This window comes from Triticum aestivum, chromosome 2A (genome assembly GCF_018294505.1).
Source record: "Triticum aestivum cultivar Chinese Spring chromosome 2A, IWGSC CS RefSeq v2.1, whole genome shotgun sequence".
Taxonomy (NCBI): Eukaryota; Viridiplantae; Streptophyta; class Magnoliopsida; order Poales; family Poaceae; genus Triticum; species Triticum aestivum.
The window spans coordinates 273,242,196-273,314,284 of NC_057797.1; positions in this window are offsets into that span (position 1 = coordinate 273,242,196).

Consider the following 72,089-nt stretch of genomic DNA (forward strand, 5'->3'; position numbering starts at 1 on the left):
ATTGCTTAATAAGGCACTCTTCCCCAATATTCTGTCAGGATTCTAAAAGAAGAAACAAGCAGACACATAATAGGTTTAGCATGTACTAGTATATGAAACTCATTTCGGTGAACCGGTTCATTAGTAAGGTGGACACGATTAAACTACCAATTCTTCTATTGCCAAGTAGTACATTATAAAAGCCTCAAAAAACATATATCTATGTCTGATGGTCACTGCATTGTCTTGCCAAATAAAAATAGAGACACGGTTCAAATCATATCAGTTCAACACAAAGCAGCACCAAAAGAATACAAAGCGTGGGAAACTACATGGCACAAAAAGATTTCAGATGGGTACCACGGGTCTACATGTACAACAACACTATTAGCTCTCTTGTGATGCTAGTAATGTGCATGATATGAGAAGTCAATTGTATACATCGTTCAAAATGAAATCAATAGAGCTATTTGTAAGAGCAAACCTGTTAAAGAAACATGCGTAAACATACCTGTTGTGCCATTGGAGTTTCGACTGGATCCTTCAATTTAAAATTAAGTTTGTATGCGTAAATACAATGATACAAGTGCAAAGCAGTTTGCACGATAGTAGTGGAATGTTAAATGAGAACAGTTGTTGTTGAGGTTTAAGCACTTGTTCTACATGAAAAGAGTACAGTAAGACGCACACATATAGTACTTAGAAAATAAAAAATGAGTGATACGCCTCCGTTGTATATATAATTTTTGATTGTTCCATGCCAATATTCTACAACTTTCATATACTTCTGGCAACTTTTATACTATATTTGGGACTAACATATTGATCCAGAGTCCAGTGCCAGCTCCTCTTTGTTGCATGTTTCTTGTTTCGCAGAAAATCCATAACAAACGGAGTCCAAACGGGAGAAAAATTGACGGAGATTTTTTTTGGAATATATGTGATTTTTTGGAAGAAGAATCAACGCGAGACGATGCTCGAGGGGGGCACGAGGTAGGGGGCGTGCCCCAGGGGGCCGGGTGCGCCCTGGGCCCTCGTGGCCACCCCGTAAGGCGGTTGGTGCCCTTCTTTCGCCGCAAGAAATCTAATATCTAGATAAAAATTGTGTTCAAATTTCAATCCAATCGGAGTTACGGATGTTCGGGAATATAAGAAACGATGATAGGGCAGAATCTAGAATGTAGAAACAGGGAGAGACAGAGAGACAGATCCAATCTCGGAGGGGCTCTCGCTCCTCGGCCGCCAAGGAGGCCATGGACCAGAGGGGAAACCCTTCTCCCATCTAGGGAGAAGGTCATGGAATTAGAAGAAGAAGGGGGGCTCTCTCCCCCTCTCTCCTGGGGGCGCCGGAACGCCGCAGGAGCCATCATCGTGTGACAAGGATGTACGACAACACCTCCATCATATTCACCAACATCTTCATCACCTTCCCCCATCTGTCAGGACCCCAACTCAATGCCACATAGATCTAGCATGTAACACCTCATATCACTTTGCGGCCTCACGCACGGTATTCCCACGGGTGTCGCCTTACCTTTGCCCGGGACCATTTGCGCCTTTTGGCACACGTATATGACAGTGTCGCTAGCATCCATATGATAAGGAGCCCGGGCTGACATGGCTAGTCGTAAACCCAAAGTGGCACAGACTTACAGGGACAGGCATCCATGACCCAGCATCGAACGTGTCGGTCATCAGCGAGTGAATCCAGGCTGTAGCACTGGGCTAGCAGGACTCCGGTGAACCGGGCTGTAGCGGGCTAACAGGACTCCGGTATTCATCGCGTGACATTTCCCCGAAGGGACAGACACAGGAACGAAGAAGGACACATGCCGGCCAGCCTAAGTGTTCCGGAGCAGTAGCAAGCTACCATGGCTCGGTGGAAACACTAGGAGACATTTCCCGGTAAGAGAGGCTACCAAGGATAAACAACTAGGTTGTCAGATCCCACACATACCAAGCATTTCAATAACATACACACAATATGCTCGATATGTGCAAATACAACATGGCATCACAACATGACTCTACAACTCAAGTATTTTAATCAATAGGCTCCGAGGAGCGAGATATTACAAACATGGGTCTCATGACCCAACAATCAGAGCATACAAGTCAAAGCACAAGCGGAAGCTATCATGTCTGAGTACAGACATCTATAAATGAAAAGGGCTGAGAAGCCTGACTATCTACCAAATCCTGCCGAGGGCACAAGATCGTAGCTGAGGTAACAAGCTAAACGTCGAAGTCCACGCGAAACTACTAGTGAGACCGAAGTCTCTCTGCAAAAACATAAATAGGCAAACGTGAGTACAAATGTACCCAGCAAGACTTACATCAGAACTATCCACATATGCATCATTATCAACAAAGGGGATGGTGGGGTTTAACTGCAGCAAGCCAGCTTTGACTCGGTGGCTATCCTAAACTACGACTGCAAGCAACTCTTTTGAGGTGGCGCACACGAGTCCACATATTCACCATATCAATACACCACTATGGATCCGCTCCCGTCTCCCTACGAGAACGCCATCCATAGCACTCACGCTTATCTTGCGTATTTTAGAGTATCCACTTTCACTTGTCTATGAACTGATATAAGCAACCCAGAAGTCCTTTACCGTGGACACGGCTATTCGAATAGATGATGTTAACCCTGCAGGGGTGTACTTCTTCACACACGCTCTCACCACTTACCGCCGTTTACACGACATGTACTCGGCAACCTTCAAGCGGAAGCCCAACGTGGGTGTCGGCCACGGCCTACCTAAACACTCAAGTCTCTAGTCCAGGTTTATCGCCTATTCGGGTTCCATCCATGAGGAGATCCGGCCGGAGTTTCGCTCACAGCCCCAAACGATGTGAACAGGGTTCCCGAGACACCAAACGGGCGCCCGGTACACCGTGCCACGTGCCTACCGCATCACAGCCCACCCCTACGGTCAGCGCTGCGCACGGCCTCCAGCATACTACAAACACCAGAAACTACTTGCAACTCCTGGACAGAGGACAAGGGTGATCAAGAAGCCGAGAGGGTCCATTGGTTTCGGGCCCAATGCGTGGTAGTAGCTGAATCATGGATCACAAACACAGAACTCAGTTCCTGAGGACGGCTGCAATGAGACAACCCACCATGTACTCCTACATGGCCTCTCACCGCTACCTTTACCAAAACGTGTTCACACACTTAGCTCACACATAGTAGGACATGTTCACACACCTCTGATTCATCCCGATGAATCAGACCTGACTCAACTCTAAGCAGTAGCAGGCATGACAAACAAACATGAATGAGTAGGCACAACAGGGCTCAAACAACTCCTACTCATGCTAGTGGGTTTCATCTATTTACTGTGGCAATGACAGGTCATGCAGAGGATAAAGGGGTTCAACTACCGTAGCATGTAACAGTTGAATCGGTGTTGTCCTAATGCAGTAAAAGAGAGCAGGAGCGAGAGAGTGGGATTGTATCGGAATGAACAAGGGGGTTTTGCTTGCCTGGCACTTCTGAAGATAACATTGAGTCTTCATCAGTGTCAACGATCACATCATCGGTATCACGTCTATCGAGAGGGGACAAATACCGGCAACACAGAAGGGAACACAATCAATGCAATGCACAATATGATGCATGATCATGACATGGCAAAATGAATGTGTTTTGGGCTAATGCAACTAGCAACAGATTAAATGAAGTTGGTTTGAATACAAGATTCAAATTCAAACTCCATATGTGATTATTCAAATGCCATTTAAATGATTTGTGCTAAACAGCAGTTATAAGTTGTTCTAACATGCATGAAAATGGTACAGATGGATTCCTTGAATTTTTCTGATAATTTTTCATATATAATTTATTTAATTTGGAGTTACGGTTAATTTTCTATGATTTATTGAAGTTTATACAATTTTCTGGAATTATTAAATCATTTAGGATTTATTTAAATTCCAGAAAGGAATTATTGCGTCAGCACTAGGTCATGCTGACCTCAGCAGAGTCAACAGGGGCTGGTCCGGGTCAAACCTGACAGTGGGTCCCGCATGTCAGTGAAATTAGTTTAGTTAGAATTTAATTAAACTGAACTGGGTTAATTAACAGGGCTGGGCCCCACCTGTCAGTGAGTCAGTGGTTAGCTAAAATTTAATTAGCATCTAAACTAAAATAGCAGGGCCCCGGGCCCACATGTAAATGACCCAGGGGAGGTCAAACCCCTGGTCAACAGGGCCTAACACGCCGGCGGTTCGTCGCCGGTGGCAACAGGCGCGACGGAGGGCTCGGGTTTGCTCCTCCGGCGTCCAAATGGACGGAGGAGACCGGCTACGGAGAGCTGGAGCTCACCCGCGCCCGTTTCAGCAAGCAGCAGCAGCTAGGGCGGCCGGAGACGATGGCCTCGAGCTCGGCAGCGGCGGCCGGAGCTCGGGCGTGCTCGGTTTCGGCGTTACACGGCACGGCGGGCGCGGCCGATGGGCTCTACGGGATGCTGGGGTCACCAGGAACACCCGGAGGCAACGAGCGCAGGCGGAGGAGCTCGGGAGCACGGAGCTCACCGGCCATGGCGGACGGCGGCTTCGGGTGCTCGTGGGGCGGCGGCTACAGGGTGCGCGCGAGAGAGAGAGGTGAGGGGAAACGACGGCAAGCTCACAGGGGGCAGCAGGGTGGCTCAGTGGGCTCGGGGACGCTTCTGCGACGGAGAATTGACGGCGGCGATCTCCGGTGGCCGACGAGGGGAACGGCGATGGTGGCGGCGTTGCAGCGCGTCCGGGGCCTCGTGGCTCGGTGGAGAGGAAGAGGGGGTCGAGGCGGAGCCTCTGGGCTAGTCGGGGGAGCGAGGGAGGCCCGGTGGCCGTGGTTATGGCGAGCGGCGGCGACGGCGACTCTCGGTCATGGGGGGGGAGAAGCAGAGGAGCGAGGGGGAGGGAGGTCCAGAGAGCGAGGGAGAAGTGAGAGGGGGTCGGGGCTGCGTGGCGTCGCGGGAGGGACCAGGGAAGGAGGAGGCAGCCAGGCAGGGAGGAGGTGGCCTCCTCGGCCGCGCGCGTGCGAGCACGCAGCTGCTCCCACTGGCAAGAGGAAGACGACAGGGGGGGAGTAGCGGTGGCGGGCTGGGCCGGCTGGGCCGGTTGGTGGCGCCAGGTAGGCTGCGGGTAAGTGGCCCAGGTAGGTTTTCTGCTCTGTTTTATTTTTTTCTTCTGTTTTGTTTTATTTAATTTATTTTGCCACTGTTTTGAATTTAAAATAATTCAAACAATGCCAAAAACCCCTCTGAATATTTTATATTGCTAGATGGACTTTTCCAAAAGCTTATAAAATATTTCAGGGGTATTTGAAATTATATTCTAATTATATGAATATAATTCAAATTCAAATAGCTAATGAATTAAATCCAAAGTCCCAAAAATAAATCCTTAAAAATGTTCAATATTTTGGTTGGGACCAGAACCCTTACCAAAAATTATCAAACATTTAAGAAGAGCATTTTGGAGCAATGAATGAGATTTCTAGGGTTTTTGCCCCTCTTTTATTTAAGTTTTTGAGGCTTCCAAAATTCCTCAGTTCAAGTTTCGAAAATATAGACATGATGCACACATGAAGCTAGCCTAGAGCACTACCAGAAGCTAGGGATGTGACAACTCACCCCCACTAAACAAGAATCTCGTCTCGAGATTCAAGCGTAGGGTAAGGTGAAGGGTAAACGCAACTAGTATAATCTTCACGATCCAGGGTGCACTTCAGTTGAACGTTGATTCATTCACCATCTTTGACTCGAGGTCTTGCTCTGAGAAATCCTGTCACATGACATGGAGGGAAGAAGGAGACTCTAGAAGGGTCGATCTTCTCGAAGATCGAACAACTCACGGAATGAGACATAGGACCATCTCTCGGGTTGAGACACGAGATTCACATCAAGAGGGGTGGAAAGAAACGGATGACGAAGGTTCACTAGGTAGACAACAATTCCACACTTAAGAAGGTGGTAAACGATTGTCAACGTAGCGAGGAGTTGAGTTGCCATGATACCATAACGATACACCTTAGGGAAGGTGACTCGAAGATATATCCCCTTAAGTGGCAAAAAGAATTACTTTTGATACCGAGATCATTGAAACTCTTTATACCAGCCTAAGGCAATTCTTGAGTGATCGTTTGGAGGGGGTCGGTAGAATGGCATACTCGGACTTGGATGATGTGGATTACCTTGTTGAAGACAACGTAATGGATGAATTTGCTTATCACCAGAAATGGAAGAGACCCATGGTAGAATGGCACATTGGCGGTGCAAGCTGGGAACAAAATGCAAATGCTGGGAATGATTCTGGTAACTGGGGAAGAACCCAACAATAGAGGGTGAATCCACTGTTTGAGAAGTTATAGTATAACCGAGGAAGGTGAGAGCAAACCCAGTTAGTGCCGATGATAACACCTAGCGCTTGTGCGTGCTCTCAAGAACTTGAGCATTTCCATAATCATCAAGATTTTACCAACATCCGTGTCAAGGATGCTGACAACACAACATACTACCATGATGAATAGCGATGGACGATGCAGATGCAAAGGAGGATAACACTTTCTCAGATTTCACCTTAGCGAGCCAAGGAACAAAATCTGGACGATCGACCGAGAGACATTTAGCACTCCGCTTCTAATGTTCTCCTTGATGTGCTAGCGTAATCCACCCATAGATATGGTTTATATCTAGAACATCAAGTAAAAGGTCGGACTTCGGGAACACAAAAATCCATAGGGGCAACTAGGGAGTAAAACCCTACGAAATCCTTATGGGGAGGTGGCCAACTTCTTCAATCAAGATACTGCAATAATAGGTCTTCCGGTGGGGTGTGTTGACCACGACATCCACTTTACCGGTTTCCGAGGGACCGATATTATAGTTCTTGGGAAATGTTCCAACCCATCATATCTGCCTGAGATTCAGATCTGGTTGGTGTCAGGATATTCCAGACTCATCGAGTCAAGGAAGAAAAACAAAAGTTTGCAACACAAATCGACGAGATGACGTTGCGAGATTCTCGGGGAATGAACTACGATAGTAAGCTCCAAGACATGAGCTGGTTCTGCTACAAACATGTGAGCACGTTGTCCCAGACAAGCATGGCCATGTAGTAGTCTTATAATTAAACACTACCGAGTTCAGGTGGGGAACCATCATCGGGGATATCAGAGTCCTGTGCATTACCATGGATTAACACTTAACTCCTTTTCCTGAACAAATCAGTCAGTGGCTTGGTGTGCTAGGGACACATATAGAATGAAGGTTGCAAGCCTCCAGACTACAGAATACTTCGCACGTGTGCATAACTGATTTGGGATGATTCCAAAGGAAACAAAACAATCTTTCTCAAATTCACGGCGGCAACTTTCACCAAATGCACGTGTATAAGAGGAAGTCACTCCTTTCATCAAACAAATACTTCATGAGTTAGCATGAAGAAATGCTTTCAAAAGTTTCCAACACTAGCTTAATGTTCAACAAAATCATGGAGGAGATAAGGATGTTGTCAATGGCCTCAACAATAATTCATCCAGATTCCCATGAAGATGGAATTCCCTAATTATGTGAACAGGTGATAGCATTGGTCAGACCCAAAGATGTAATGGTGTATGCTCGAGGGATCAACCACGAGTAAGACAACATTACGAGCATCGTTGGTACTGATTTGATTTGACGATAGCCCACACTCAAATCAAAGGATTGATAAGACAATAGGTCCAGCAACTGATCATAGGGACCAATCGATGAAGATATCATCTTTCTTCGACACACACTACACAAGAATATCCCTTTGGAACAAACTAAGTTAGGCAAGCTTTTATCTTCCAATTCTCCAAGTTGTTGTCTAGCTTAACCAACTAGCTCAGGGATATCCAACACAGATTCTTGGAGAAAGGGTGGTTTACAATAAACCATCTTGATCACGAGCTCAACATAACGGTCAGGTGACGACCTGGTGATACTTCCGAGAAGACATTCAGAAAATCACGAACCACCGGTATGTTACTAAGCTCGAGAACAATCTCGCTTTTGAGGGCAAGACGACATGATCAAATGAGTGAGGACTTGAAATAATTCCTAACTCCTTGGTCGAGGAGTGCACCAGAAAGATGGACAAGGTAGCACGATCAATCTTAGAATGATGATTTACTAACCAACATGCTAAGAATGAAATTATTATCCTTTAACTACCAAGCAACAAGGTTGCTAGGAGTATTGATTTCACACGCCATGATTCATTTGTCGGCATTCCGGTTACAATAACACAGGAACCGAGGAATGAACAATGATGGCAAGAAGTATCACTGTACCAAGAGTTCATAGGATGGTGTGCAATTCCTATAACAATCTCGATATAAAATATGTAATACTCCAAGGTAGAGCAGAACAAAAGCTGGATTAGCAATTTGATCTGCGGAGCACAACTTCTTTGACCCAATCCTGGATAGGGAAGAGGTACTGGAGTTTGTTTCTCCTAGTCATTCCGCGATAGAATGGCTTGACGGACCACAAGAGTAATAGGTATCGATGAACGATTGCACGCATACTCTTGACTATCAATTGATAGGCGAGGGTCGGAAACAACTAAGATGGGACAACTCAAAAGAACATATGATTTTCTGAGTTGTGGATGCATGGTTTAGCATGTCGAACGGAGTTCAACATATTTCTTCCGGATAACCCATGCAGAGAGGGAGAACTGGCAGAGCCACAATATATAATGGAGAACTCATCAAGAGCACTCTGGTTGTGATCGTTCAGTTCAACGAGGAACTTCTGCCATAGGTAGTTCATGGTATTTGGAAGAAGAAGATACCACGGACTTCAAGGACTATCGCAAAGGTTACTAATATCCTAAAGGCACTAGCAATTACTATCAACATGAAGTAGGTAGAGTGAATCTCGGGTTCAAGAACCCAGGAACAGAATACCTATTACTAAGTAGCATCACGGGATGCTTTCGAGAATGATGGCCAGAATCATCACACTGGGAACACAAATCATGGCTAAATTACTAGATGATCCCCTAAGACACCTAGGGTCATAATAATATCTCCAACATATATGTCAAGGTAACGGAGTACCTCAACTCACTGATTAGTGTGGTTAATCTGGCCCATGGGAACATTGAAACGGGAAGAAAGGATTTGCAATTGCATCAGACTACTTAGAAACCTGGGATGACTCGGACAGCATAACGGCTGTAAATGCTCAGAAAAGATTTGAGACATTCACAAAAATGGTGGCATAACCACTCAGAAGCACAATATCAAGGTCTCGAGATCAATAATTAACATACAGAAGTAGTAGGAACTGAAACGAGGCTTAAGTCCAACAATCTATAAGTCTACGGATTAGTAACACGTGATCCTGATAGAAAGAAGAGATAGCCTAGTTCTTAATCCCCGCAGGAAAGATAAGATGACTCAGATCAGAAGGCATAAGGTATAAGGAGTAAAAAGAGCCTTACGTTCCATCCCACAATCAATTCCCTTACATAACTAAAGAATTTCTAGACTCAACTTCGACCAGTTTGGCTTGGTAATCCTACAGGCAGTCAAGCTCTGATACCAACGCTGTCAGGACCCCGACTCAATGCCACATCGATCTAGCATGTAACACCTCATATCACTTTGCGGCCTCACGCACGGTATTCCCACGGGTGTCGCCTTACCTTTGCCCGGGACCGTTTGCGCCTTTTGGCACACGTATATGACAGTGTCGCTAGCATCCATATGATAAGGAGCCCGGGCTGACATGGCTAGTCGTAAACCCAAAGTGGCACAGACTTACAGGGACAGGCATCCATGACCCAGCATCGAACGTGTCGGTCATCAGCGAGTGAATCCAGGCTGTAGCACTGGGCTAGCAGGACTCCGGTGAACCGGGCTGTAGCGGGCTAACAGGACTCCGGTATTCATCGCGTGACATTTCCCCGAAGGGACAGACACAGGAACGAAGAAGGACACATGCCGGCCAGCCTAAGTGTTCCGGAGCAGTAGCAAGCTACCATGGCTCGGTGGAAACACTAGGAGACATTTCCCGGTAAGAGAGGCTACCAAGGATAAACAACTAGGTTGTCAGATCCCACACATACCAAGCATTTCAATAACATACACACAATATGCTCGATATGTGCAAATACAACATGGCATCACAACATGACTCTACAACTCAAGTATTTTAATCAATAGGCTCCGAGGAGCGAGATATTACAAACATGGGTCTCATGACCCAACAATCAGAGCATACAAGTCAAAGCACAAGCGGAAGCTATCATGTCTGAGTACAGACATCTATAAATGAAAAGGGCTGAGAAGCCTGACTATCTACCAAATCCTGCCGAGGGCACAAGATCGTAGCTGAGGTAACAAGCTAAACGTCGAAGTCCACGCGAAACTACTAGTGAGACCGAAGTCTCTCTGCAAAAACATAAATAGGCAAACGTGAGTACAAATGTACCCAGCAAGACTTACATCAGAACTATCCACATATGCATCATTATCAACAAAGGGGATGGTGGGGTTTAACTGCAGCAAGCCAGCTTTGACTCGGTGGCTATCCTAAACTACGACTGCAAGCAACTCTTTTGAGGTGGCGCACACGAGTCCACATATTCACCATATCAATACACCACTATGGATCCGCTCCCGTCTCCCTACGAGAACGCCATCCATAGCACTCACGCTTATCTTGCGTATTTTAGAGTATCCACTTTCACTTGTCTATGAACTGATATAAGCAACCCAGAAGTCCTTTACCGTGGACACGGCTATTCGAATAGATGATGTTAACCCTGCAGGGGTGTACTTCTTCACACACGCTCTCACCACTTACCGCCGTTTACACGACATGTACTCGGCAACCTTCAAGCGGAAGCCCAACGTGGGTGTCGGCCACGGCCTACCTAAACACTCAAGTCTCTAGTCCAGGTTTATCGCCTATTCGGGTTCCATCCATGAGGAGATCCGGCCGGAGTTTCGCTCACAGCCCCAAACGATGTGAACAGGGTTCCCGAGACACCAAACGGGCGCCCGGTACACCGTGCCACGTGCCTACCGCATCACAGCCCACCCCTACGGTCAGCGCTGCGCACGGCCTCCAGCATACTACAAACACCAGAAACTACTTGCAACTCCTGGACAGAGGACAAGGGTGATCAAGAAGCCGAGAGGGTCCATTGGTTTCGGGCCCAATGCGTGGTAGTAGCTGAATCATGGATCACAAACACAGAACTCAGTTCCTGAGGACGGCTGCAATGAGACAACCCACCATGTACTCCTACATGGCCTCTCACCGCTACCTTTACCAAAACGTGTTCACACACTTAGCTCACACATAGTAGGACATGTTCACACACCTCTGATTCATCCCCGATGAATCAGACCTGACTCAACTCTAAGCAGTAGCAGGCATGACAAACAAACATGAATGAGTAGGCACAACAGGGCTCAAACAACTCCTACTCATGCTAGTGGGTTTCATCTATTTACTGTGGCAATGACAGGTCATGCAGAGGATAAAGGGGTTCAACTACCGCAGCATGTAACAGTTGAATCGGTGTTGTCCTAATGCAGTAAAAGAGAGCAGGAGCGAGAGAGTGGGATTGTATCGGAATGAACAAGGGGGTTTTGCTTGCCTGGCACTTCTGAAGATAACATTGAGTCTTCATCAGTGTCAACGATCACATCATCGGTATCACGTCTATCGAGAGGGGACAAATACCGGCAACACAGAAGGGAACACAATCAATGCAATGCACAATATGATGCATGATCATGACATGGCAAAATGAATGTGTTTTGGGCTAATGCAACTAGCAACAGATTAAATGAAGTTGGTTTGAATACAAGATTCAAATTCAAACTCCATATGTGATTATTCAAATGCCATTTAAATGATTTGTGCTAAACAGCAGTTATAAGTTGTTCTAACATGCATGAAAATGGTACAGATGGATTCCTTGAATTTTTCTGATAATTTTTCATATATAATTTATTTAATTTGGAGTTACGGTTAATTTTCTATGATTTATTGAAGTTTATACAATTTTCTGGAATTATTAAATCATTTAGGATTTATTTAAATTCCAGAAAGGAATTATTGCGTCAGCACTAGGTCATGCTGACCTCAGCAGAGTCAACAGGGGCTGGTCCGGGTCAAACCTGACAGTGGGTCCCGCATGTCAGTGAAATTAGTTTAGTTAGAATTTAATTAAACTGAACTGGGTTAATTAACAGGGCTGGGCCCCACCTGTCAGTGAGTCAGTGGTTAGCTAAAATTTAATTAGCATCTAAACTAAAATAGCAGGGCCCCGGGCCCACATGTAAATGACCCAGGGGAGGTCAAACCCCTGGTCAACAGGGCCTAACACGCCGGCGGTTCGTCGCCGGTGGCAACAGGCGCGGCGGAGGGCTCGGGTTTGCTCCTCCGGCGTCCAAATGGACGGAGGAGAGCGGCTACGGAGAGCTGGAGCTCACCCGCGCCCGTTTCAGCAAGCAGCAGCAGCTAGGGCGGCCGGAGACGATGGCCTCGAGCTCGGCAGCGGCGGCCGGAGCTCGGGCGTGCTCGGTTTCGGCGTTACACGGCACGGCGGGCGCGGCCGATGGGCTCTACGGGATGCTGGGGTCACCAGGAACACCCGGAGGCAACGAGCGCAGGCGGAGGAGCTCGGGAGCACGGAGCTCACCGGCCATGGCGGACGGCGGCTTCGGGTGCTCGTGGGGCGGCGGCTACAGGGTGCGCGCGAGAGAGAGAGGTGAGGGGAAACGACGGCAAGCTCACAGGGGGGCAGCAGGGTGGCTCAGTGGGCTCGGGGACGCTTCTGCGACGGAGAATTGACGGCGGCGATCTCCGGTGGCCGACGAGGGGAACGGCGATGGTGGCGGCGTTGCAGCGCGTCCGGGGCCTCGTGGCTCGGTGGAGAGGAAGAGGGGGTCGAGGCGGAGCCTCTGGGCTAGTCGGGGGAGCGAGGGAGGCCCGGTGGCCGTGGTTATGGCGAGCGGCGGCGACGGCGACTCGCGGTCATGGGGGGGAGAAGCAGAGGAGCGAGGGGGAGGGAGGTCCAGAGAGCGAGGGAGAAGTGAGAGGGGGTCGGGGCTGCGTGGCGTCGCGGGAGGGACCAGGGAAGGAGGAGGCAGCCAGGCAGGGAGGAGGTGGCCTCCTCGGCCGCGCGCGTGCGAGCACGCAGCTGCTCCCACTGGCAAGAGGAAGACGACAGGGGGGGAGTAGCGGTGGCGGGCTGGGCCGGCTGGGCCGGTTGGTGGCGCCAGGTAGGCTGCGGGTAAGTGGCCCAGGTAGGTTTTCTGCTCTGTTTTATTTTTTTCTTCTATTTTGTTTTATTTAATTTATTTTGCCACTGTTTTGAATTTAAAATAATTCAAACAATGCCAAAAACCCCTCTGAATATTTTATATTGCTAGATGGACTTTTCCAAAAGCTTATAAAATATTTCAGGGGTATTTGAAATTATATTCTAATTATATGAATATAATTCAAATTCAAATAGCTAATGAATTAAATCCAAAGTCCCAAAAATAAATTCTTAAAAATGTTCAATATTTTGGTTGGGACCAGAACCCTTACCAAAAATTATCAAACATTTAAGAAGAGCATTTTGGCGCAATGAATGAGATTTCTAGGGTTTTTGCCCCTCTTTTATTTAAGTTTTTGAGGCTTCCAAAATTCCTCAGTTCAAGTTTCGAAAATATAGACATGATGCACACATGAAGCTAGCCTAGGGCACTACCAGAAGCTAGGGATGTGACATTTAGTATCTCCTTTCTTACCACTTCTTTCATTTTAGGATTCAGACGGCGTTGATGATCACGAACTGGTTTAGCATCTTCTTCCAAATTAATTTTATGTTGACATAGAGTGGGACTAATGCCCTTAAGATCATCAAGAGTGTACCCAATAGCAACACAATGCTTCTTCAGAATTTTCAATAATCTCTCTTCTTCATGTTCTGAAAGGTTAGCACTAATAATAATAGGATATATCTTTTTCTCATCAAGATAATCATATTTAAGAGTATCCGGTAATGGTTTAAGCTCAAACACGGGATCACCCTTGGGTGGAGGAGGATCTCCTAGGATTTCAACAGGTAAATTATGTTTCAAAATAGGTTCCTGTTTAAAGAATACTTCATCTAATTCCCTTCTTTCATTCATAAACATATCATTTTCATGGTCTAGTAAATATTGTTCTAAAGGATCACTAGGAGGTACGGCAATAGAGGCAAGACCAATAATTTCATCTTTACTAGGTAATTCTTCTTCACGATGTTGTCTACTAAATTTATAAAAAATAAATTCATGATTCATATCATCTAAACCGACAGTAACAACATCCCTTTTGCAATCTATGGTAGCATTAACAGTATTTAAGAAGGGTCTACCAAATATAATGGGACAGAAGCTATCTTGTGGGGAACCAAGAACAAGAAAATCAGCAGGATATTTAGTTTTCCCACACAAGACTTCAACATCTCTAACAATTCCCATTGGTGAAATAGTATCTCTATTAGCAAATTTAATTGTGACATAAATATCTTCTAACTCAATAGGTGCAATGTCATACATAATTTCGTTGTATAAGTCAATAGGTATTGCACTAGCACTAGCACCCATATCACATAAGCCATGATGAAAATGATCTCCTATTTTAATAGAAATAACATGCATACCTATCACCGGAGCACAGAGATTGGACCGTATGAGGTCTGGTCGCTACAAGATGGTATTAGAGCACACGCTGACTGTAGGACACGACCACTAAGCTAAAGCCCTAGATCACTACTCACTCTTCCCATTCTAACTCCTCATCTTTTCTACTCTTTTATGATGGCGGATGCAAGGAACAAGTTCACACAGCCGGATGAAGATACACCCTTTGGACGTCACCTGAAGGAAGTCACTAAGTACGTGAACATCGGAGTACCAAGCTTCACCGAAACCTACAACGCCACTTTACCCGAAGAGGAGCACTGGATGATTCAAGTTCAAGTTCCAGGAAGGACGTTCATGCCAGTCACCGAGCCCATAGAGTTTTCCTTTGATGCACCAACATGGAGTCTAGGAAGGAGCATGGCAGCTCACATCACCATGGGACGTATTGGAGAAGTCCACCGCAATGATCTCAAGGATACTATCTACCAGATTTGTGGGCGCCGAGATGAGCACTGGGAGATGATCAGCACCAAGAAGGATAGATCAATTGCAGCTTTTATCCAGGAGTTGAACCAGCACATTCGATATCAGGAGAACCATATGTGTGCCGACATGACAGATTTGAAGAAGGCAAGAACAAGAATCAAGGAACTGGAGGAAGAACTCAAGGCTACACATGAAGATTATGAAGAGGAAATCGAAGTACTAGTGGAGAAGAATGACGACCTGATCAAGAAGATCGAAATATTTATCGGAGGCCCTACACCAGTAGAAGAAGACGAAGAACCCAAGGAGATTCGCCCTGAAGACTACATCATCATCGACGACACCGACTCGGATCCAGATGATAGTGATGATGACTATGTTGATGAAGCTGGAGCAGATATCATGGAGTATACAACCGAAGAATATTTCTAGTAGACCACCTCATCAGTAGTAGTAGTCCACCATGTAAATATAGTAGTCCGAGCACCGTTATGATAGTTAGATCGATTGTATGCCCTTGTTTGATTGAATGAAGTGAATTGTTTGTTTTGCCTCATGTGCATATGGGTAGTGTTTTCTATCTAGACCCCCTCTATTCTTACTCTCATCTTTTCTAAACCCTCAGATGCCTCCGAGACGTGACCCCGGATTTACCTTCCCATCGGAGCTCACTCAGTTGATCCAGCAGCAGAACACATTGATGCAGTTGCTAGTCCAGAATCAGAATCAGGGGAACAACAACAACAACCCACCACCACCACCACCACCTATTGACCACTTAGCCCGTTTTCTTAGGCTAAATCCGCCGGTGTTCTCTAGTAGCACCGAGCCGATAGTAGCAGATGATTGGATCCGCAAGACAGCTAGGGAGTTGACCACGGCAGGATGCACAGATGCGGAAAAGGTGAAGTTTGCCGCACATCAGCTTGAAGGACCCGCGGTATCATGGTGGGAGAATTTCACAGCCACTTTCCCTATCAACACTATCACATGGGACCGGTTTCAACAAGCTTTCCGTACTGCCCATGTTTCAGCAGGAGCTATGGCCATGAAGAAGCGTGAGTTTCGCAACTTGCGCCAAGGAGGACGGACAGTTGGCCAGTATGTGGAGGACTTTAGTAAGCTAGCACGTTATGCCCCAGATGACGTTGCTACGGATGTGGCTAAACAGGAGAAGTTTCTGGAAGGACTGAATGATGAGTTGAGCATGCAGTTGATGGTAGCAACCTTCAACAACTAGCAGGAGTTGGTAGATCGTTCTGTTATGATTGAAGGGAAGCAACAGCAGATTGAGAACTACAAGAGGAAGTATGGACAAGGGAAGTACAATTCTGGAGCTCAGTAGAAGCCACGTTTTACCCCTAGACCGGGAGGACATTTTCAGCATACCCATGGAGGAGGTAGCTCGCACAATCATAATGGCCCCAAGAATGGTAATGGGAATGGAGGAAGCAACGGCCAGAACCGTACCGACCCATCAACCCCAGCCAAGAGAGACCTGATCCAAGTCACTTGTTTTAAGTGCCAGAAGACCGGACATTATGCCAATGAATGTCCTGAATCCCAGAATGGAAATGGCAATGGAAGATCTAGGAAGAAGCCGAACCCTTTCAATAGGGGACAGGTGAACCACGTTAACGTGGAGGAGGTTGAAGAGCAGCCGGATGCACTAATCGGTAAGTTTTTGGTTAAGTCATTTACTACACTCATTCTTTTTGATACTGGTGCATCGCATTCATACATCTCAAGGGGATTTGTGGATAAGTATAAATTGCTAACCCAGGCCCTTAGGTCACCCATGTTAGTAACCTCCCCTGGAGCAGAGTATATGGCTAGTCTATGGTGTGATCGGTTACCATTAAGGATTGGTAACTACGTATTTCCCTCAGACCTAATAGTATTGGAATCTTAAGGATTGGATGTGATATTAGGCATGGATTGGTTGTTGAAGTATGAAGGGAATATTTAATGCGCCAGTAAGTCAATTTTTCTTACAACGCTAGAAGGAAGAAGGATCAAGTATGTATCCTGGCATGTGCCAAAGAGGACTCAAGTAAATTCCTTAATAGGAGTTGTGCAGGAGGAAGTACCAGTAGTAAAGGATTACCCTGATGTATTTCCAGAGGAGTTGCCAGGCATGCCACTGGATAGAGATACTGAGTTTTTGATTGAGCTTTTGCCAGGCACAGGGCCAATATCTAAGAGACCATATAGGATGCCTGCAAAGGATTTGGAAGAGATTAAGAAGCAGATTAAAGAGTTATTGGATAAGGGTTATATTCGCCCAATTTCTTCACCTTGGGGATCGCCGGTACTTCTAGTGGAGAAGAAGGATGGATCATTAAGGATGGTTGTTGATTATCGAGGATTGAATGAAGTAACCATCAAGAACAAGTACCCACTACCGATGATCAATGATCTGTTTGATCAATTGCAAGGAGCTAAGATATTTTCCAAGATCGATCTGCGATCAGGATACCACCAGTTGAAGATTCGAGAACAGGATGTACCTAAGACAGCTTTTACCACCAGGTATGGGTTGTACGAGTATATCGTTATGTCATTTGGTCTGACTAACACACCCGCATATTTTATGAACATGATGAACAAAGTATTTATGGAGTTCTTGGACAAGTTCGTCGTAGTGTTCATTGATGATATCCTAGTTTACTAGAAGAATGAAGAGGAGCATAAGGAGCATTTGCGTTTGGTACTTGGAAAGCTCAGAGAACATCAATTATATCCCAAGTTTAGCAAATGTGAGTTTTGGTTGAAGGAAGTTGGATTCCTCGGACACGTTATATCTGGAGAAGGTATAGCAGTAGATCCCACCAAGGTTGACACTGTGACTAATTGGGAAGCCCCAACAATAGTTGGAGAGATCCGGAGTTTTCTTGGACTCGCAGGATACTACCGGAGATTTATTGAAAACTTCTCGAAGATTCCAAATCCTATGACGGAGTTGTTGAAGAAGGATACCAAGCTCAAATGGACTGAAGAGTGTGAGGCCAGTTTCCAGGAGTTGAAGAAACGTTTGGTTACATCACCAGTGTTCATTTTGCCAGATCAGACCAAGGATTATGAGGTGTATTGCGACGCTTCATGTCGAGGACTTGGAGCAGTGCTTATGCAGGAAGGAAGAGTTGTTTCATATGCCTCACGACAGCTTAAGCCTCACGAGTTGAATTATGCCATGCATGATTTGGAGTTAGCAGCCGTAGTGCATGCGTTGAAGACATGGAGACATTTTCTCATTGGAAACCATTGTGAGGTGTACACGGATCACAAGAGTTTGAAGTATATCTTCACGCAGAAGGAGTTAAATCTCAGGCAGAGGAGATGGTTGGAGCACATCAAGGATTATGATATGAGATTGCATTATCATCCCGGAAAGGCTAACGTAGTAGCTGACGCATTGAGCCGTAAAAGCCATGTCAACACTCTAAGGACTGGAGATTTACCAAGAGAGTTAGCTGAGAATCTTTGTGAGCTATGTTTGGAAATAGTTCCGAGAGGCTATGTATCAGCATTGGAGATTTAGTCTACTTTGATGGATAAGATAAGAGAAGCTCAAAGGACTGACAAGCAGATCACTTCTATTAAGGAGAAAATGAGCAAAGGAAAATCTAAGGATTTTGTGAGGATGAGCACGATACCTTATGGTTTGAAGACCGTGTTTATGTGCCCAATGACCCAGAGATCAGGAAGTTGATTCTGCAAGAGACCCATGATTCACCATATTCGATTCACCCAAGAAATACCAAGATGTATCTAGATTTGAAGGATACTTTCTGGTGGACCGGAATGAAGAAGTATATTGCGGAGTATGTAGCAGTTTGTGATGTATGTCAGAGAGTAAATGCAGAGCATCAGAAGCCATCCGGATTGCTACAGCCATTGCCAATACCCGAATGGAAGTGGGATAAGCTAGGCATGGATTTTATTACGGGATTGCCCAGAACTCGTTCAGGCTATGACTCGATTTGGGTAGTAGTCGATTGTTTGACAAAGGTAGCTCATTTCATCCCAGTGAAGACTACCTATACTAGTGTCAAGTTGGCAAAGATATACATGACTAGGATCGTATGTCTGCATGGAGTTCCAAGGAGCATTGTATCAGATAGAGGAACCCAGTTTACCTCAAAGTTCTGGAATCAGTTGCACGAAACTTTGGGTGCCAGGCTAGAATTCAGTACAGCTTTCCATCCGCAGGCAGATGGACAGACCGAGAGAGTCAATTAGATTTTGGAGGATATGCTGAGAGCTTGTGCGCTAGATTATGGATCTAGTTGGGACGACAATTTTCCATATGAAGAGTTCTCTTACAACAACAATTATTAATCCAGTTTGAATATGGCGCCTTTTGAAGCCTTGTACGGAAGGAGGTGCAGAACCCCGTTGTCATGGGATGAAGTTGGAGACCGCAGTTGTTTGGACCGGATCTGATTAAGGAGTCTGAACAGAAGGTGAAATTGATTCGCGATAGGCTCAAGGTAGCCCAGTCTAGGCAGAAGAGCTACGCAGATTCTAAATGCAAGGAGACAGTTTACGAAGCCGGAGACCGAGTTTATCTTTGAGTATCTCCACTTCGAGGAGTTAAGCGCTTTGGAGTTAAGGGAAAGTTAGCGCCACGTTTTATAGGACCATACAAGGTTTTGGAGCATATGGGAGAAGTAGCCTACAAGTTGGAATTACCCGAAGGATTGTCAGGAGTTCACGACGTGTTCCACGTTTCCCAGTTAAAGAAGTGCCACGCGGAGATGGCTGATATACCGCTAAGAGATACAGTGCCGCTGGAAGCGATTCAGTTGAACAGTGATTTGACCTATGAGGAGAAACCAGTTAAGATTCTTGGGTATGCCAGCCGAATAACCCGCAGCAAGGTTATCAAGTTTTGCAAAGTTCAGTGGAGCCACCACACCGAGGATGAAGCCACCTGGGAGCGAGAGGAAGATTTGATGAAGGACCACTCTCACCTATTTTCTAGCCAACCCAAATCTCGAGGCGAGATTCATCATTAGGGGGTTAGGTTTGTAACATCCCAAATTTTCAATTTGGAATGTTATACAATAGATCATCACTGCATATCATATTTATTTTCCTTTTAGGTTGATCCTAGAAATTCTACGCAACTCAAGGACCCTCGGAGAGAGTTGGGGATTTCGTTATTTTCATATTTGAGTTTTCTCAAATTTTGAAAATAGGATCATTTGATTTTATTTATTTTATCTCCAATTATTTCTATTATAAAAATATGAGAGAGGGAATAAAATGACTTCCCCAAAATAAAGAAATATTGAGGATTTAATAAAAAGAATCAAATAAGGTTTTATTCTGGAGTTTTTCATGGTTTTATTTGAATTTAGGAAAATTTGCAAACTTTCAAAAATTGCATTTAGGGCCAAGAAAATGTTCATCCTGTTCTAAATAATTTATTTAGACGGTGAAAATTTGTTTTGGCAATTTTAGATTTTTATTTATTTTTTTCTAGAATTTTTCTTAGTTTCGGCGAAATTGTTTAAAAAAAACCTTGCGCCCGACTTGGCAAAAGGCCCAGCCAAGCCAGGCCGGCCTGCCAGGCCACCGCCTCCCTCGCCGAGCTGTCGCCGGACTCGGGGAGACCGAGCGGGCACGCCTCCGCCGCCGACCCCCTCCTCAAGAAAGCCCCCCCTCTCTTAAATAGCCACCCCGGCCCCCCTGGGAGCCCCGAGTCGCCACCCGCCGCCGCCCACGCAGCCCCGCTGCCCCGCCGCACGCTGCCGCTGCTGCTGCCCACCGGAAGCCCCGCCGGACCGAGCCGAGGTAGCCGTCCCGCCACCCGGTTTTCTGAGAAAACCCGATTTGGTTTTTTTAGAAAACCCTAGTTTTCATGATCGGTTTTTTTCGGTTTATTTATTTAGCGATCGTTCGCTCGTCCATTCGTTTTAACAAACGATTCATCACTTAGTTCCAAAAAATGAACGTTCGTTCATTATTCTGTTCGTCGTTTTTGTTTTTCTCGGATTTTCCGCGATTATTTCTGATCGCGATTTCTGATCCGATTCTCGTGCTAGTTTAACTTTTCGCTCGTTTATCGTAATTAGGCGATTCAAGCGCCTGGAGTTTCATCTCGAAACCCTCTTTCCGTTTAACCAACTCAAATAAGTTTTTGCCTCAGTAAAATTTGACCTAGATTCATATTAGTAAATGGAGCTTGTTTCGTTTGCCGTTTGTCTTTCGTTGCTTCGTTTGATTTGATTCTTTTGCCAACCGGAGTTCTTAAGTTGAACTATCTGGTTAGATCTCTTATTCGAGTTTTACCTGTGCATTAGATGAGTACTTATTGTATGCTTGTTTGTTTGCGATAGAGTACCCGGAGTGCGCCGCTTGCTACATGGAATCGCTAGGTTTTGCGGATCATCAGCAAGGCAAGTAACACTTTGATCATACCTCCTACTACCCAATTTTTATTGCATTAGATCAATCCTCACACCATTGCATGATTAGGATCTAATTAAATTGTGGGTTTGGGAAGTAGATGAGGTAGTACCTATTACCTGTTTTATTATCAAACCTTTGGGAGTTACTTCTACGTTTGCTTGTTATGCTATGCTATGCTAGTAGACGTGGATTGGGTGAGTGTATCCATGACAGATGTGAGATTTTTAAATTAATGGTTTACTTAAGGTGGCAACCTAAACACACATCTGGGTGGATTGAGGCACCTGGGTATTCCAGTGATTGTCTGTTTTTCTTTTGGACCGCCACCCAGGCTCAAAGGGATCATGAGATTATTCATACTAGAAACTTTCGTGTGCAGCCACAAGCTACTATGGGCTCTAGCATAGTTGACTAAGTCGTGCGAACTCTTACAGTGGTAGACTAGCAGATGTAGGGGATGTAGGTTGGTACGGTCTACCCGTTCATAAGGCGCAAGCGCTTCTGAAAGACTATGTCTCCGGCATCCATTTCTCAAACATCATGTAGTGCGAGAATCCCAACGGAGGAGATCGAGTCTCGTGGGGAGAAGTGCGCAAACCTCTACAGAGTGTATAAACTAATCATGGTTAGTCGTGTCCCCGGTTATGGACATCTTGAGTATCTAGTACTTGGATTATCATGTGAATCTCATCATGTTACTCTAAATTAATTTTGTTGGGTTTTAATGATGATGCTTAATTGGGATTGAGAGGGTGTCTACACTCTCATTGTTTAACAACAACCATGATAGTTAAATAAAATTTATTCCTTTGCAGTAGGGAAATTGGCTTTACGCAAAACTGTAACCATAGAGCTTACCACCAGCCAAATATGCATGTAGTATAGTCTTACTCTTTCATTGCTCTCTATGTGTTACTCTTCCAGCATATTCCATGTGCTGACCCGTTTCGGGCTGCAACGTTCATGTTGCAGACTTTTCAGACGACGAGTAAGGTGCCTTTAGGTCGTGGTTCTATACTCAGTGATGCCGTTGGAGTTGATGGACTCACTTATCTTCCAAGCCTTCCGTTGTTATCGTTATTAGATGGCCTTAAGCCATATTTATTGTAATAAGTTCTCTTTTGAGACACTCGATGTAATAAGTGTGTGATTGCTACTCTGTTATAAATCCTTCAAGTACTGTGTGGTGTCAGCATTACCGATCCAGGGATGACACCGGAGCATAGAGATTGGACCGTTTGAGGTCTGGTCGCTACAACAATATAGGGTCTAAACTTATCACAAGCAAATACAACTGCTAAGAATTCTTTTTCAGTAGTAGCATAATTTCTTTGAGCATTGTCTAGAGTTTTACTAGCATATTGAATAACATTTAGTTTCTTATCAACTTTTTGTCCTAGAACAACACCTACAACATAATCACTAGCATCACACATAATTTCAAAGGGTAAATTCCAATCAGGTGGCTGAACAATAGGTGCAGAGATCAATGCTTTCTTAAGTATTTCAAATGCTTCTACACAATCATCATCAAAAACAAGTGGTATATCTTTTTGTAATAAATTAGTCAGAGGCCGATAAATTTTTTAGAAGTCCTTAATGAACCTCCTATAAAAACCGGCATGACCAAGGAAACTTCTTATACCTTTGATGTCCTTGGGACATGGCATCTTTTCAATAACATCAATCTTGGCTTTATCAACTTCAATACCTCTTTCAGAAACTTTATGCCCCAAGACAATACCTTCATTAACCATAAAGTGGCACTTTTCCCAATTCAAGACAAGATTAGTTTCTTCACATCTCTGCAAAACTCGATCAAGGTTGCTCAATCAATCATCAAAAGAAGATCCATAGACAGAAAAGTCGTCCATTAAAACCTCACAAATCTTTTCACAAAAGTCAGAGAATATAGCCATCATGCATCTTTGAAAGGTAGCAGGTGCATTGCATAAACCAAAAGGCATACATATATAAGCAAAAGTACCAAAAGGGCATGTAAAAGTAGTCTTTGATTGATCTTTGGCTGACACAGGTATTTGACAGAAACCAGAATAACCATCTAGAAAGCAAAAATGTGTATGTTTGGATAATCTTTCTAGCATTTGATCGATAAAAGGTAAGGGGTAATGATCCTTTTTAGTAGCGTTACTTAATTTGCGGAAATCAATTACCATCCTATAACCAGTAATAATTCTTTGAGGAATCAATTCATCTTTATCATTAGGAACAACAGTAATACCTCCCTTCTTAGGGACACAATGGACAGGACATACCCACTGACTATCAGGAACGGGGTAAATTATACCTGCCTCAAGGAGCTTTAGTATCTCCTTTCTTACCACTTCTTTCATTTTAGGATTCAGACGGCGTTGATGATCACAAACTGGTTTAGCATCTTCTTCCAAATTAATTTTATGTTGACATAGAGTGGGACTAATGCCCTTAAGATCATCTAAACCGACAGTAACAACATCCCTTTTGCAATCTATGGTAGCATTAACAGTATTTAAGAAGGTTGGACCAAATATAATGGGACAGAAGCTATCTTGTGGGGAACCAAGAACAAGAAAATCAGCAGGATATTTAGTTTTCCCACACAAGACTTCAACATCTCTAACAATTCCCATTGGTGAAATAGTATCTCTATTAGCAAGTTTAATTGTGACATAAATATCTTCTAACTCAATAGGTGCAATGTCATACATAATTTCGTTGTATAAGTCAATAGGTATTGCACTAGCACTAGCACCTATATCACATAAACCATGATAAAAATGATCTCCTATTTTAACAGAAATAACAGGCATACCTATCATAGGTCTAGGTTTATCTGTATCACGGGGTTTAGCAATTCTAGCAGTTTCATCACAGAAATAAATAACATGCCCATCTATATTATCAGACAACAGATCTTTAACAATAGCAATATTAGGTCCAACTTTAACTTGCTCAGGAGGTGTATATGTTTTAGGGATTTTTGTATTCGTGCCCCTAGTTTGGTCACACTCGACTGATTTGCCCCTATTTTTTCAACAATTGCGGTTTTGCCCAGCTCACTTCACTCGCCTTGTGTTTTTGCCCTTCCGGGGCGGTTCCGACCAGTGAGTAGTTGCCACGTGGCAAACCGTGATTGGTCGGAACCGCCCCAGAAGGGCAAAAACACAAGGCGAGTGAAGTGAGCTGGGCAAAAGCACAATTGTTGAAAAAATAGGGGCAAATCAGTCGAGCGTGACCCAACTAGGGCACAAATACAATTGTTCCTATGTTTTAATATTGTTTTTATCCTAATAGGGAAAGGTGGTTTCTCAACATAAGAAGTAGGAACAATAGGATCATTATAAGTAATAGTCTTTTCTTCAACTTTAATAGGTGCAGCTACGTTTACTTCTATGGGAGGATGATATTTAAACCACTTCTCCTTGGGGAGATCAACATAGGCAGCAAAAGATTCACAGAAAGAAGCTACTATCTCAGAGTCAAGTCCATATTTAGTGCTAAATTTACGAAAAATATCGGTATCCATAAAAGATTTAACACAATCAAAACTAGGTGTCATACCTGACTCCTTACCATTGTCGAGGTCCCAATCTTCGGAGTTGCGTTTAATTCTTTCAAATAAATCCCATTTGAATTCAATAGTCTTCATCATAAAAGAGCCAGCACAAGAAGTATCAAGCATGGTGCGATTGTTATCAGAAAGCCAAGCATAAATATTTTGAATAATCTTTTCTCTTGAGAGCTCATGATTGGGGCATGAATATAACATTGATTTAAGCCTCCCCCAAGCTTCAGCGATGCTTTCTCCTTCGCGAGGCCAAAAATTATATATATAATTGCGATCATGATGAACAAGATGCATAGGATAAAACTTTTGATGAAATTTCAATTTCAATCGTTTGTAATTCCAAGACTCCATATCATCACATAGCCTATACCATGTTGATGCATCTCCCCTTAAAGATAAAGGGAAGACCTTCTTCTTAACAACATCTCCGGGTACACCTGCAAGCTTAAATAATCCACAAACTTCATCCACATATATCAGATGTTCATCAGGATGTTTTGTTCCATCTCCTAAAAAAGGATTAGCTAGCAGTTTTTCTACCATATCCAAAGGAATTTCGAAGCAAGAATTTTCATTTTCAGTAGGTTCAGTAGGTTGAGGAGCAACTCTTTGCTCTACTGGTCGAGGTGAAGATACACCGAACAAGCCCCTCAGAGGATTACTTTCCATAGTAACAAGTGACAGTAAATTTCAGCACACTATAAAATTTTTTCCTTACCAAATTCCACCTACCAAAGGCGCTTCACTCCCCAGCAATGGCGCCAGAAAAAAGTTCTTGATGACCCACAAGTATAGGGGATCTATCGTAGTCCTTTCGATAAGTAAGAGTGTCGAACCCAACGAGGAGCAGAAGGAAATGATAAGCGGTTTCCAGCAAGGTATTCTTTGCAAGTACTGAAATAAGTGGTAACAGATAGTTTTGTGATAAGATAATTTGTAACGAGCAACAAGTAACAAAAGTAAATAAAGTGCAGCAAAGTGGCCCAATCCTTTTGTAGCAAAGGACAAGCCTGGACAAACTCTTATATGATGTAAAGCGCTCCCAAGGACACATGGGGATATCGTCAAGCTAGTTTTCATCACGCTCATATGATTCGCGTTCGGTACTTTGATAATTTGATATGTGGGTGGAATGGTGCTTGGGTGCTGCCCTTACTTGGACAACATCCCACTTATGATTAATCTCTATTGCAGGCATCCTCAAATACAACAAAAGTATTAAGGTAAACCTAACCATAGCATGAAACATATGGATCCAAATCAGCCCCTTACGAAGCAACGCATAAACTAGGGTTTAAGATTCTGTCACTTTAGCAACCGATCATCTACTTATTACTTCCCAATGCCTTCCTCTAGGCCCAAACAATGGTGAACTGTCATGTAGTCTACGTTCACATAACACCACTAGAGGAGAGACAACATACATCTCATCAAAATATCGAACGAATACCAAATTCACATGACTACTAATAGCAAGACTTCTCCCATGTCCTCTGGAACAAAAGTAACTACTCACAAAGCATAAACATGTTCATAATAAGAGGGGTATTAATGTGCATATAGGATCTGAACATATGATCTTCCACCAATTAAACCAACTAGCATCAACTACAAGGAGTAATTAACACTACTAGCAACCTACTAGCACCAATCCCGGACTTGGAGACAAGAATTGGATACAAGAGATGAACTAGGGTTTTGAGATGAGATGGTGCTGATGAAGATGTTGATGGAGATTTCCCTCTCCCGATGAGAGCAGTGTTGGTGATGACGGTGGCGATGATTTCCCCCTCCGGGGGGGAGTTTCCCCGACAGAACAGCCCCGCCAGAACCCTAGATTGGCTCCGCTAAGGTTCCGCCTCGTGGCGGCGGAGTTTCGTCCGAGAAGATGGCTTATGATTTTTTTCCCATCGAAAGAGTCCATATAGCAGAAGATGGTCACCGGAGGGCCACTAGGGGGCCCACGAGGTAGGGGGCACGCCCCCCACCCTCGTGGGCAGGGTGTGGCCCCCTGGTGAAGTTCTTGTGCTCAATGTTTTTATATATTTGGAAAACATCATCCGTGAAGTTTCAGGACTTTTGGAGCTGTGCAGAATGGGTCTCTAATATTTGCTCCTTTTCCAGCTAGAATCCCAGCTGCCGGCATTCTCCCGCTTTATGTAAGCCATGTAAACTAAGAGAGAATAGGCATAAGTATTGTGACATAATGTGTAATAACAGCCCATAATGCAATAAATATTGATATAAAAGCATGATGCAAAATGGACGTATCAGTTCTCCTCGATTCTCTTGGAGATCTATTCGATGTAATCTTCTTTTGCGATGTGTTTGTCGAGATCCGATGAATTGTGGGTTTATGATCAAGATTATCTATGAACAATATTTGAATCTTCTCTGAATTATTTTATGTATGATTGGTTATATTTGCAAGTCTCTTCGAATTATTAGTTTGGTTTGGCCTACTAGATTGATCTTTCTTGCAATGGGAGAAGTGCTTAGCTTTGGGTTCAATCTTGCGGTGCTCGATCCTTGTGACAGTAGGGGAAATGACATGTATTGTATTGTTGCCATCGAGGATAAAAAGATGGGGTTTATATCATATTGCATGAGTTTATCCCTCTACATCATGTCATCTTGCTTAAAGCGTTACTCCGTTCTTATGAACTTAATACTCTAGATGCATGCTGGATAGCGGTCGATGTGTGGAGTAATAGTAGTAGATGCAGGCAGGAGTTCGTCTACTTGTCACGGACGTGATGCCTATATACATGATCATACCTAAATATTCTCATAACTATGCTCAATTCTATCAATTGCCCAACAGTAATTTGTTCACCCACCATAATACTTATGCTATCTTGAGAGAAGCCACTAGTGAAACCTATGGCCCCCAGGTCTATTTCCCATCATACAAGTTTCCAATCTATTTTATTTTGCAATCTGTAATTTCAATTTATATCATAGAAATACCTAAAATATTTATCTTATTATTATATCTATCAGATCTCACTCTTGCAAGTGGCCGTGAAGGGGTTGACAACCCCTTTATCACGTTGGTTGCGAGGTTCTTATTTGTTTGTGTAGGTACGAGGTGACTCGCGCGTGGTATCCTACTGGATTGATACCTTGGTTCTCAAAAACTGAGGGAAATGCTTACGCTGCTTTGCTGCATCACCCTTTCCTCTTCAAGGGAAAACCAACGCATGCTCAATAGGTAGCAACAACCCTCAAAAAAATACAAACCGGCATGTCGTGGGCTGCGCATGTTAAAAAAGAAAGCCTAGACGGGGCAGCCCAAAACCCAGCGGATACTTGTTGCCCCAGTGATAATAAATGATACTACCCGCCAGTTCCACAACTTCGTTGTGAATTTATCTCCTACATTGAAGCACCTAAAAAATGTAACTATGTTGACAAACCCGTGGGCCCCAATGTCAGTATAGCATTAGGAGGAATTTTTTTCGATGAGGCACTTGCTTGCGTACGGCCATAGACCTAATGGGTCCCGACTGTCCGCCTCTCCACGTACAGTCCTCTCCAGATTCCTCTCGTTTGTTCAGCATGTTCACAATGGCAGACAGCGGTGTCGCGGTGAGCGCACAAAGGTACATGAGGTGACCGGACCACCCAAGGCAGTGCCTTATTTGTAACGAAACTACTGAACTAGCCCAGTGGCCAAGTGACACTACCTGACAGCTGTTCCGCCCGGGTTCGATTCTAGCTGATACAGGGAAAATATCTCCAATTTTTTTGCCTCTGCCATTATTGACATGTGGGTCCCCATTGTCATCTACGCACACCACGTCCAACACTTGCCAAAACTTCGTCCCTCGTTTTCTCTGTTTTTCGCACACTCGACATTGTGTGGGCCTTTTGAAAATAGCATATCTTTTTGACTGTGCATCATATGAAGATGTGCTACGCATGAATGTTGATCAGCATGATGTTAACTGGCGGGTAGTTCCATTTTCGACCATGAATAAAACTTCCAACATGATGTTAACCCTGTTTGAAAAGGCCGTTTTAATATAAATGCTCTGCCTCTGAAAGTTGCAGTTTCTTATCTGAAACTGAACTTGCGGTTTCTTATCTGAAACTGGAACTTGCAGTTTCTTCTCTGAAAATCACATTGTCTGCACTTTTATACTCCTATGAAACTATATTTTTAAGTGCTAAAAATAGATCTCTAGAATTCATAAAATACTTCATATGCTCAATACTGCAAATCTGAGATTCAAAAGACATTCATATCTGAAAGTACTCTCAAAATACACAACACAAAACACAATTCACAACCTGCAAATACTGACAACCCTAAGCTCCTCTTGACAATTCACAACCTGCCCGACTATTGGGATGGGGGGTAGTCACCTCCTATTCCTCGGTGGCAGACAGCCCCCCCCCCCCCCGTGAGATGATGTGAACTACGAGGGAGAGGATGGCGGGGAAGCGTCATCGGGCCAACTGCTTTTCTCCTCTTGCAGTTGGGTTCGGTCGACGAAGACTCCACCGGCTCGCTCTGGCACGACACCCTCACAACCGGCACCTTGTAGATACTCGATCCTTCAATCTCTGGTGGATGCTCCATCTGGGATTGATACTCCCACCACCGCTCCCCCATGATTGGATTCGGTGAATCTGTTTGCTCCATGACCTAGAGGAGCAACTCTATGTACTCCCGCGCGACTCCCTTCGTGAGTAGTGCCGCCTTTTTGCTCTGTTGCAGATATTTGGCCATGGATGTCACCGTTGCCGCTAGTTGGTCCTTGTTGTCAAACTAAGACTGTATCTCCAACATCCTAGCTAGCTTCACAGGGTCGTCATTTGCGATCCTCGCGTATCGGTTGTACTCCTCCATCGATCTACTTCTCCACGGCACCTTCACTCTCCGGCGGTCATTTTTGAATGGAAGAGGAGAGGAGCAGCGCTGGTTTTGGATTAGAACGGGAGAGGAGCGACGCTGGTTTTGGATTGGAACAGGAGAGGAGAGGCGGTGGTTTTGAAATGGAAGATGAGAGGAGCGACAATGGATTTAGATTGGAACAGGAGAGGAGCGGCGGTGGTTTAAGAGGGGAGGAGCGGCGCTGGTCTTGGAAGTATTTTTTTGTTTTCGTATTTTGGGTCAAAGTTTGACCACGTACTATATTTGACAAGTAAAATGTGAATGCATGTCACCAAAAATTGTATCGTTTGGTTCGTATCTGAATGTACTATCAAATTATATTATTTTTGCGACGTATAACATATATTTTATTTGTGAAAATTATGGTCAATTATGACCCAGAAAAAAAGGGAGACTGGTTAATGTGGGGTCGCTTTCTTAATTGAAAAGTAAAATGATTTTGATTTTGATCCAGTCACAGCGTGCCAGCTCTCTCGTCCAAACCTAAACCGCTGCCGCACGCTCCTCTCCCTCTTCTCCATTGCAAAACCACCTCCTCTCCTCTCCATCATCTCCATTCCAACACCATTGTCTCGCCTCTCCCTCTTCTCCATTGCAAAACCACCTCCTCTCTCCTCGGACGAGGATCCCCTGACGTAGCCCATCCTGCCATTGAGACACTAACACATGGGTCCCACCAAGTGTGGGGCCCACCTATCAGCGATCGAAAGGCAGGGAAACCTCTCCTCTCCATCATCTCCATTCCAAAACCACGGTCTCGCATCTCCCTCTTCTCCATTTCAAAACCAACCCCTCTCCTCTCCATCATCTCCATTCCAAAACCATTGTCTCGCCTCTCCCTCTTCTCTATTGCAAGACCATCATCTCTCCTCCCATCTTCCAAAGCTAGCACCGGAGCACTCAGAAGGACATCTATGGAGAGGATGCAGCTGCGAATCAGGCAGATCACCGGCGGCGACTAGGAAAAGTTAGCCAGGTTGAAGGAGATCCTTACTTGTTTTGACAATGAGTGGGAGATTTCGTGCACGCAGGAACATGTGGCAATGTATGTGAAAGCGGAGACGGTGGTGATGAGGGCGGCGATGTACTCCTCGGCAGCAGTCATGCCGCAGTCCTTTGAGTTCATTGAGTATCTCCTCTGGGCGATGGAGCAGACAGATTCGCCCGAGGTGAAAGTCAGGCGGAGGTGGTGGGTGTACAGGTCGAAGGTCGAGCACCCAGGGGATAACGAGTCGATCAAGTATGGTGTTCCGTTCGTGAGGGTGCTATAAGTGCATCTAGTGCCACCCCTAGTTGGTTTTGGAGTATTGACGACAAACCTAGTTGAGGAACTAATGTGTTTGTGAGAATTGCAGGATAACACAGGTAGTAGTCCCTCATTGATTCGGTTTAGCTACCGGAGATGACCCCTAAAAATGTGTGTGAAGACATTGAAGACAATGGTGGTCTATGAAGAGTTTCACGTTGAAGACTATGACATGACAAGACATCTCAATTGCTGTCTTAAGCTAATTACAAAGCTGCTAGCTAATCGTCTGCAACGAGTGATCTTAAAGGTTATCCACAAGAACCAATATGGTTTCATAAAAGGGAGGACGATACAGGATTGCCTGGCCTGGGCATTTCAATATATACATCAATGCCATGCATCGAAGAAGCAGATTATCTTGTTGAAACTGGATTTCGCTAAAGCCTTTGATACAATCGAACACGCTCCCATGATCACCATCATGAAACACCTGGGATTTAACGACAAGTGGCTGTCTTGGATTAATTGCATCTTCTCGACAGGGCGATCATCAGTTCTACTGAATGGTGTCCCCGGCCGACAATTCCACTGCCGCACAGGTGTACGCCAGGGGGACCCTCTCTCCCCATTGATCTTCGTCATTGCGGCTGATCTCCTACAAGCTGCTATTAATGACGCCTTTAGAGAAGGGAAAGTCCAACTGCCCTTTCCCTGCATCGGCCAAACGGACTACCCAGTAATACAATACGCTGACGACACCATCTTGGCCATGCCTGCATGCCCTCGGCAAGCTGCAGTCATCAAACAAATCCTTGTGGACTATGCTTCTTCCATCGGCCTCCGAATTAATTTCCACAAGTCAACACTAATCCCAATCAACATGACTCAAGGGGCTGCCTTGGCGCTTGCGACCTTCTTCGGATGCTCAGTCGGATCCATGCCCTTTACCTATCTTGGATTGCCTCTCGGCACGTCTAAACCGACCATCCTTGATCTGATGCCCCTAGTCTGCAGTGCTGAACGACGACTCACCTCCACGATCTCAATGATGTCCTACGGGGGAAAACTCTCGTGGCTAAACGCTACCGTCACATCTCTACTCATCTACGCCATGTGCACTCTCAAATTTCCGCCCCAGTTAATTGAGATGCTCGACAAAATCAGAAGGAGATGTCTCCGGACCAAAAAGACGGAACATGGGGACAAGTGCAACTCCCTTGCCGCGTGAGAGATGGTGTGCAAACCCAAAAAACATGGCGGCCTTGGGGTTATCAACATTAAGGTGCAGAATGATGCCCTACTCATGAAATTTTTACACAAGTTTTACAACAAGCTTGATGTCCCCTGGGTACAGCTCATTTGGAACACATACTATACCGATAAGGTTCCTCACGCCACTGACCCTGTGGGCTCTTTCTGGTGGCGCCAAATCCTCAAACTTACGCCTGTATTTCGAGGGATTTCGTAGGTCCGAATCGTATCGGGTGACACTGTTCTGGTTTGGAAAGATCTCTGGGCGCCAGATATTTTGCAGGCTTCTCATCCCCATGCATTCTCCTTCGCCATGCACGAGGACGAGACTGTCAAGGATTTCTTGGAGAGCACGGCATTATCGGAAACCTTTCACCTACCACTCTCCCCGCAGGGCCCTGGACGAAGTTCGAGACATCCAGCAGATCTCAACGCACACCCATCCGTCCGCGTCTGTTAATGATATTTGGTACTATACCTGGGGGAAATCTATTTACCGGCCGGCTGACTACTACAAATTCTTCTTCCGAGACGCCAACGCCCACCCAGCCTTCTCCTTGCTCGGGCGCTCTCGTTGCATCATGCGGATCAAAGTCTTCGGTTGGCTGCGGATGGTCGACCGTCTAAACACACGTGACATGCTCAAGCGTCGACATTTTGACATAGGTGACGACCACAGCTGCCTGCTCTGCGGCAATCATGACGAAGAAACTGTGGATCATATGATATTTACTTGCACATTCAGTCAAGCTTGTTGGCGTAAACTTGGGATCAGCTGGCCACCCTTCACCTGCCGCCTACAACTACTTCAACAGGCTAAACACTCCTGGGGACGTCCATTATTCTTTGAAACCTTCCTGGTGGCAGCCTGGAGTCTCTGGAAAGAAAGAAACAACAAACATTTCAGGAGGATTACGCCAACTGTCGGTGGGTGGCTGAATAGATTCAAGGAAGACTTTGGTCTCCTGCAACATAGGACTAGGGGGAGTCATCCTGCTTTTATTTCTTCTTTTGTTTCTGAATTGAACTAATAACACCACTCCTCGACCACCTTCCCCCTCTGGAAGGGCAGCATGGCAAATAGGGCAACTACATATGTACTAACCCTTGTAACACCCTGTCTATATATACATATATGAAAACACAGTAGGAGCCTTTCCTACTGTTTACCCTTAAAAAAAACATGACAAGACATCGTATGAAGACTATGGATTGCGAAGACATAGTTGTTTCGTAGTTTCCTTTTCTTCTTTGTTGATTCATAGGAACCACTGTACTGTTAAGTGGGGTCCAAGTGAACAAAGTCAGAGTGACTGAAGTGATGCTCAACCAAATCATATGTCTTTGAGCGAAGACAATGAGAGCAAATCTTATCTAGAGCTGGATAAGTCATCTTTACTTGTAGCCCAATTCAAGCTGTCGCGTGTGTTTGAAATCTGACCGTTGGAACACGTGTCAGTTCCTTAGTGACCCAGGGTCATTTCGGACAAATCAGGTCGAGTTGCCTAGTGGCTATAAATAGCCCACCCCCTACACCATAAATTGGGGGCTGCTCAGAGTTAGTGCACGGCTTTTGTCATTTGAGAGCAACCCACCTCGAAGCCTTTGAGAGAGAAATCCTTGCGAGGACAAAGCCCTAAACACCCAGAGCCAAAGAGTGTTAGGCATCACTGAAGTCTTTCTATCTGCGTGATCAGAAGACTTGTTACACTTGAGGACTATGAATCCTCCAGCCGGTTAGGCGTCGCATTCTAAGCATCCAAGAGTCATTGTGGATCGCCGGTGAACGAAGTCTGTGAAGGTTTGTAAGTCTACCTTGAAGAATTATCAGAGTGATTGGGCGAGGACTGTGTGTCCTTAGCTCAAGGGATATAAGGTGAAGACGCGGTCTTTTGAGTTGAATCTCAGCCTCCCTAACCAGACGTACAGTTGTCACAGCAACTGGAACTGGTCCAACAAATGTCTGTCCTCACCAAGCAACTGGTTCTATCCTTACCTCTCTCTTTACTTATAGTTTGTCTTCGTGAAGTCATTGCATGCTTGCATGATATGATTGAATTCACTATGTGAAGACTGTTGTTGATTGGTTTCAGATTTTCTTCCATCTTGATCCATACTACCTAGCCGCTGATAGTCTTCGTGCTTTCACTTCATTACTTACTTGACTATGGCCTGTCTAGTGTAGTTTACCTTCCTCTGCATATAAATAGGTTCATTTCTACTGTTTTTCTTCAAAGCCCCCATGTTTTGAAGACTTTCATAAAAATCGCCTATTCACCCCCCTCTAGTCGATAACTAGCACTTTCAATTGGTATCAGAGCAAGGTGCTTCCTTGTACTGTGTGATTTGGTTTAACCACCTCGAGTTTTAGCTACGTCGACTGCAAGGATAATCAAAGTCTCCACTGCGTGCCCTGTCTTCGATGGAACTGATTACCCTTACTGGAAGAATAAGATGTGCATGCATCTTGAAGTCATTGATGTCGACCTCTAGTATGTCGTCAAGAATGGCGTTCCCAAAGCCGGTGAAGGCGTCACCGCAGCTGATGTCAAGAAGTTCATTCAACTGGATTCTACTGCCAAGAACATCATCTGTGGTCATCTGACCAAAGGACAATATGGTCGGGTGAGTGCTCTAGAAACTGCAAAGCTAGTCCGGGACTGGCTCTCCAAGGTCAATGAAGGCGTCTCAACCCATAGAGACTCAAGGATTAGTGTTCTTCGCAATCTCTTCAACCGCTTCAAGAGAAATGACAATGAGAATGTTCAGCTGACGTTTGATCGCCTCACTGATATCACAAATGAGCTTCATGCACTTGGCGCCACTGAAATCACTAAGCATGAAATCGTCAAGACACTCTTGAGATCACTCGATAGCTTATTTGACACCTTGGCCCTGATGATTCAAGAACACCCTTACTTCAAGACTCTCTATCCGTCTTACATACTTGAGAGGCTCAACACACATGAATTCCAGCTATCTGAGAAACGAGACATCTATGGTCCCAACTATGGCCGACCTCGCGCCTTGAAGGCAAAGGCTGTTTCCACATCTGAAGAAGAATCTGACTATAGTTCTGAGGATCCTGAAGACATTGGAAAGGAGCTTGCCATGCTCGTGAAGAAGTTCCAAAGGTTCACTAGGAAGAAAGGCTCCAGACAGTCTTCAAGATCCAGCTCAAGAAATGATGAAGCTACCTCCCGTGACTACAAGAAGAGAACGTGTCACAAGTGCAAGAAACTTGGTCACTACATCTCTGAATGTCCTCAATGGGACAATGAGAACAAGAAGAAGAAGAGCAAGGAATATGATTCTGATGACAAGAAAAAGAAGAAATCCTTAAAGTCTTCTTTTAAGTCTTCGTCAAAGTCTTCATCACACAAGAAGAGCTCATCTAGCAAGGGTCGTGCATTTGTTGGCAAGGAAATGGATTCAGAGGAGGAGTCTGCATCTGAGGAGGTGGAGATGGAGTCCCAAGAGGATTCTGATTCAGGCGTGTCAAGCCTGGCTTTAGCTTCACCATACGTCGCCAAGTCCATCTTCAACACTGAATACGATGGCCTCTTCACCAATGCTGATGCTAACGAAGATGACTCTGCAACCACCTATTGCTTCATGGCACGTGGTGCCAAGGTAAACTCACACGATGCTCACTATCAAACATCTAGTGAAGATGACTCTGAATGTAAATCTAAACCTAGGTACAAGACACTTGCTAAAATTGCAACACAGCAACAGACTGCTATGGAACATATTCAAAAATTGTTAGACAAAAGTGATGACCTGTTGGGCGCGGAAATGACTCAAACTCATTCCTTAATTGAAGACATTAAAAATCTTCATGTTAAGTACAAAGAGCTTGAAAGTCGTCATGAAATGCTCTCAACTACTCATGAAAAGCTCTCCTACGATTATCTTCAAAGGAAACAAGAACTTGAGAACTTGAGAGCGGCTCATGAAGATCTTCAAAAAGAGAATGAGTCACTTTGCGCTCAACAGATCAGTCCCACTCAGGAAGGATTGGAACCACCATGTCTAAAATGCCTTGAGCGTGATAATGCTACTTCTGTTGCTGGATGTTCTACTGCTACTACTATTGCTATATCTTCAACTTCTGATGTGGTAACTAACCCCTCTGCTGAGGATACCACTACTATTGCTGATGAGAACGTCAGGTTGAAGACGTTGCTTGAAACAGGAATGTACAAGAGTCTCAAAGGGCATCAGACACTATGTGATGTTCTCAAGAAACAGATTCTGAACCAAAACCCTAGGAAAGAGGGTGTTGGGTTCGAGAGGAAAATGAATGTTGATGGTTCGTACTGGAAGCCTGAGCAGTACCCCAAAACCACATGGGTTGCTACAAAGGGACCTTCAGTGGATCCATCTACCTTATCTGGCTTCACTTGTGCTAACCCGATTATCATTGATGAATCCTTTGATGCAAACTATAATCTGTTTAAGAAATAGAATGGTGAAGTGTTTACCAAGTATATTGGTACTAACTGCAGGAATGGACCACCTTTGAAGAAGATCTGGGTGCCCAAGAGTTGTCTTGAAAATCTTCAGGTGAATGTCATCATGACACCACCTGGGAAGAAGACAAACCCCAGACCAAAGGCTTCACATGGTCCAAAGGCTTCATATAGACAGAGGACTCACCAGAGTCGCCCTAATACAAATGTTTTGCAGGGAAACCATACTCGGGCCTATGAATATGAGCGTGTTTCATCAAACCGCCATGTTCATAAGACCAAGAACTACTCTGCTAATTCTTATGAGTATTATTCACCTCCTGCAAGACTATTTGCTAGGGCCCCAAAGCCAAAGTTCTTAGATGCTGCACTTAGACTCATTGCTTCGAAGCCACCCCTAAAGATGTGGGTGGTTAAGAAAACTTCACTCTCTTTTGCAGGGAAAGGTCTCCAGCCGGAAATCAAAGGCGTCAGATGCTATTGCTGGGGACCTAAAACATCTTGTGGGGCGCAAGATAAAATGCCCAAATGGTCTTATTATGTATTTCGTTCCTGAGTCGCTTGCCATGCATCCTACCAGTCCTAACCCAGATCTGAGCTTTCATAATCCACTTGCTCGTCAAATGTTTATGCTTCACAATACTCTTCATGAAGCCTATCCCCCTAACTGCACTGTAGGGTATGACACCAGCTGCTTCAGAATGGATTATTGATAGTGGATGCACTAACCACATGACTGGCGATCGAAGTCTTCTCATGGACTCAACCTTACGTCCATCTGACAAGAGTCATATCACATTTGCTGACACTGGTAAAAGCAAGGTATTGGGTCTAGGTAGAGTTGCAATCTCAAAGGATCGGCACATGGATAAAGTGATGCTTGTTGAATCCCTTGGTTTCAACTTAATGTCTGTCTCAATGCTTTGTTACTTGAACATGATTATGATATTTGGAAAATATCATTGCCTTGTGCTAATGGAATCTGACAAGTCTCTAGTCTTAGAAGGGTACCGAAAAGGTGATCTGTACATGGTAGATTTCTCAGCAGGACCACAGTTGGCAGTATGTCTACTAGCAAAAGCTTCAGAGTGCTGGCTCTGGCATCGGAGGCTAGGGCATGCTGGCATGAAGAATTTGTACACTCTCGCGAAGAAGAAGCATGTTGTAGGCATCGAGGGCGTCAAGTTCAAAAAGGATCATCTGTGCGGTGCCTGCGAAGCCGGGAAGATGACTAGGGACAAGCATCCTTGGAAGACAATCATGACTACATCACGTCCCATCGAGCTGCTTCACATGGACCTATTCGGCCCTACTCATTACTCCACTCTTACTACTACTACTTGTCTCTATGGCTTCATTATTGTTGATGAGTACTCTAGATATACCTGGGTGCATATAATTCTCTACAAGACTCAAATGCAGGATGTCTTCAGACGATTCGCCAATCGTGCCATGGAAAACTATGGCATCAAGATCAAGCACATAAGAAGTGACAATGGCACAGAGTTCAAGAACACCGGCCTCGACACTTATCTTGATACATTGGGCATTACTCATCAATTCTCAGCCCCATACACACCTCAGCAGAATGGCATCATGGAGCGCAAGAACAGAACACTCATTGAGATGGCTCGAACGATGCTTGATGAGTACAAGACTCCAAGGAAGTTCTGGCCTGAAGCTATTGATATTGCATGCCATGTCATCAACCGTGTTTATCTTCACAATCTTCTAAAGAAAACATCATATGAACTACTGATTGTAAATAAACGGCATCTTCATATCTCAAGAGAAATACCTCAAAGACTGCCTGAAGAAGTATGGAATGCAAGACTGCAAGGGATACATGACGCCAATGCCAACCAAAAGTCATCTAGGCCCTGACGACAATGGTAAAGAGTTCGATCAAAAGGGATACCGCTCCATGATTGGTTCTTTACTCTATTTATGTGCATCTAGGCCAGATATCATGATTAGCGTTTGCATGTGTGCCCGATTCCATGCGGCACCAAAGGAGTCGCATCACTTAGTTGTGAAGCAAATTCTTCGATATTTGGCTTACACCCCAACACTAGGATTATAGTATCCAAAGGGCTAAGAGTTTGATCTAGTTGGATTCTCATATGTTGATTATGCTGGTGACAAGGTTGATCACAAGTCTATATCAGGCACATGTCACTTTCTTGGACGATCTCTTGTATGTTGGACTTCAAAGAAGCAGAACTGTGTATCTCTCTCCACTGCTGAATCTGAATACATTGTTGCTGGATCTTGCTGCGCTCAGCTTCTGTGGATGAAGCAAACTCTCAAGGACTATGGCATCCATCTGAAGCATGTGCCACTCTACTGAGCAATGAAAGCGCCATCAAGATTGCCAACAACCCAGTTCAGCATTCAAAGACAAAGCACATTCAGACCCGTCATCACTTTCTCAGAGATCATGTCATGAAGGAAGATATTGATATCATTCACATCAACACTGAAGAGCAATTGGCAGATATCTTCACAAAGCCCTTGGATGAGAAAAGGTTTTGCAAGTTGCTGTGTGAGCTAAATATCTTAGAATCCTCGAATATCCTGTAATTGGGCACACATCCTAACGCTTATGCATGTGATGACTTAGATGTGCAACACACGAAGTAATGTGTATCTTCAAACAATGAAGACATACACTCTAAGTGTGAATACATTAATGCGGAAATTGACTTCGGAGTGCCACGATAATTGTGCGCTGTGTCTGGGTCTAATACTTCCTATACGGTGGATAACGCCACCACCGAACTCCCATTTGAAGTGTTTTTCATTTGATGTCTCATTTTCATAGTCTTCGCATTTGGTTTGTCTTCAACATTGATTCATCTTCTTGTTTATCTCCACAATGCTGATTTGGTATCATATTGGTATATACTTATATTAGTGTTCTGTCCTCTACAGCATTCACTTATATCTATGTCTTCATGTTCGAATCTTTTGACCTAAGTTAATGTGATCGGACCCTAACCCCCTCTATGCTTCTACCTCAGATTCTATCTATCCAAATCATATGCATTCTATTGAATCTGTCAATTGCCTTCTCTGAGTCCTTGTCAGCAGAAGACACAGAGACAAAAATTGAATCTGTTTTAATGTTATATCTCTTTTGCCTGAAAACCAGAGAAGCGGGAACGACCACCCGACAATCCAGGCGTGTGTGGGAACATGGAACAACTTCCCGGGTGTTGCATGCATGCCACGTGTCCCTCAAATGTGAACCGCCAGGGGCACCTGCGTAATATCAATGTGTCGTCCCTGTCTCTATAAATATACATCTCACCGCGGTCATTATCCCTTCTTCCACATCTCCTTCTCGCACAAACCCTAGCGCCACCGCTAGCTCTCGACAACGCCGGCGACGAAGCGCTTAGCTGCCGTGACCTCACCGACGCCGTCCTCACGCCGGCCGCGGACCTCGTCTCATCCGCCGTCGCCGTAGGTGTCTTCTGTCGCCAAGTTAGGGCACGGAAGATCGAACTTCTCGGCTTCCTCTCTACTCCATCTAGCAGTTCTTCGTGTGGTAAATAAAACCTCCATTTTACTGTCCTTTTGATCTGATAGATTCATCCTTTTCAACCACAAGTGGTTTCTGTCCCTACAAATTTGGATTTATCCTATTCTACATCTCATAACATGCCTAGTATATTCACTTATCCTTCAAACACAGTTAGATTCCTCACTTGTACTTATTCTTGGATTCGTACAAATCTGGAACCAACTCTCATCATATAAGTGAATGTCTTCGCGCTATGAGGTCAATGTCTTCAAACTGATTTATCTTCAAAATCTTCTAAGAATGTGTATGACCTTTTCCCCTTCCCTCGCATCTCTAATGCTGTCACAGGTACATGTCCGTGGGAGAATCCCTTGGTTCTCATAGTCTACATTCATTTGTAGAGTTCTTACAATGTCACATCAATTCTCCTGAAGCCAGTTCCTACCTGACCAGTAGACGGAAGCCTTTGCAAGTTCTGAAGCCATTCAGTCTCAACTTCATGGCAACAGAGAAGTCAGCAAGAAAGGGCGGCAGACAGCACCGTGGGAACACAGCCAAGGACCTGCCACCAGATCTCTATGAACTCTACAAGTCAGATCCTGAAGAGACCTATGGGGAACACAAGAACCGAATCCAATGGATTCAAAGATATTGGGCAGAGGAATGGTTCAAGTACAAATTTGTCACTGCCGAATATGATTAAAAGAATGCCATCAAGGGCCCCTGGGGAGATATTGTATGCAAAGGTCTGCAACCCAAGTCCAAGTCCGAAGCCATTGCTCAAGGCTTCTACCCTTGCATGGTCCGTGGACCTCAGACTGCTAATGCCGACCCATCTGCTCTGCTATGGTGTCATGAAGACAATCTCTTCAAGCGCAACTTCCAGATTGCCAAAGAGTCTACCAAGAAGAACAAGAAGGACCTTGGACTCGACTTCAACCCTGGTCCATCTGCTCCTCGAGCTGATGGCACTCGTGATGTCGAACCCAATATTATCGGGCCTTACTACAACCTCGATGGTCTCCTCACTCACATTGTTGTTCAGGGGGCAGCCGTGGAGCACTCTGCAGACGACGCTGATTCTGATGAAGCGCCTACACCACCTAAGCCACAAAAGCAGAAGTCGAAGGCTTCAAATCCCTCCACGGCACCAAAAGCTTCGTGTGCAAAGCCTCTGGCCACTGCGCCTCCTGAAGCCAGTGTGCAGTCTGAAGATCTCTCTCGCATCTCCAAGATTGAGAAGAAGAAGTCCATCCAGATTTCTGGTCAAGCACTGACCCGAGCTGCCGTTCTGAGGAACGAAAATGAAGCCATTGATCTGTCAAGTGACGACGATCTTGGCGATGATGCTCTTGAGCTGTTGATAGAGAGCAAGGAAGAGGTGGAGATCTTCAATGATCTACCACTTTTTGACGTGGACATCTTGAACAATTTTATTGATGAATGGTTTGAGAACCCCAACATCAACCTTGATGATCTTGAGCTTCCAATTGGCATCAGTGTCTCCTTCCATAGTGCCATTGCTACTTAGCTGGCTCTGGCTTAGAAGATTGTTGAACTGAAGAACAAGATTGATCATGAGAAAGCTCAGTTCAAGAAGAATATGGCCAATCTCAGCGTGGCTGACGTTCAAAGCTTCAAGCAGATGCTACATGAGCTCAAGGAGCAGTTTCACCAGAAACACCAGGAAGACAAAGGTTCAAGAGAGAGAATGAAGTATTTTGCTGAGAAAAGTGTTCAAGCTCACAATGATGCAGAAAAGCGCAATGCTCTAGGGCGCCCTGGCATCGACCCCAGAATGGTTGTCAAGAAGAAGAAGAAGAAGAAGAAGAAGAAGAAGAAGCCTGTTGTGGCCCAAGCTGAAGCATCAAGGCAGGAAGCTCCAAGCATTGTCTTCCCTGCCAGTATGACAGGCTCGAAGCCTAAGGTCCCCACAGCTGCTTCAGAACTCAAGAAAACAAGGGCAGCTGAAGTCGAAGCCCGAAAGCGCAAGAACAAGAACACCACTGACGATGCTCCACCGACCAAGAAGAGGAAGACAGAGAAGAAAGATCGGCCTGCTCCCACAGAACCCCTTGTCGTCGAGCCAATCTCAGTTGCACGTCCTGCGTCGGAACACCGAGAGCGTCAGTTAATAGTTCATGAGCCTGCTTCCACAGAGGCTCCTGAAGCTGAAGATATTCCAGCTCCTGAAGCTGAAGACATTGGTCAGATTGAGCACCAAATGGTATCATCGCCTGTTCTGACGAACAACGAACTCATCAGCATTGGTCGTCCTTTGACGCCAATTGCTCAGGATGATTCCTGGGCTGGTCGCCCTCAAGACTCCCCCCGTCAAGAATCCCCAAGTACTCCCCCACCTCAAGCCACCACTCTGGTGCTTGAAGATGATGACTTTGTGGTCCAGCCGACTCCCTCTCCAAAGGCGTCGCCTGCACTCTGCAGGCTTCGCAAAGGACCAAGGCCACAAGTCACTCTATCGAGCGTTCCAGAAGGAGAAGAGCAACATAACTCAGTGGCACGACAAGTGTTCCCTGACGCCACTCCAACTGTGAATGTCTTTGAGTCCGAAGCAAAAGCTGCTGAAGACATTCCGGCTGCATCAGCCGATGATCAACAAGAACCACCAGAACCCCGTCAATAAGAAGAGTTTTACGTCTCCGTCTTATCTACTTTTCCAAACATTTTTGCTCTTGTTTTGGACTCTAACTTGCATGATTTGAATGGAACTAACCCGGACTGATGTTGTTTTCAGCAGAATTGCCATGATGTTATTTATGTGCAGAAACAAAAGTTCTCGGAATGACCTGAAACTTCACGGAATGTCTTTTTGGAAATAATAATAAATCCTTGCAAAAGATGAAGAACAGGGGGCCCACACCCTAGCCATGAGGGTGGGGGCGCGCCTGCCCCCCTGGGCGCGCCCCCCTACCTCGTGGGCCCCCTGGAGCTCCTCCGACCTCAACTCCAAATCTATATATTTGCTTTCGGGGAGAAAAAAATAAGGGAGAAGGATTCATCGCGTTTTATGATATGGAGCCACCGCCAAGCCCTAAAACCTCTCGGGAGGGCTGATCTGGAGTCCGTTCGGGGCTCCTGAGAGGGGAATCCGTCGCCATCGTCATCATCAACCTTCCTCCATCACCAATTTCATGATGCTCATCGTTGTGCCTGAGTAATTCCATCGTAGGCTTGCTGGACGGTGAAGTGTTGGATGAGATTTATCATGTAATCGAGTTAGTTTTCTTACGGTTTGATCCCTAGTATCCACTATGTTCTGAGATTGATGTTGCTATGACTTTGCTATCCTTAATGCTTATCACTAGGGCCCGAGTGCCATGATTTCAGATCTGAACCTACTATGTTTTCATCAATATATGAGAGTTCTTGATCCTATCTTGCAAGTCTATAGTCACCTACTATGTGTTATGATCCGGCAACCCCGAAGTGACAATAATTGGGACCACTCCCGGTGATGACCGTAGTTTGAGGAGTTCATGTATTCACTACGTGTTAATGCTTTGGTCCGGTACTCTATTAAAAGGAGGCCTTAATATCCCTTAGTTTCCACTAGGACCCCGCTACCATGGGAGGGTAGGACAAAAGATGTCATGCAAGTTCTTTTCCATAAGCACGTATGACTATATTCGGAATACATGCCTACATTACATTGATGAATTGGAGCTAGTTCTGTGTCACCCTAGGTGATGACTGTTACATGATGAACCGCATCTGGCATAATTCTCTATCACCGATCCATTGCCTACGAGCTTTCCATATATTGTTCTTCGCTTATTTACTTTTCAGTTGCTATTGTTATCATCACTACAAAATACCAAAAATATTACTTTTGCTACCGTTACCACTACTATCATATTACATTGCTACTAAACACTTTGCTGCAGATATTAAGTTTCCAGGTGTGGTTGAATTGACAACTCAGCTGCTAATACTTGAGAATATTCTTTGGCTCCCCTTGTGTCGAATCAATAAATTTGGGTTGAATACTCTACCCTCGAAAACTATTGCGATCCCCTATACTTGTGGGTTATCAAGACTATTTTCTGGCGCCGTTGTCGGGGAGCATAGCTCTATTCTTTGAGTCACTTGGGATTTATATCTGCTTATCATTATGAAGAACTTGAGAGATCCAAAAACCAAGATTTATCCCTCAACTACGAGGGCAGGTAAGGAACTGCCATCTAGCTCTGCACTTGATTCACCTTCTGTTTTGAGTAAGCTTGCGACACCTAAACCTGCTTCCGCTATTCGTTCTGATATGTTGCATGTTATTGATGATGCCACTTCTTCTATGCATGATACCTATGATGAAACTACTTCTACGCTTGATACTACTGTGCCACTTGGTGAATTTCTTGATGAACAACTTGCTAGGGTTAGAGAGAATGAAAATATTGAAACTGATAATATTGATGAAAGTGATGATGAAGACTCTACCCCTAATAAATATGAATCGCCTGTTATTCCTGATGGTTATGTTTTTGAAAAAGAAGCTGATTTAGCTATTTTATCTTGCAAAGATAGATACGAGCTCAAGAGGTTATTAGCTAAATGGAAGCAGCAATCTCTTAATGCTAGAACGAAACCTGACCCTGCTTTTGCTACTTCACCTATCCGTGTTACTGATAAGGATTATGAATTCTCTGTTGATCCTGATATAATTACTTTGGTTGAATCTGATCCTTTTCATGGCTATGAATCTGAAACTGTTGTGGCACATCTTCCTAAATTAAATGATACAGCCACCCTGTTCACTAATGATGAGAGAACTCACTACTTTTATATCCTTAAAATACTTCCGTTCTCATTAAAGGGTGATGCTAAGATATGGTTTAATTATCTTGATCCTGGTTGTGTGCGTAGTCCCCAGGATATGATTTATTACTTCTCTGCTAAATATTTCCCTGCTCATAAGAAACAAGCTGCTTTAAGGGATATACATAATTTTGTGCAAATCGAAGAAGTGAGTCTCCCACAAGCTTGGGGGAGGCTTCTCAAGTTACTTAATGCTTTGTCTAATCATCCTCTTAAGAAAAATGAAATACTTGATATCTTTTATAATTGACTAACCGATGCTTCCAGAATTACCTCGATAGTTGTGCTGGTTCTGTTTTCAGGGTAAGAACACCGGATGAAGCTGAAATTCTATTGAATAATATGTTGACAAATGAAAATAATTGGACACCTCCGGAGCCAATTCCTGAGCCTATTCCTAAACCAACTCCGAAGAAAAGAGGTGTTCTATTTCTTAGCCCTGAAGATATGCAGGAGGCAAAGAAATCTATGAAAGAAAAAGGTATTAAAGCTGAAGATGTTAAGAATTTACCTCCTATTGAAGAAATACATGGTCTTAATTTACCGCCTGTTGAAGAAACATATGATCTGAACCCATTACCTATTGAAGAAATACATGGTCTTGATATTTTACCGCCTGTTGAAGAAACATATGATCTTAACCCATTACCCGACACAGGTAGTAAAGTTAAATTCTCTCTATAGATATGATAAAGCTGAAATCCCTCTTACTAAGTTTGGTAGCCAATGCGTAGATGAGTTTGATATTTTTATGGTGAAGCAAGAAGATTTTAATGCTTATTTTGGTAGACAATTGAAATAGAATTCAAATATGCTTGAAAACTTGGGTGATTATATGGCGAATATCAAAGGTGAACTTAAACTTATTAGTAAACATGCTTCTATGGTTACCACTCAAGTAGAACAAGTACTTAAGGCTCAAAATGATTTGCTCAATGAATTGAATAGTAAGAATAATGATTATGCTATTAGAGTGGCTACTAGAACTGGTAGAATGACTCAGGAACCTTTGTATCCTGAAGGCCACCCTAAGAGAATTGAGCAAGATTCTCAGAGAAATAATATAGATGCACCTAGTCCTTCTAAAAGAAAGAAAAAGAAAAATGATAGGACTTTGCATGCTTCTAGTGAACCTGTTGCTGAAACACGTGAGAATCCAAATGATATTTCTATTTCTGATGCTGAAACTCAATCTGCTAATGAACCTGAAACTAGTGATAATGTTAGTGATAATGTTCATAATGATGCTCAACCTAGCAATGATAATGATTTAGAAATTGAACCTGCAATTGATCTTGATAACCCACAATCAAAGAATCAACGTTATGATAAGGAAGACTTTGTTGCTAGGAAACACGGAAAGGAAAGAGAGCCTTGGGTTCAGAAACCCATGCCTTTCCCTCCCAAACCATCCAAGAAAAAGGATGATGAGCATTTTGAGCGCTTTGCTGAAATGATTAGACCTATCTTTTTGCGTATGCGATTAACTGATATGCTTAAAATGAATCCTTATGCTAAGTACATGAAAGAAATTGTTACTAATAAAAGAAAGATACTGAAAGCTGAAATTTCCACCATGCTTGCTAATTATACTTTTAAGGGTGGAATACCAAAGAAACTTGGAGATCCAGGAGTACCCACTATACCATGCTCCATTAAAAGAAACTATGTTAAAACCGCTTTATGTGATCTTGGAGCCGGTGTTAGTGTTATGCCTCTCTCTTTATTTGAATGAGTTAACACCTACTGAAATATCTTTGCAAATGGCTGATAAATCAACTGCTATACCTGTCGGTATTTGTGAGGATGTGCATGTTGTGGTTGCAAACATTACTATTTTAACGGACTTTGTTATTCTTGATATTCCCGAGGACGATAGTATGTCTATTATTCTTGGAAGACCCTTTTTGAATACTGCAGGGACTGTTATTGATTGCAACAAAGGCAATATCACTTTTCATGTTAATGGTAATGAGCATACGGTACACTTTCTGAGGAAACAAACTCAAGTTCATAGTATCAATTCTATTGGAAAAATTCCATCGATTATATTTGGAGGTTCTAAATTTCCTCTTCCTACTGTCAAGAAGAAATATGATATTCTTATTATTGGGGATGTGCATATCCCCGTTGAGATAACATAGTGTTATTCGAAATTTCTCCGGTTCCATGTTATTTGGAATGAGTTTATTAACAAGACCTGATCAACCTTGTTAGTGGATTCCTTTTGATGAGCATGAGATGGATGAAACTAGAAAACACAACTCTCTTTACCCTCCTTTTACTTTCTATTATTCATATTAAATAAAATAAAATTAGTATTTTCTGTTTGTTTTCTGATTTATCCGTGCAATATAAAAATACCCCAAAAATAAAAGTACTCCAAATGCCCTGAAATTTAAATATGATTTTTTCTGGAATATTTGAGAATATTTGGCACTGAGAACACAGCACGGGGGGCATCCACCTGACCACGAGGGTGGAGGGCGTGCCCTACCCCCCTGGGCGTGCCCCCCTGCCTCGTGGGCCCATGGTGGCCCTCCTCCACTTATTCCTGCACCCACACACTTCTTCTTCCTCCCAAAAAAATCACCATCCAGCTCACGCACGAGTTCTAGCTCATTTTGCTGCCATTTTCTATCTCCTTGCTCACAGCACCTCTCACAAAACTGCTTGGGGAGATTGTTCCTTGGTATGTGACTCCTCCATTGGTCCAATTAGTTTTTGTTCTAGTTCTCTATTCATTGCAAATTTGTGCTGCCTAGGTGACCATGTTCTTGAGCTTGCATGTGAAATTTATATGGTTCCAAGTAGTTCTAATGCATGATGTAGGCTCTAGGCACTTGTAGGAGTAGTTGCTATCAATTTTATTGATCTTGGTTCACTTTTGTTTGAAGTTACTAAAAATTTCAGAAATTTTTCACAGGAAGAAATATGCTTAGGAAAATGTACCAAGGTGGTTCTTCAAGAAAGCAAGGACCTAGGCTTGCAATGTGTGATGCTGATGAAGATCCACCAAGAGACGCTCCAGTGCATCCTTGTGAATGGCCTTCGTAAAACTTTATGGATCGAGTGGTAATTAAGGAAGAATTTAACACATATTTGCGTAACGCTAATCTTGTGAGCTTGGAGGAAGAAAAGTGCTGCCAGTACCACTATCTCACTAGTTCCTTTGTGATGAGGTTTGAATTTTCATCTTCACGTAATTCTCCAACTGTCCTGTTTGATCTTTATGAAAAATCTTATACTATGGACTTAGAGGATTTTACCACTGGTTGCAAACTTCCACAATGGGGTAGTGCTAGTGAACCCCCCAAATCTGAATTTAGAAATTTTCTTGCTAGCATAACTGTGGGGGAATCTAGAGATATAGCACAAGCTACCATAGGGAGCATTCAATTTCATGTTATACATTATTTTGCTCTCTTCATAGGTAGGTGCATAAATGGTAAAGATGAAGCATGTCATATGTGTGTTCCTGACCTTAGAATTCTTAGGAGTGTTGTGTGATAACCCACAAGTATAGGGGGTCGCAACAGTTTTCGAGGGTAGAGTATTCAACCCAAATTTATTGATTCGACACAAGGGGAGCCAAAGAATATTCTCAAGTATTAGCAGCTGAGTTGTCAATTCAACCACACCTAGAAACTTAATATCTGCAGCAAAGTGTTTAGTAGCAAAGTAATATGATAGTAATGGTAATGGTAGCAAAAGGTAATGATAGCAAAAGTAATGTTTTTGGTATTTTGTAGTGATTGTAACAATAGCAACGGAAAAGTAAATAAGCGAAGAACAATATATGGAAAGCTCGTAGGCAATGGATCGGTGATAGAGAATTATGCCGGATGCGGTTCATCATGTAACAGTCATAACCTAGGGTGACACAGAACTAGCTCCAATTCATCAATGTAATGTAGGCATGTATTCCGAATATAGTCATACATGCTTATGGAAAAGAACTGGCGTGACATCTTTTGTCCTACCCTCCCGTGGCAACGGGGTGCTAATGGAAACTGAGGGATATTAAGGCCTCCTTTTAATAGAGTACCAGAACAAAGCATTGGCACATAGTGAATACATGAACTCCTCAAACTACGGTCATCATCGGGAGTGGTCCCAATTATTGTCACTTCGGGGTTGCCGGATCATAACACATAGTAGGTGACTATAGACTTGCAAGATAGGATCAAGAACTCTCATATATTGATGAAAACATAATAGGTTCAGATCTGAAATCATGGCACACGGGCCCTAGCGATAAGCATTAAGGATAGCAAAGTCATAGCAACATCAATCTCAGAACATAGTGGATACTAGGGATCAAACCCTAAGAAAACTAACTCGATTACATGATAAATCTCATCCAACCCATCACCATCCAGCAAGCCTACGATGGAATTACTCACGCACGGCGGTGAGCATCATGAAATTGGTGATGGAGGATGGTTGATCATGACGATGGCGACGGATTCCCCTCTCCGGAGCCCCGAACGGACTCCAGATCAGCCCTCCCAAAAGGTTTTAGGGCTTGGCGGCGGCTCCGTATCATAAAACGCGATGAATCCTTCTCTCTTATTTTTTTCTCCCCGAAAGCAAATATATAGAGTTGGAGTTGAGGTCGGAGGAGCTCCAGGGGGCCCACGAGGTAGGGGGCGCGCCTAGGGGGCAGGTGTCGTGGTTCTAAGTCTGACAGTAGAATGGGGGTAGGAATGTAGAGGCAAGATCCTAGCTATGGAGGAGTTGTACACGCAGGTTTAACGAGTTCAGGCCCTTCTCAGAGGAAGTAATAGCCCTAAGTCTCGGAGCCCGAAGGCGGTCGACTTGATTTTGAGCGTGTGTGTTACAGGGGGTGCGAAACCCTGTCCCAGAGGAGGGGGTGGCTTATATAGAGTGCGCCAGGACCCCAGCTCCCCTCTGTTACATAGGATTCAATGTACATAAAGGGGTGGTGTTACAGGTAACGCATGTATTGAAGTGCTACAAATGATCATTAAATATATGAGTAAATACCCAACCATTGCTGCGTAGAGCGGCTATAGGTCTTCTTATATGTCGAGTGGTTTCATGGTCGAGTGACCTGGATAAAGAGAGATCTCTGAGTGAATGGTAGGTCGAGTGGACTTCACTCGACACCTTTGCTGGATCCCTTCTTCTGATTCTTAAACTTCTTTTGTTCTTAGGACAAGGACCTTAGGTAGGACGTATAGGTCAGGCCTATTACCCTACCCCAAGTTCGTGTCCTCGTCATTAGCCCCCGAATGGATCGTGGTTTGAGTGAAAAAAGAAGGATGGAGTTGACCTTGCTTCTGCTCTGGCTTTGCCTTGTCTTCATCTCATGGTGGAGGCCAGTTGTTAGAACTTCGGCTTCGTCTCAGTCACCTTGATCGATTCTGAAATTGCCGACTGGCTTATACAATGACATCTGTCGAGTGACATCTTTGACATGAAATCTTTGGCGTGATCGGTTGTAGAAGATCCCGGATTTCACGGTATTCAAAATTTTGGTGGAAGCGCGCCAGGCGGAGCGCTCCGTGGTAAGTGGAGTAGATAAATAGGACGTTTCAATTTCCGCGCCACCTTTTTCGCCACGTATCCCGTGTGCGACTATTGGGGGGATTTGACAGGATCGCTCGGGCCCACGCGTCAGCCACTCGGAAGCAGGCCTTTAAAAGCAGCAAGACCGAGGCATTTGCACTATGCGCATCCATTTCCCTTCTTCTTCCCCTCGCATCTCCACTACGTCTAGCCCAACCACTCTCAACGCCGCAGCTCCGCCACTATGGGGAAGGACAAAACGGCGGTGCTAGAGCATGCGAAGAAGGCGACGGGGCGGCGAAGAACAAGAAGATGAATCGAGGGTCTTCATCGTGCTCGGGGCTACCGTCGGGTTGGATCCAAGGAGATTGGATCCGATCTTCGCTTCGACAGGAGGACTTGGATGATATGGCAGAGTTAGGGCTGATCATCCATAAATATGCGCGTCTGCCGAGGGGGGAAGCGGAGCCGCAGCCGCGACCGAGTGACTGTGTTCTGCTCGCCACCCATGTCGACCGCGGCTTCTCGCTTCCACCACACCCCTTCTTTCGAGGTTTCCTGAATTTCTTTGGTGCCCAACTCCACCATTTTACTACCAATACCATCACATATCTTGCTGCATTTGTCTCCATGTGTGAGAATTTCCTGGGGTGCCGACCGCACTGGGGTCTTTTCAAGCACATTTTTACCATCCGATCCCAAACTATGAAGAAAGCAAACTCGAACGATGAGAAGACCCACATTATTCATATGTGTGGGGGTCTGGGCATTTAGAAGAGGAAACGGAGTTCTTTTCCCCTGATGACACTTCCGGAGTCGGTCAGGGGCTGGCAGTCGACCTAGTTCTACTGCCAGGATATCGTGACCCCAGGCCAGTCGACCGGGCTCCCCCCTTTCTCTTTTGACCGCATTCAAAGTCCATCTTCATTGAAAGTGACCGCTGTGGAGAAGGCGGAGACAGGCATGCTAGTCGAGAGAGTAGTCCAACTGATCAACCAAGTTGTCACCGGTATGGATCTGCTCGAGGTATTCCTTAGTCGGCGGATCCAACCTCTCCAAGCTCGCGACCACTCAATGTGGATGTACTCCAGGGCTGGCGACACTGCTCGGGTTCATGCAAAGGAGGTGGAGGCCAAAACAGTGGCCGAGTGGTTGATGGGTATCACCGGAAACAAGGACAACCCCAGAGGTGCTAGGAGAGTTGGCCCCTTCAGCAACAACAACCTAACAGATAAGGTCTGGTCATCATAAGTGAGTTTTTGAACGTATTTTCTGACTGACTGTTGATCCGACTGACTTATGATAGGTCCCTTGTTTCACAGATCTACACGGAGATGTATTCAATGCCCAATGGTGAACAAGCTCTGGAGCAAGACCACGAGGGCGAGGACAGTGCCAAGGAGAGCGGCAAGTGGGAGTTCCCTGCTGACGATGATGAAGACGAGAGCAACGAGTCAGATGATGAGGAAGTGGCCAACACACTGCCTCGTTCTAAACATAGATCGAAGCTGCGCCATGATCCCGCGAGCAAGCGCGGCAAAGCTGTGGCGTCGAATGATCCATCTCACAAGCGCGCCCGGTCCTCGACTCCACAATTGACTGAGAAGGTCACAAGCAGCCCAAAATTAATCCTTCGAAGGCTCGGAATACCTTGCCTAGAATCAAGATGGACGTCCCTGTTGCCTCTGGGTAAACATTCTTCTCGTATTTACTTGTTCTGACCGATTTCCTGTTCCGACCGTTTTTTCTTGTTGCCTCTGGGTAAAAAAAATTTCAACTCGAACTGGGCAGGCCACGCCGAGTGGAACCAAAACTAGTGGGGGCACGCTGAATGCACCCACTGGGTGTAGTCCCCGAGACCATAGTTGACTGTGGGCAGTCGACTGTGGTGTGAGAATCTGAACCTCTTTTTTTTACAAAATCAGTGGGGGCACGCTAAGTGCACCCACTGGGTGTAGTCCCCGAGACTGCCATTGAATGTTTGATTCGGTGGTATTCTTAGAGTAGTTATCATTGTGATGCCTTTTATCTCTGTCGACTAATATGGCTTTAACTGCAGAAATCTTGTGATCTTGAGGCTCAACTTTCTGCAATGAACAAATAGCAAATCAGCCTCAACCTTGATCTGGAATTGGCCAAGAAGAATCTCAAGACCGCTCGTGACGAAGTTGCTGCCATGGGAGGTAACCAATCGCTAGCTGTGTATCCCACTGCTGGCACTTTTCCTTTCCAATTTTTTGAACCGGGTGAGTCCACTCGAGCAGATGTACGTAGTGAAAACCGCCAACTCCAAGCCCGTCTGAAGAGTGTTGTTTCTTTAGAGAAAATGAAGCAGGCTTTGGAGAAGAAGGATCTAGATCTTGGTTCAGCATAGAAGGAGGCGCGCGATAAAACAACACTTGCTGACAAGAAGCTTGCTTCAGGCGGCAAGTTAGAAGAAGAAAACTCCAAGCTGAAGACTGATGTTTCCGACGCCAATCGGGAAGTCGAGCAACTAAAGAAGGACAAGGAAAAACTGATCGACGAGCTTGGGGGTCTCAAGGCCAAGAATGGCAAACTGGAGTCTTATCTGGGCCAGCTTGCTGCAAAGCTGGTTTTGAAACTTGAAGGTACTGATTAATCTGTCTTATTTCTGTTGACTGCCAAGTCTAATTATACCGTCGACTCACCATTCACTCGACTGTGCAGAATTTTGCCAAGACTTTGAAGCAGAAACTGGGCGGGTCGAGACGGGTCTTGATCCCATAAACTGTCCAGTCAAGGATGATGTTGCGATGAACGTGCTGCGGTTGGAATCTCGTATGAACTGTGCGGTTGCTTATCTTGCCCGCCTGAAAGTTGCGATGACTCGGGTTGATGCTGAACTCTGGCCTCAGGAGGAACTTTATCAAGACCTGGAGTCCTTGATGACTCGACTGAATCAAATCCCCGAGCGTGTGCAAGAATGGAAGAAGTCATCTGCTCGCTGTGGTGTTGATGTCGCGTTGTCTTTGGTGCGAGTGCACTGCAAGGACGTCAGAGAAGACAAGCCGGTGGAACACAAGGTTGCTAACACGAAGAGGCACACTTTCCAGTCTTTCATGGATACCTTCCTTGAGGCCGCCACCCGCATTGCAGACAACATTGACCTTGACAATTTCTGTGACCCAGCCAGTCCTTCTCCTGATGCGTGACCGAAAAGACATTATGCCTCACTTTTATTTGCCTTGGAATGTCGAGTGATTATGTAACCGTTAAACTCCTTCGGGCTTGATGCTCGAATACTTTTGATCCGTCGTCCAGTACTTTAGGATTTATCTGAACTTGGTTTATTTCCGAATATGCTTGTGTTTGCCTTCAAGTGGAATTTTTTCTTCGCTCGGAATAATCTTTGTGCTTGAGATGCAGCTCTGAGGTGGTGACTCCAGTCGACCTGCACTTCATCGTCCTTGCGGATAGGGACGGAGCACACATTGCAGTCGACCAGCACCTCGTTGTCCTTGCAGATAGGGATGGAGCACACATTGTACTTGTGGTGTAGCTCCAAAGGAGAAGGTTGCAGTCGACCTGCACCTCATCGTCCTTGCGGATAGGGATGGAACACACATTGTACTTGTGGCGTAGCTCCGAAGGAGAAGGTTGCAGTCGACCTGCACCTCGTCGTCCTTGCGGGTAGGGATGGATTTCGAACTTAGGCGAGTACTGGACTGCAGCTAAGCCCCCGAGTGGGAGGGTTGCTCTCCACTCAGTAGGATTTTTCAAACTTAGGCGAGTACTAGACTGCAGCTAAGCCCCCGAGTGGGAGGGTTGCTCTCCACTCGGTAGGATTTTTTCAAACTTAGGCGAGTAGTGGACTGCAGCTAAGCGTCCGAGTGGGAGGGTTGCTCTCCACTCGGTATGATTTTTTCAAACTTAGGCGAGTACTGGACTACAGCTAAGCCCCCGAGTGGGAGGATTGCTCACCACTCGGTAATATTTTTTCAAACTTAGGCGAGTACTGGACTGCAGCTAAGCCTCCGAGTGGGAGGGTTGCTCTCCACTCGGTTAGATTTTTTCAAACTTAGGCGAGTACTGGACTGTAGCTAAGCCCCCGACTGGGAGGATTGCTCACCACTCGGTAGGATTTTTTCAAACTTAGGCAAGTACTGGACTGCAGCTAAACCTCCGAGTGGGAGGGTTGCTCTCCACTCGGTAGGATTTTTTCAAACTTAGGCGAGTACTGGACTACAGCTAAGCCTCCGAGTGGGAGACTGGCTCACCACTCAGTAGGATTTTTTCAAACTTAGGCGAGTACTGGACTGCAGCTAAGCCTCCGAGTGGGAGAGTTGCTCTCCACTCGGTAGGATTTTTTCAAACTTAGGCGAGTATTGGACTGCAGGTAAGCCTCCGAGTGGGAGACTGACTCACCACTCGGTAGGATTTTTTTCAAACTTAGGCGAGTACTGGACTGTAGCTAAGCCTCCGAGTGGGAGACTGTCTCATCACTCGATAGGATTTTGAAAACTTAGGCGAAATGGGTTCACAGCTAAGCCCCCGAGTGGGAGGCTGGCTCACCACTCGGTAGGATTTTCTTTCGAACTTAGGCGAAACAGATTCGCGGCTAAGCCACCCACTGGGGGTTTTCAGACATAAACAAAAGCAACAATAATCGTGCCAGAGGACTGTAAAGCTCTTGTCTTTGGTAAACAAATTACAACGGTATTTCTTATTACATTTTATTCGAACGAATACTTAAGTATAAAAGGGGCGGAGCAGCTCCGCGTTCCAAGCTCGTGGCTCGTCCTTCTTGTGCTCGACACTGTAAATGTGGTATGCTCCATTGTGGAGCACCCTGGTGATAATGAAGGGGCCTTCCCAAGCTGGGGCGAGCTTGTGTGGTTTCTACTGATCCACTCGAAGAACCAAGTCTCCCTCTTGAAAGGCTCGACCCTTCACGTGTCTAGTGTGGAATCAACGCAAGTCTTGTTGATAAATGGTCGACCGGATCAAGGCCATCTCTCTTTCCTCCTCTAGGAGGTCGACTACGTCTTGCTGAGCTTGTTCTGCTTCATCTTTAGAGAAGAGCTCAACTCGTGGAGCATTATGAAGCAAGTCACTCGGTAGAACAGCTTCAGCTCCATAGACCAAGAAGAATGGAGTTCGACCAGTCGACCGATTAGGAGTTGTCCTCAATCCCCAGAGAACTGGTGGGAGTTCATCAACCCAGGCGCCCGCCGCGTGCTTGAGATCTCGCATCAGTCGGGGTTTCAGTCCTTTGAGAATCAGGCCATTTGCTCTTTCTGCTTGTCCATTCGACTGGGGATGGGCGACTGAAGCGTAGTCGACTCGTGTGCCTTGTGAGGCGCATAAGGTTCTGAACTCATGAGAATCGAAGTTTGATCCATTGTCAGTGATGATGTTGTGTGGAACCCCATATCTGAAAATCAACTCTCTAATGAAGCTGACAGCAGTACTAGCTTCAAGATTCTTAATAGGCTTGGCTTCAATCCATTTGGTAAACTTGTCAACTGCTACAAGCACATGTGTGAAGCCGCTCCTGCCAGTCCTCAGTGGACCAACCATGTCCAATCCCCAAACAGCAAAGGGCCAGATGAGTGGGATGGTCTTCAAGGCTGATGCAGGTTTGTGCGACATATTGGAGTAGAAATAGCAGCCTTCACATCTGTCGACTATGTCTTTCGCCATTTCATTTGCTCGTGGCCAATAAAATCTAGCTCGGTATGCTTTAGCCACAATGGTCCGAGAGGATGCATGGTGACCATAGGTCCCCGAATGGATGTCGTGGAGGATCACTCGACCTTCTTCTGGTGTTATGCATTTCTGGCGAACCCCAGTTGTACTTTCTCTGAACAGTTGTCCTCTTATTACAGTAAAGGCCTTGGATCGATGGACGATCTATCGAGCCTCTTCTTCGTCTTCTGGGAGCTCTTTCCTAAGGATATATGCAATGTATGGTACTGTCCAGTCGAGGGTGATGACCAACACCTCCATGATCAAGTCGACCACGGCTGGGACCTCGACTTCAGTCAAATCTGTGGCACTCTTAGGCTGCGGGGGTTCTTCATTAAAGGGATCTTCTTGAACTGAAGGTGCATGAATATGCTCCAGGAACACATTACTGGGAATTGCTTCTCTCTTGGAGCCTATCTTTGCTAAATCATATGCTGCTTGGTTTTTCAATCGGGGGATATGATGGAGCTCTAACCCCTCAAACTTCTTTTCCAACTTTCTCACTGCGTTGCAGTAACCAGTCATGGCTGGGCTTCTGACGTCCCACTCCTTCATCACTTGATTGACTACCAAATCTGAGTCGCCATAGACCATGAGGCGGCGGACGTCGAGTGAAATGGCCATACGCAACCCATACAAGAGTGCTTCATATTCTGCTTCGTTATTGGAAGAATCAAAGTGAATCTGGAGGACATATCTGAGCTTGTCTCCTCGGGGGGATACCAGTACTACCCCAGCACCGGAACCATTCAGCATCTTGGAACCATCAAAGAACATGGTCTAGTGCTCCGAGTGTACTTGAGTCGGCAGTTATTGTTCTATCCACTCGGCGAGGAAATCTGCTATTGCTTGGGACTTGATAGCTTTCTTTGCCTCGAACTTGATATCTAAGGGAAGGAGTTCAATCGCCCACTTTGCCACTCAACCAGTTGCATCTCTATTGTTCAGAATCTCTGATAACGGAGCGTCGCTGACGACTGTAATGGAGTGATCAGAGAAGTAATGTGCAACCTTCTTCGTGGTCATATAGATCCCATAAACAAGCTTCTGATAATGTGGATATCTTTGCTTTGATGGAGTCAAAACTTCAGAAACATAGTATATCGGGCGCTGAATTTTGTAAGCTTTTCCTTCTTCTTCCCGCTCGACCGTAAGTACTGTACTGACGACTTGTCCAGTGGCTGCAATGTAAAGCAGTAAAGCCTCTTTGCTGATTGGGGCAGCAAGCACCGGCTGGGTGGAAAGCAGGGCTTTAAGCTCTGCAAATGCTGCATCAGCTTCAGGAGTCCACTCGAACTTATCTGACTTCTTCATCAGTCGGTAAAGAGGCAGTGCCTTTTCACCGAGGCGAGAAATGAATCGACTTAGGGCGGCCAAACAACCAGTAAGCTTCTGGACATCATGCACACGCACAGGGCGTTTCATCCGGAGTATGGCACCCACTTTCTCTGGGTTAGCGTCGATCCCTCGTTCAGAAACGAGAAAACCGAGTAATTTTCCGCCTGGAACTCCAAACGTGCACTTTGATGGATTAAGCTTGATATCATACCTTCTGAGGTTGGCAAAGGTTTCAGCAAGGTTAGCCAGTAGGTCAGAACCTTTACGTGACTTGACCACAATGTCATCCATGTATGCTTCCACATTCCGACTGATCTGAGTGAGCAGGCACTTCTGAATCATCCGCATGAATGTGGCTCCAGCGTTCTTCAAACCGAATGGCATAGTGACATAACAGAAGCATCCGAATGGGGTGATGAAAGTTGTTTTTATCTCATCGGGTCCGTACAGACGGATCTGATGGTACCCGGAATAAGCGTCCAAAAAGGACAAACGCTCGCACCCCGCAGTCGAGTCGACTATTTGGTCGATGCGAGGGAGAGGAAAGTGATCTTTCGGGTAGGCCTGATTGATATGTTTGAACTCGATGCACACGCGAAGTGAATCGTCCTTCTTTGGGACCATGACAACATTAGCTAACCACTCGGAGTGGTAAATCTCTCGGATAAACTCAGCTGCCAGAAGCCGAGCCACTTCTTCACCGATTGCCTTCCTCTTCTGTACGGCGGACTGTCGAAGATGTTCTTTCACTGGTTTCACTTTTGGTTCGACTCGCAAACGATGCTCAGCCAGTCCCCTGGGAACACCTTGCATGTCAGAAGGTTTCCATGCAAAGATGTCCCAGTTCTCACGGAGGAACTGGATGAGCGCTTCTTCCTATTTGGAGTCGAGTGTTGTTGAAATGTGGGTCGGAGCAGCATTGGGATCAGTTGGGTGAACATGAATCGGTTTCATTTCACAGGACGACTGAAATGCTGAATCCGTGGCAGGCTTCTTAGCTCGCAGCAAATCACTCGGATCTGCATTTTTCTGATATTCCTGTAATTCCACTACTGCCATCTGCGCATCGGCGATCTTCGAGCCCTTCTGGAAGCATTCTTCTGCCTTCTTTCTATTGCCAGTGATAGTGATCACGCCCTTAGGACCAGGCATCTTTAGTTTGAGGTGCACATAGCATGGTCGAGCCATAAAACGTGCATAAGCTGGCCTGCCCAGAATAGCGTGATAAGCACTCTGGAAATCCACAACTTCAAATGTCAACTTTTCTTTGCGGTAATTCTTGGAATCACCGAAAACCACGTCGAGAGCAATTTGGCTGAGTGATGCAGCTTTCTTGCCTGGAATGACTCCATGGAAACTCATATTGCTTTCACTGAGTCTGGACATCAGAATACCCATTCCTTTCAACGTCTCCGCATACAGTATATTCAGGCCACTGCCACCATCCATCATAACCTTAGTCAATCGGGTGCCTGAGACCACTGGGTCGACCACCAACGCTTGCCTCCCAGGGGTGGCTATGTGCACTAGGTGATCGGACTGGTCGAATGTAATGGCAGTCTGAGACCACTTCAAATAACTGGGTGTCACCAGGGAAACCATGTTTACTTCTCTGTTGATGACTTTCAGTCGACTCTTACTCTCAACATCAGCGAAAATCATCAGAGTGGAATTGACATGGGGGTAACCATCATCGTCCTCCTCCTCATCCTCAACTTTGTCTGCTTCCTTCTCCTTTTCCTTGGGTTGTTTCTCCCGGAATTGCTGGATTAGGAGTCGACACTGTCGAGTGGTATGCTTTGGGTAAATGAAATTACCCTCCTCATCTTTCTTGGTGTGAATGTGGCATGGTAAATCCAGCACATCATTTCCATCTTGATCTTTTACCTTCTTGGGGTTCCACGGTCCTTTAGGTTTCCCCTTGAACTTCTCCTGAGTCACGGCTAAGGCTTCACCAGGAGCGACTGGCTCGGCTTTGCGCTTCTGCTTTCGACTGGAGTTTCCTCCTCCGGTTTCATGGGCGATTGCTTTGTGCTTACCACTCTAGAGTCTGTCTTCTTCTTCACCATTGGCGTACTTGGTGGCAATCTCCATCATCCGAGTCAGAGTCATATCTCCTGTCCGACCAAATTTTAGATTCAACTCCTGATACTTAACGCCTTCTTTGAAGGCACAAATTGCTTGGTGATCTGACACATTCTCCACTATGTGGTGCAACGTGGTCCATCTCTGGATATAATCCCTCAAAGTTTCATTCGGTTTCTGAACGCAACACTGTAATTCTGTTAACCCTGCTGGCCGCTTGCAAGTACCTTCAAATGTTCTGACAAATACTCGAGCAAGATCTTCCCAAGTATAAATACTACCAGGAGCTAACTGATTCAGCCACGCCCTGGCCAAGCCCTCTAGCATCAAAGGAAAATGCTTCATGGCCACTTCATCGTTGCCGCCACCGATCTGTACAGCCACTCGGTAATCCTCGAGCCAAGTGTCTGGCTTGGACTCACCAGTGAACTTACTTACTCCAGTCGCCAATCTGAAGTTGGTAGGAATCACCGCAAACCTAATGGCTCTGCTGAAGCACTCTGGGCCTGAGACATGCATTCTACTGTTGGTTGGAAAATCTCTGTCAGGGCCTTCTCTATGAGCTCTGTTTCTGTCGACCAGACCCTGAACGAGAATAGATCTCGCATCAAAGCTTGGTTCCCTAGGGTCGACTGGAATCCTTCACCCACCACTGTGAGGCCATCTATCATCCTGCTGCCAAGGCACGTATGATCCACTCCTTGGGGGAGGCGTGGGCCCTCGACGACGATCATCGTGATCGAGTCGGTGATCATATTGCTCACGGTTTCTGTACTGATCTCGTCGGTCTCCACGTCCCTCATGCCTCGGGGGCGATCTCGGGCTGTGAGCCGACTGGGCTGTGTCTGCAACTACGGATCTGCTGTGAATCCTATTGCGCGACTAAGATACTACTGTATTCTGCTCTCTCATGGCTCGGAGCAAAGCCCGGATCTGCACCAAACCTCGACCAGCTTCTGACTGGGAAGGTTGAATTGACTCTGCTATTCAGACCGCAGCTGCAAGATTCTGGATTGGAGTTCGGTATACCTGAGTCGGAGGTGGAAAAAGTTGACGTCGACTCGATTCGGGAGCATGCTGTCGAGCACGCTCGTCGAGTGCGCGCAGGAGGTTCTCTAGTCGAGTGCGCTCAGCCAAGTTGGCCAGGCGCGCCTCCTCCAAGGCCTGGGCCTCAGGGGTTTCTCCAACGATAGGAGTGTGAAGTGCATCCATGTTCCTAGGACGAAGTTCCTCCCTCCTCTGGGAAGAGAGGGGTTCGGGTCAGTAGTCTTCGTGGACACGCGACAGATCGCCACCACCATCACCTCCGTCTTCACGGGTGAAGCCAGGAGGACTACGTGGTCCATTGACCATCAAAACTTCTGTCGCGGGGTCGCTGCTGTCGCACTCAGATGCAGTCTCTACGGAGCCAGTCGAACAGGCCGTAGAGAGATTCGTCGGGCTCGATTGCCGCGACCTGGGGGGTGGCCGATTGGCGAGCCACCGCATGCCTCACCCACCGCTGAAGCCTCGACTGACTGAAACGTTTGCTCCGGCGGGCTGCAGGGAGGGGGGAAGCTACAGGAGCCAACCGATACTGGGTCGACGGCTGCCGCAGGAAGATGCCGCGGACACACGTGCGAAAGTGTGTTGCCCCGCGGATGGGGAGTGAATCGATGTCGAGTGGAGCCTCCTAAAGCCAAGCAGAGTCGTCGGCGACAAACACGAGCGCGCTGAGACAGATCTCGCGGCCCTCAGCCAAACCTCCGCCTGAAACCATGATGAAGGGGATCAGAAAAATTGCAACTTCTCCAACAAATCGCTAAGACACCTGCCCCATGGTGGGCGCCAACGGTCGTGGTTCTAAGTCCGACAGTAGAATGGGGGGTAGGAATGTAGAGGCAAGATCCTAGCTATGGAGGAGTTGTACACGCAGGTTTAACAAGTTCAGGCCCTTCTCAGAGGAAGTAATAGCCCTACGTCTCAAAGCCCGGAGGTGGCCGACTGGATTATGAGTGTGTGTGTGTGTGTGTGTTACAGGGGGTGCGAACCCCTGTCCTAGAGGAGGGGGTGTCTTATATAGAGTGCGCCAGGACCCCAGCTCCCCTCAATTACATAGGATTCAATGTACATAAAGGGGTGGCGTTACAGGTAACTGATAACCCACAAGTATAGGGGATCGCAACAGTTTTCGATAAGTAAGAGTATCAAACCCAACGAGGAGCTAAAGGTAGAACAAGTATTCCCTCAAGTTCTATCGACCACTGATAAAACTCTACGCATGCTTGACGTTCGCTTTACCTGGAACAAGTATGAAACTAGAAGTCCTTTTCAGGTGTTGTTGGATAGATTTGCAAGATAATAAAGAGTACATGAATAAAAAGTAGGGGTTGTTTAGGTTAAGAAACAATAAAGTAAATATAGCGAGTGTGGAAAAGTGGTGGTAGGAGTTGCAAAATTGTCCCTTAAGCAATTGACTACCTTACTAGACCGATAGCAAGTATTATGTGGGAGAGGCCACAGCTAGCATGTCATCCCCGACTTGGAATTCCATGCACTTATGATTGGAACTATTAGAAAGCATCCGCAACTACTAACGTTCATTAAGGTAAAACCCAACCATAGCATTAAGATAAATTGGTCCCCCTTCAATCCCGTATGCATCAATTTCTATGCTAGGTTGAAGCTTCTGTCACTCTTGCCCTCCAATACACAGTCCTATCAACTTACAACTAACCCTATGGTGTGATCCACGCGCGCGCTCATATGATGGGAACCAAAGGAAAGCAACATAACCACAAGCAAATTAAATCAATAATAGCAATTCATCAACCACTGATAGGACAACGAAAATCTACTCAAACATCATAGGATGGCAACACATCATTGGATAATAATATGAAGCATAAAGCACCATGTTCAAGTAGAGGGTACAGCGGGTTGCGGGAGAGTGGACCGCTGTAGATAGAGGGGGGAAGGTGATGGAGATGTTGGTGAAGATGGCGGAGGTGTTGGTGAAGATCGCGGTGATGATGATGATGGCCACGGCGGTGTTCCGGCGCCATCGGAGGAGAGGGGGAGAGGGGCTCCCTTCTTCCTCTTCTTCCTTGACCTCCTCCCTAGATGGGAGAAGGATTTACCCTTTGGTCCTTGGCCTCCATGGCATGGGAGGGGCGAGAGCCCCTCTGAGATTGGATCTATCTCTCTGTTTCTCTCTGGTTCTGCGTTCTGTTGAGGCTATGTTTCACCGTTTCGTATATATATGGAGATCCGTAACTCCGATTGGCCTGAAACCTTCGCCGTGATTTTTTCCGAATATTATCTTTCTTGCAGCAAAAGAAGAGCATCAACCGCCTTACGGTGGGCTCACGAGGATAGGGGGCGCGCCCTAAGGGGGGCGCGCCCCCCTGCCTCGTGACCACCTCGGGCACTGGTTCGCGTTGATTTTCCTTCTGAATTTTCCATATTTTCCAAAAATAAGCTCCATTCGTTTTTATCCCGTTTGGACTCCGTTTGATATGGATATTCTGCGAAACCAAAAACATGCAACAGACAGGAACTGGCACTGGGCACTGGATCAATATGTTAGTCCCAAAAATAATATAAAAAGTTGCCAAAAAGTATATGAAAGTTGAATAATATTGGCATGGAACAATCAAAAATTATAGATATGACGGAAACGTATCAGCATCCCCAAGCTTAATTCCTGCTCGTCCTCGAGTAGGTAAATGAAGAAAAAGAAGAAAATTTTTGATGTGGAATGCTACCTAGTATAATCTTGATCATATGTCTAATCATGGCATGAATATTAAGACACGAGTGATTCAAAGCAATAGTCTATCCTTTGACATAAAAACAATAATACTTCAAGCCCACTAATGAAGCAATCATGTCTTTTGAAAATAACATGGCCAAAGAAAGTTATCCCTACAAAATCATATAGTCTGGCTATGCTCCATCTTCACCACACAAAATATTCAAATCATGCACAACCCCGATGACAAGCCAAGCAATTGTTTCATACTTTTGACGTTCTCAAACCTTTTCAACTTTCATGCAATACATGAGCGTGAGCCATGCACATAGCACTATAGGTGGAGTAGAATATGATGGTGGAGAAGACAAAAAGGAGAAGATAGTCTCACATCAACTAGGCGTATCAACGGGCTATGGAGATGCCCATCAATAGGTATCAATGTGAGTGAGTAGGGATTGCCATGCAACGGATGCACTAGAGCTATAAGTGTATGAAAGCTCTAACTGAAACTAAGTGGGTGTGCATCCAACTTGCTTGCTCATGAAGACCTCGGGCATTTGAGGAAGCCCATCATCGGAATATACAAGCCAAGTTCTATAATGAAAATTCCCACTAGTATATGAAAGTGATAACTCAACAGACTCTCTATATGAAGAACATGGTGCTACTTTGAAGCATAAGTGTGGAAAAAGGATAGTAGCACTGCCCTTCTCTCTTTTTCTCTCATTTTTTTTGTTTTCTTTTTTTCTCTTTTTTTTCTTTTTTTATTTTTTTGGTGGGCTTCTTTGGCCTCTTTTTTTTATTTGGGCTTCTTTGGCCTCTTTTATTTTTTTGTAAAGTCCAGAGTCTCATCCTGACTTATGGGGGAATCATAGTCTCCATCATCCTTTCCTCAGTGGGGCAATGCTCTAATAATGATGATCATCACATTTTTATTTACTTACAACTCAATATTACAACTCAATGTCTATAACAAAGTATGACTCTATATGAATGCCTCCGGCGGTGTACCCGGATGTGCAATGATCTAGCGTAGCAATGACATCAAAAAACGGACAAGCCATGAAAACATCATGCTAGCTATCTTACGATCATGCAAAGCAATATGACAATGAATGCTCAAGTCATGTATATGATGATGATGGAAGTTGCATGGAAATATATCTCAGAATGGCTATGGAAATGCCATGATAGGTAGGTATGGTGGCTGTTTTGAGGAAGGTATATGGTCGGTTTATGGTACCGGCGAAAGTTGCGCGATACTAGAGAGGCTAGCAATGGTGGAAGGGTGAGAGTGCGTATAATTCATGGACTCAACATTAGTCATAGAGAACTCACATACTTATTTCAAAAATCTATTAGTCATCGGAACAAAGTACTACGCGCATGCTCCTAGGGGGATAGATTGGTAGGAAAAGACCATCGCTCGTCCCCGACCGCCACTCATAAGGAAGACAATCAATAAATAAATCATGCTCTGACTTCGTTACATAACGGTTCACCATACGTGCATGCTACGGGAATCACAAACCTCAACGCAAGTATTTCTACAATCCACAACTACCCACTAGCATGACTCTAATATCACCATCTTTATATCGCAAAACTATTGCAAGGAATCAAACACATCATATTCAGTGATCTACAAGTTTTATGTAGGATTTTATGACTAACCATGTGAATGACCAATTCCTGTCATCTCTCTAAATAGATATAAGTGAAGCAAGAGAGTTTAATTCTTTCTACAAAGATATGCCCGTGCTCTAACATATATAAGTGAAGCAAAAGAGCATTCTACAAATGGCGGTTGTCTAAGTGAAGAGAAACAGGCAATCCAAACTTCAAATGATATAAGTGAAGCACATGAAGCATTCTATAAAGCCATACTCAAAAGATATAAGTGAAGTGCAAAGAGCATTCTATAAATCAACCAAGGACTATCTCATACCAGCATGGTGCATAAAAGAAAAATGAAAACTAAATGCAAAAGACGCTCCAAGATTGCACATATCACATGAACGAAACGAATTCGAAAACATACCGATACTTATTGAAGAAAGAGGGGATGCCTCCCCAGCATCCCCAAGCTTAGACGCTTGAGTCTCCTTGGATATTTACTTGGGGTGCCTCGGGCATCCCCAAGCTTGAGCTCTTGCCTCTCTTCCTTCTTCTCACATCGAGACCTTCTCGATCATCGAACACTTCATCCACACAAAACTTCAACAGAAAACTCGGTAAGATCCGTTAGTATAATAAAGCAAATCACCACTATAAGTACTGTTGAAAACCAATTCATATTTTGTTTTTGCAATGTGTCTACTTTAATATAACTTTTTCATGGCTTAATCCACTGATATAAATTGATAGTTTCATCAAAACAAGCAAACTATGCATCAAAAACAGAATCTGTCTAAAACAGAACAGTCTGTAATAATTTGAACATTCACCATACTTCTGATACTTGAAAAATTCTTCCAAACTTAGGAAAAATAAACAATTTGTATAGTAAGACAGTGCAAAAGGAATCAGAACCATTTGACATTCCAGCTAAAAATGTAAAATCACGCACTACAGCCAAAGTTTCTGTCCTGCACCGTACAAACCATCAAGCAAATGTAAACATCCTAAAGGCAAACCTTGGCACATTATTTTTATAATACAATGGAATTGTACAAGGGGATAATTATTTTTGTTGAAAAGTTTCTGTAATCAAGATTCACAAAGTTGTCGTGAGCATGAACAAAGTTCAAGGAGCTCTCCCACTTCAACAATGCTTGTCTTTCTCACTTTCGCTTTCCTTTTTGAAAAAGTTTTGGGTTCCCCTCTTTATTTTTGTTGTTTTTAAACTATATGAAAGAACTCACCAGAAATAAATGGCTCTCTAAAACTTCCGGGTTGTCTCCCTGGCAGCGCTTTCTTTAAAGCCATTAAGCTAGGCATAAAGTGCTCAAGTAATGGATCCACCCGGATCCCAAGGTATATCAAAGCCAATTTTAATTAACAATGATTATTAATTTAGTGGTGAGCACAAAGTAACATAAATCATGTAATGAAGAAGTCTAACTCTCTTCCTATGCATCAGCATGTCATAAAAGAACAATTCATGCACACAAAGTAAAGGCCAATGCATAGTATAAACAGTTTCTTGCAATTTTACCATGTTGGAAACATAGAGAGGTGGAGATATAGTTCCTTTCTCATAATAATTGCAAGTAGGAGCAGCAAGCACATGCATATTATATTTATCGAAATCATCATGTGCAACGGTAAAAGGCAACCCATCAATATAATCCTTAATAAGTGCAAACTTCTTCGATATAGTGTAGTCGGAAGAATTCAAAAATATAATAGGACTATCATGTGTGGGTGCAATAGCAACAATTTCATGTTTAACATAAGGAACTATGACAAGTTCATCTCCATAAGCATAATTCATATTGGCATCTTGGCCACAAGCATAGCAAGCATCATCAAAAAGGGATATTTCAAAAGAATCATAGGGATCATAACAGTCATCAGAGCAATCATCCTTCGGTAAGCACAAAGGGGAATTAAACAATGTATGAGTTAAAGAGTTACTCTCATTAGAAGGTGGGAATGGGTGATCAATCCGCTCTTCCTCCTTTTGTTCTTCGCTCTCCTCATCATCTTTTTCAGCCAATGAGCTCACAGTTTCATCAATTTCTTCTTCCATAGATTCCTGCAAAATATTAGTCTCTTCTTGGATAGCGGAGACTTTCTTAATAAGTGCATTAATTCATAATTGTATTCATAATTCTCATAGTAATATTTGAGGATAGCTAAATTTTCAGATCTATAACAAGCATCATCAATATCATCAAACTCTTTAAACATAGATTCAATTTCATAAGCACCCATAAAAGCAACAAATTCTTCTATTTGTTCCACATCATAGTAATCATATTACCATTAGCATAAGAAGCTAAGGTTTTATTATCATTAAATTTGCATGAGAAGGGAAGGTGTGGAGAATTCATCCTAGAGCAACAAGTATAATCATATTCCACGCATAGTTGCCAAGCATACCACCTCAATATATGAATTTGATCCCATAATAGTTTCCCTTTTGTGTTAAGCGATAATCCCTAAAGTATTCACGTTGATCCAACGTTACTCCCATTACATAATTGAATGGGGTTTTCTCAGGATTATTAAAGTAGTACATAATATCTTTCACATAACCAGCATCGAGGGTTTTAGGAGGTTCCCCATCTCCATGAGCAGAAAGTACACCTAATTTTTTTGGTATTTCGTGTTCCGTATCCATAACTAAAGATAGAGAACAACTGAGATCAGCAAATAAAAATTACTTAGTGATAAAGCAAACAAGCACACACGAGAATATTCACCCCACGCTATTGCTCCCCGGCAACGGCGCCAGAAAAAGGTCTTGATAACCCACAAGTATAGGGGATCGCAAAAGTTTTTGATAAGTAAGAGTATTGAACCCAATGAGGAGCTAAAGGTAGAACAAACATTCCCTCAAGTTCTATCGACCACCGATACAACTCTACGCACGCTTGACGTTCGCTTTACCTAGAACAAGTATGAAACTAGAAGTCCTTTTTAGGTGTTGTTGGATAGATTTGCAAGATTATAAAGAGTACGTGAATAAAAAGTAGGGGCTGTTTAGGTTAAGAAACAATAAAGTAAATATAGCGAGTGTGGAAAAGTGGTGGTAGGAGTTGCGAAATTCTCCCTTAAGCAATTGACTACCTTACTAGACCGATATCAAGTATTATGTGGGAGAGGCCACTGCTAGCATGTCATCCCTGACTTGGAATTCCATGCACTTATGATTGGAACTATTAGCAAGCATCCGCAACTACTAACGTTCATTAAGGTAAAACCCAACCATACCATTAAGATAAATTGGTCCCCCTTCAATCTCGTATGCATCAATTTCTTTGCTAGGTTGAAGCTTCTATCACTCTTGCCCTCCAATACATAGTCATATCAACATACAACTAACCCTATGGTGTGATCCACGCGTGCGCTCATATGATGGGCACCAAAGGACAGCAACATAACCACAAGCAAATTAAATCAATCATAGCAATTCATCAACAACTGATAGGACAACGAAAATCTACTCAGACATCACAGGATGGCAACACATTATTAGATAATAATATGAAGCATAAAGCACCATGTTCAAGTAGAGGGTACAGCGGGTTGCGGGAGAGTGGACCGTTGTAGATAGAGGGGGGAAGGTGATGGAGATGTTGGTGAAGATGGCGGAGGTGTTGGTGAAGATCGCGGTGATGATGATGATGGCCACGGCGGCGTTCCGGCGCCACCGGAGGAGAGGGGGAGAGGGGCCCCCTTCTTCCTCTTCTTCCTTGACCTCCTCCCTAGATGGGAGAAGGGTTTACCCTCTGGTCCTTGGCCTCCATGGCATGGGAGGGGCGAGAGCCCCTCCGAGTTTGGATCTATCTCTCTGTTTCTCTCTAGTTCTGCGTTCTGTTGAGGCTCTGTTTCACCGTTTCGTATATATATGGAGATCCGTAACTCCGATTGGCCTAAAACCTTCATCGTGATTTTTTTCCGAATATTATATTTCTTGTGGCAAAAGAAGAGCATCAACTGCCTTACAGTGGGCTCACGAGGGTAGGGGCGTGCCCTAAGGCAGGGGGCGCGCCCCCCTGCCTTGTGACCACCTCGGGCACTAGTTCGCGTTGATTTTCCTTCCGAATTTTCCATATTTTCCAAAAATAAGCTCCGTCCGTTTTTATCCTGTTTGGACTCCGTTTGATATGGATATTCTGCGAAACCAAAAACATGCAACAGACAGGAACTGGCACTGGGCACTGGATCAATATGTTAGTCCCAAAAATAATATAAAAAGTTGCCAAAAAGTATATGAAAGTTGAATAATATTGGCATGGAACAATCAAAAATTACAGATACGACGGAGACGTATCAGTAACACATGTATTGAAGTGCTACAAATGATCATTAAATATATGAGTAAATACCCTACTGTTGTTGCGTAGAGCGGCTTTAGGTCTTCTTATATGTCAAGTGGTTTCATGGTCGAGTGACCTGGATAAAAGAGAGATCTCCGAGTGAATGCTAGGTCGAGTGGACTTCACTCGACACCTTTGCTAGATCCCTTCTTCTGATTCTTGAACTTCTTTTGTTCTTAGGACAAGGACCTTAGGTAGGACGTATAGGTCAGGCCTATTACCCTACCCCGGGTTTGTGTCCTCATCAGCAGGCATGCCCCCCACCTCATGGCTAGGGTGTGGGCCCCCTGGTCTTCATCTTTTGCAGGGATTTTTTATTATTTCCAAAAAGACGTTCGGTGAAGTTTCAAGTCATTCCGAGAACTTTTGTTTCTGCACATAAATAACACCATGGTAATTCTGCTGAAAACAGCATCAGTCCGGGTTAGTTCCATTCAAATCATGCAAGTTAGAGTCCAAAACAAGGGCAAAAGTGTTTGGAAAAGTAGATACAACGGACACGTATCAAGTCCCCCAAGCATAAACCTTTGCTTGTCCTCAAGCAATTCAGTTGACAAACTAAAAGTGATAAAGAAAAACTTTTACAAACTCTGTTTGCTCTTGTTGTTGTAAATATGTAAAGCCAGCATTCAAGTTTTCAGCAAAGATTATGAACTAACCATATTCACAATAACGCATAGGTCTCATGTTTACTCATATCAACGGCATAATCAACTAGTGAGCAATAATAATAAATCCCGGATGACTACACTTTCTCAAAACAATCATAATATGATATAACAAGATGGTATCTCGCTAACCCTTTCTGAGACTGCAAAACATAAATGCAGAGCACCTTCAAAGATCAAGGACTGACTAGACATTGAAATTCATCATAAAAGAGATCCAGTCAAGTCATACTCAATGTAAACTAATAGTAATGAATGCAAATGACAACAGTGCTCTCCAACTGGTGCTTTTTAATAAGAGGATGATGACTCAACATGAAAGTAAATAGATAGGCCCTTCGCAGAGGGAAGCAGGGATTTGTAGAGGTGCCAGAGCTCGGTTTTAAAATAGAGATGAATAATATTTTGAGCGGTATACTTTCATTGTCAACATAACAACCAAGAGATGGCGATATCTTCCATGCTACACACATTATAGGCGGTTCCCAAACAAAATGGTAAAGTTTATACTCCCCCTCCACCAACAAGCATCAATCCATGGCTTTCTCGAAACAACGAGTGCCTCCAACTAACAAGAGTCCCAGGGGAGTTTTGTTTGCAATTATTTTGATTTAGTTTGCATAAAGCATGGGACTGGGCATCCCGGTGACCAGCCATTTTCTCGAGAGTGAGGAGCGGAGTCCACTCCTCTTGAGAATAACCCGCATAACATGGAAGATACGGACGACCCTAGTTGATACATGAGCTATTCGAGCATACAAATCAGGATATTTATTTGAAGGTTTAGAGTTTGGCACATACAAATTTACTTGGAACGGCAGGTAGATATCGTATATAGGTAGGTATGGTGGACTCATATGGAATAACTTTGGGGTTTATGGGATTGGATGCACAAGCAGTATTCCCGCTTAGTACAAGTGAAGGCTAGCAAAAGATTGGGAAGCGACCAACTAGATAGCGACAACAGTCATGAACATGCATTAAAATTAATCAACACTGAATGCAAGCATGAGTAGGATATAATGCACCATGAACATAAATATCATAGAGGCTATGTTGATTTTGTTTCAACTACATGCATGAACATGTGCCAAGTCAAGTCACTTAAATTATTCAAAGGAGGATACCACCCCATCATACCACATCATAACCATCTCAATAGCATGTTGGCACACAAGGTAAACCATTATAAGCTCCTAGTTAATTAAGCATGGCACAAGAAACTATGATCTCTAGTTGTCATTGCAAACATGTTCATTCATAATAGGCTGAATCAGGAACGACGAACTAATCATATTTACAAAAACAAGAGAGGTCGAGTTCATACCAGCTTTTCTCATCTCAGTCAGTCCATCATATGATCATCATTATTGCCTTTCACTTGCACGACCGAACGATGTGGATAATAATAATAGTGCATGTGCATTGGACTAAGCTGGAATCTGCGAGCATTCAATAAACAGGAGAAGACAAGGTAATATGGGTTCTTTTGTCAGATCAACAATAATGCATATAAGAGCCACTTCCACAATTTAATCGTGGTCTTCTCCTATCGACCCCCAAAGAAAAGAAAAGAAAATAAATAAAACTATTTACACGGGAAAGCTCCCAACAAGCAAAAGAAGAACAGAAAATCTTTTTGGGTTTTCTTTTTA